At 38.3% G+C, this 72,089-nt stretch overlaps 1 protein-coding gene across 7 annotated transcripts; it reads right to left on the bottom strand.

The window, feature by feature from the left end:
- Positions 1-28,412: 28,412 nt before the first annotated feature.
- Positions 28,413-63,832, bottom strand: RRAGB (Ras related GTP binding B). Of its 7 annotated transcripts, none has more exons than XM_080795283.1 (11): positions 63,796-63,832; positions 62,250-62,324; positions 59,810-59,909; positions 55,407-55,490; positions 53,428-53,494; positions 51,008-51,230; positions 40,880-40,975; positions 38,571-38,693; positions 31,344-31,435; positions 30,164-30,279; positions 28,413-28,936 (listed from the first exon to the last, which is right to left on the bottom strand). In XM_080795283.1, exons 2-11 carry the CDS (start codon positions 62,319-62,321, stop codon positions 28,839-28,841), a joined length of 1,071 nt encoding a protein of 356 aa, XP_080651409.1. In that variant the 5' UTR covers positions 62,322-62,324; positions 63,796-63,832; the 3' UTR covers positions 28,413-28,838. The 7 variants fall into 7 exon arrangements, with proteins under 7 accessions (XP_080651409.1, XP_080651408.1, XP_080651407.1 ...); XM_080795282.1 differs by having other exon boundaries at positions 63,791-63,803; XM_080795281.1 differs by lacking the exon at positions 63,796-63,832 and adding an exon at positions 63,166-63,793 and having other exon boundaries at positions 62,250-62,283.
- Positions 63,833-72,089: the final 8,257 nt, after the last annotated feature.

Genomic DNA, 72,089 nt, shown 5'->3' with positions numbered 1-72,089 from the left:
GTGAGAGGAGTGTTGAAGTCTCCTACTACTAATGTATTATTATCAAAATGTTTCTTTATTTTGGTTATTAATTGGTTTATATAATTGGCTGCTCCCAAGTTGGGGGCATAGATATTTATAATTGTTAGAGCTTCTTGTTGGATAGGCCCTTTAAATATGATTCAGTATTCCCTCTTCATCTCTTAGTACAATCTTTGGTTTAAAACTTAATTTGTCTGGGGGCGCCTGGGTGGCTCAGTGGGTTAAAGCCTCTGCCTTCGGCTCGGGTCATGATCCCAGGATCCTGGGATCGAGCCTCACGTCGGGCTCTCTGCTCAGCAGGGAGCCTGCTTCCTCGTCTCTCTCTGCCTGCCTCTCTGCCTACTTGGGATCTCTGTCAAATAAATAAATAAAATCTTAAAAAAAACCTTAATTTGTCTGATATGAGGATTGGTTCCTTAGCTTTCTTTTGAGGTCCATTAGTGTGGTAAATTGTTCTCTACACCATCACTTTCAGTCTGGAGGTGTCTTCAGGTCTCAAATGAGTCTCCTGTAAACAGCATATAGATTTTTTAAATCCATTCTGATACCTTCTTTCTTTTGATTGATGCATTCAGCCCAATTGTATTCAGAGTAACTATTGAAAGATGTGAGTTTAGTGCCATTGTATATCCTGTAAAGTCCCTTTTTCTGTAGATTGCCTCTGTTATTTTCTGGTCTATGTTTTTCTTAGGGTTTCTCTTCACTTACATAATCTCCCTTAAAATTTCTTGTAGAACTGCCTTGGTTGTCACATACTCTTTCAGTTTATTTCTGTCCTAGAAGCTCCTTGTATCACCTTCCATTCTGAAAGATAGCCTTGTTGGACAAAGTATTTTTGGCTGCATGTTCTTCTCATTTACTATCCTGAACATATCTTGCCAGCCTTTTCTGGCTTGCCAGGTTCTGTGGACAGGTGAGTCATTAGTCTGAAGTTCCTGCCTCCATAGCTAGGGAAGCTCCTCTCCCTAGCTGTTCTCAGGATAGCTTCTTTGCCTCTAAGACTTGCAAGCTTCATTATTATATATTGGATTGTTGATCTATTTTTATTGATTTTGGGAGGGTCCTGGTTGCCTCTTGGATATGGATGCTTGGTTCTCTCCCCATATTAGGGGATTTTTCAGCCATGATGTGCTCAAATATACCTTCTAGCCCTCTCTCTTTCTCCACCCCTTTGGAACCCTGATAATATGATATTGGTTCATTTCAAGGGATCCTTAAATTCTCAAAGCCCTTCTTCATGGGCTATTAATTGTCTTTCTCTCTTTTCCTCAACTCCCTTCCTTCTCATCAGCCTGTACTCTAGATCACTTATCCTCTCTTCTGCCTCATTGACCCTAGCTATTAGAGCATCCAATTTAGACCACTTTTCATTCATTGCAATTTTAATTTTGGCATGATTCAATCTCATTTTCATTCTTAGAGATTCTCTATTGTCATGTTTTCTTTGTTTCAAGCCAGGCTATTAACTTTATAAATGCTATACTGAAACTATCTCTGACATCTTACTTATAACGATATTGATACCTCCATAGCAGAGAACATTGCCTCTGGTTCATTCTTTGTTATGGGATCCTCTTTCTAGCCATTCTGGCCAGAGAAGGATGGGTGAGTGATTGAACAGAGTCCAAAACATCAATGATGACACAAGCAAAATGCACCGTAGGAAATATCCCAAGTGGTTTGAAGACACCATAGAAAAGCACACAAAGCTAAAATGCAACAAAACTATATTTTAAAAGGGGGGGTGGTGGAAGAGAGACTACAATTTCACAGGGGTGGACAAAGTAGGGTAATCTGCTTATCCCTGATTGAACAACGGTCTCTGTGTTAGAAGACACTACATTCCAAAATTGCAAAAAAAAATATATATATATATAAATAAATTGAACAGACAGAAAAAAGGACTAGAATGAACCATACACCTTTAAAGTGTAGAAGTGAAGAAAAATAAAAGTTAAAAAGTTACTTAAAGGGGCGCCTGGGTGGCTCAGTGGGTTAAGCCTCTGCCTTCGGCTCAGGTCATGGTCTCAGGGTCCTGGGATCAAGCCCCACATCGGGCTCTCTGCTCAGCAGAGAGCATGCTTCCCCCTCTCTCTCTGCCTGCCTCTCAACTTACTTGTGATCTCTGTCTGTCAAATAAATAAAAAATATTAAAAAAAACGCTACTTAAAAACATAAGGTGGGGTGTGAATCCATGATGACAGAGAAGAAGGAGACATTAATTTCATATGATCCCAGGAATTCAGTATGCAGCTACCAAATCATTCTGAACACCTGCAAACTCAAGCGGGGATCTAAGAAAAGAATAGCTGCAATAGTATGAATAGAAAAGTGACCACTTTCTGCAAGGTAGGAGGTGTCAAGAAGAGAATCTGAGGCAATATATAGGAAGATATACTGCAGGGGGAGGGAGATCCCATCAGCTGGCTATTGGTAAGTGATGTAGCAGCAAAGCACATAAACAGAACTTTTAGAAATCTGCCTCAGTCATGGACATGGTTCAGGCTGTTCAGTGGGTAAGGAACACTAGCTGGGGCTGTGTGGTCTCAGGATCTTCAGGGTCACAGGAAGCCTAGGGTTTCTTGAGTGTGTTAGAGCTACCACGCATTGGAGCCAGGAAGGCAGCTGTAAAGAGTAAGCCAAGAAGTGGGCTCTCATCTTGGGGTTGCCATTAAACCACAAACTGTGGCACTGTTGGCCAACTTGTATCTGAGGAGGGGCCTAACAAGCAGCAGTACTGGGGACTCCCCCCCACCCAAGGAAAATGCAGTGTGGGAGTGCTACACAGGAGTCTCCAGGGTTTGGAGACTAGAAACGGGATCACATGCCTGAGATAGGAACTTTCAGTCACAGGCCAGGTGAGCATGGAGTGCAGCTGGAGACCAAGGAGAAAGGAGTGATTACTTTTCTCTGAAGGCTCAGTGAGAAGTGGGAACCTGAGCTATCAGTTCCAGAGCCAGAAAGATGGGGAAGCTGCCATTTTCATTCATCTAAAGCTTCTCAGAAAGCTTTCAGAGAACAAAAGCAACATACACGGGTTACTTAGCATAGCCTGGAGCAAAGGGACTACACTTCCGCCTGGGGCAAATATACTTGAGACTCAGTGCAACAGGCCCCTCCCCCAGAAGATCTCCAAGAACATCCAGCCAATATCAAGTTTACCGATCATTGGGAAGTGCAAAACTCCACCACTAGGGGAATGTAGCCATACAACTCATGGCACTCTTCCCATGATTCTTAGTCTTTCTATTTTTTTTTTTATTTTGTATTTAAAAATTTTTTTAAATTTTTTTAAATTAACATATAATATATTACCTGTTTTAGAAGTACAGGTCTGTGATTTATCAGTCTTACACAATTCACAACCATAGCACATACCCTCCCCAATGTCCATCCCCCAGCCACCCCATCCTTTCCACCCCCTTTCCCTCCAGGAACCATCAGTTTGTTTCCTGAGATAAAGAGTCTGTTATGCTGTTTCCCTCTCCAGTTTGAGCTTGTTTCATTTTTCTCTCCCTTCCTCTATGATCCTCTGTCTTGTTTCTTAAATTCAGCATATCAGTGAGATCAGATGATAATTGTCTTTGACTGACTTATTTCGCTTAGAATAATACCCTCTAGTTTCATCCACCTCATTGCAAATGGCAAGATTCCACTTCTTTGATAGCTGCATAGTATTCCATTGTGTGTGTATATATACATATATATATATACCACCTCTTCTTTATCCATTTATCTGTTGATGGACATCAAAGCTTGTCCCATAGTTTGGGTAATGTGGACATTGTTACTATAAACATTCAGGTGAACATGCCCCTTCAGGTCACTACATTTGTATCTTTAAGGTAAATACCCAGTAGTGTGATTGCTGGGTTGCAGTGTAGCTCTATTTTCAACTTTTTGAGGAAACTCCATGCTGTTTTCCAGAGTGACTGCACCAACTTGCATTCCCACCAACAGTGTAGGTGGGATCCCCTTTCACTGCATCCTCGTCAACACCTGTCACTTACAGAATGGTTAATTTTAGCCATTCTGACTGGTGTGAGGTGGTATCTCAGTGTGGTTTTGATTTGTATTTCCTGGATGCCAAGTGAAGCTGAGCACTTTTTCATGTGTCTGTTGGCCATTTGGAAGTCTTCTTTGCAGAAATGTCTGTTCATATCGTCTTCCCATTTCTTGATTGGATTATTTGTTCTTTGGGTGTTGAATTTGATAAGTTCTTTATAGATTTTGGATACTAGCCCTTTATCTGATATGTTGTTTGCAAATATCTACTCCCATTCTGTCAGTTACCTTTTGGTTTTGTTGACTGTTTCCTTTGCTGTGCAAAAGCTTTTTATCTTGATGAAGTCCCAATAGTTCATTTTCACCCTTGCTTCCCTTGATTTTGGTGATATTTCTTGGAAGAAGTTGCTCTGGTTGAGGTCGAAGAGGTAGCTGCCTGTGTTCTCCCCAAGGATTTTGATGAATTCCTGTCTTACCTTGAGGTCTTTCATCAATTTTGAGTCTATTTTCGCTGTAAGGAAATGGTCCAGTTTCATTCTTCTGCATTTGGCTGTCCAAATTTCCCAACACCATTTGTTGAACAGACTTTCTTTTTTCTCTTGGAAATTCCTTCATGCTTTGTCGAAGATTAGTTGACCATAGAGTTGAGGGTCCATTTTTGGGCTCTCTATTCTGTTCCATTGATCTGTGTGTCTATTTTTGGGCCAGTGCCATACTGTCTTGATGATTACAGCTTTGTAATAGAGCTTGAAGTCTGGAATTGTGATGCCACCAATTTCGGTTTTCTTTTTCAACATTCCTCTGGCTATTCGGGGTCTTTTCTGGTTCCATATAAATTTGAGGATCATTTGTTCCATTTCTTTGAAAAAAGTTGATGGTATTTTGATAGGGAATGCATAAATGTGTATATTTTGTAGTATATATGTAGCATAGACATTTTCACAATATTTTTTCTTCCAATCCATGGCTATGGAAAGTTTTTCAATTTCTTTGTGTCTTCCTCAATTTCTTTCATGAGTACTTTATAGTTTTCTGAGTACAGATTCATTGTCTCTTTGGTTAGATTTATTCCTAGGTATTTTATAGTTTTGGATGCAATTGTAAAGGGGAATCAACTCCTTAATTTCTCTTTCTTCTGTCTCTTTGGTGTATGGAAATGTAACTGATTTCTGTGCATTAGTTTTATAACCTGACACTTTACTGAATTCTTGTGTGAGTTCTAGCAGTTTTGGAGTGGAGCCTTTTGGGTTTTCCACATATAGTATCATATCATCTGCAAAGAGTGAGAGTTTGACTTCTTTTCCAATTCAGATGCCTTTTACTTCCTTTTGCTTTCTGATTGCTGAGGTAAGGACTTCTAGTACTATGTTGAATAGCAGTGGTGATAGTGGACATCCCTGCTGTGTTCCTGACCTTAGGGGAAAAGTTCTCAGTTTTCCCCAATTGAGAATGGCATTTGCTGTGGGTTTTTCATAGCAGGCTTTTATGACATTGAGGTATGTACCCTCTATCTCTCCACTGTGAAGGGTTTTGATCAAGAAAGGATGTTGTACTTTGTCAAATGCTTTTTCAGCATCTCTTGAGAGTATCATATGGTTCTTGTTCTTTCTTTTATTAATGTATCACATTGATTTGCAGATGTTGAACCAACCTTGCAGCCCAGGAATAAATCCCACTTTGTTGTGGTGAATAATCCTTTTAATGTACTGTTGGATCCTATTGGCTAGTATTTTGGTGAGAATTTTTGCATCCTGTTTATCAGGGATATTGGTCTGTAATTCTCCATTTTAGTGGGGTCTTTGTTTGGTTTGGGATCAAGGTAATCTTGTCCTCATAAAATGAGTTTGGAAGTTTTCCTTCCATTTCTATTTTTTGGAATAGATTCAGGAGAATCAGTATTAATTCTTCTTTAAATGTTTGGTAGAATTCCCCCTGGGAAGTCATCTGGCCCCGGGCTCTTATTTATTGGGAGATTTTTCACTACTGATTCAATTTCCTTACTGGTTATGGGTCTATTTTGGTTTTCTATTTCTTCCTGGTTCAGTTTTGGTAGTTTATACATCTCCAGGAATGCATCCATTTCTTCCAGATTGCCTATTTTGTCAGCATATATTTGGTTATAATATGTTCTTATACTTGTTTGTATTTCTTTGGTGTTAGTTGTGATCTCTTTCATTCAAGATTTTGTTTATTTGAGTTCTCTTTATTTTCTTTCTTTCTTCTTTCTTACTTTCTTTCTTTCTTTCTTTCTTTCAAGTCTGGCTAGAGGTTTATCAATCTTAGTTATTCTTTCAAAGAATCAGCATCTAGTTTGTTTGATTTGTCCTACTGTTTTGTTTTGTTTTTTTCTATTTAATTGATTTTTGCTCTGGTCTTTATTATTTCTCTTCTCCTGCTGGGTTTAGGCTTTCTTAGCTGTCCTTTCTCCAGCTCCTTTAGGTGTAGGGTTAGGTTGTGTATTTGAGACCTTTCTTGTTTCTTGAGAAAGGCCTGTATTGCTATATACTTCCTTCTTAGGACTGCCTTTGCTGCATTCCAAAGATTTTAAGAGTTGTCTTCATTTCTATTTGTTTTGATGAATTTTTAAAATTCTTTTATATTGTGGTTGACTTATTCATTTTTTAGTATGATGCTCTTTAGCGTCCATGTATTTGAGTTTTTCCCCGCTTTCTTCTTGTAGTTAAGTTCTAGTTTCAAAGCATTATGGTCTGAAAATATGCAGGGAATGACCCCAGTCTTTTGGTACTGGTTGAGAACTGATCTGTGAACCAGGATCTGATCTATTCTGGAGAATGTTCCAGTGTGTATTCTGTTGCTTTGGGGTAGAATGTTCTGAATATATCTGTGATGTCCATCTGGTCCATTGTGTCATTGAAAGCCTTTATTTCCTTGTTGATCTTTTGCTTAGATGATCTGCCCATTTCAGTGAGGGGGTTGTTAAAGTTCCCTACTATTATTGCATTATTGCCAATGTGTTTCTTTGATTTTGTTATTGATTGGTTTTTGTAATTGCCTGCTCCCACTTTAGGGGCACAGATCTTTAAAATTGTTAGATCTTCTTGTTGTACAGACCCTTTAAATATGATGTAGTGTCCTTCCTCATCTCTTATTATATAGCCTTTGTCTTAAAATCTAATTTGTCTAATATAGGATTGCCAACTTAGCTTTCTTTTCATGTCTATTAGCATGGTAATTTTTTTCTGGCCCCTCATTTTAAATCTGGAGGTGTCTTTGGGTCTAAAATGAGTTTCTTGCAGAAATCATATCGATGGGTCTTGTTTTTTTATCCATTCTGATACCCTGTGTCTTTTGATTGGGGGTATTTATCCCATTTCATTCAGGGTAACTACTGAAAGAAAGGAATTTGGTGCCATTGTATTTTCTGTAGGGTGACTGTTACTGTATATTGTCTCTGTTTCTTTCTGGTCTGTTACTTTTAGGCTCTCTCTTTCCTTAGAGGACCTCTTTCAATATTTCATATAGGGCTGATTTGGTGTTTGCAAATTCTTTGGGTTTTTGGTTGTCCTGGAAGCTTTTTATTTCTCATCCTATTTTCAATGACAGCCTAGTGGATATAGTAGTCTTTGCTGCATATTTTTCTCACTTAGGGCTCTGAATATATCATGCCAGTCCTTTCTGGCCTGCTAGGTCTCTGTGGATAAGTTTTCTGCTAATCTAATATTTCTACCATTGTTGCTTACAGACCTCTTGTCCTGAGCTATTTTCAGGATTTTCTCTTTGTCTCTGAGACCTGTAGGTTTTACTATTAGATGATGGGGCATTGACCTATTTTTATTCATAATGAGGGGAGTTCTCGGTGCCTCTAGGATTTTGACACCAGTTTCCTTCCCCAAATTAAGGAAGGTCTCTGCTATAATTTGCTCCTATATATCTTCTGTGCCCCTCTCACTTTCTTCTTCTTCTGGGATCCCAATTATTCTATTATTGTTTCATCTTATGGTATCACATATCCCTTGAATTCTACCCCATGATCCAGTGATTGTTTATCTTTTTCTCAGCTTCTTTATTCTCCATCATTTGGTCTATATCACTAAATCTCTCTTCTGCCTCATTTATCCTACCATTAGGAGCCTCCATTTTTTATTGCACCTCATTAATAACTTTTTTTTATTTCAACTTGGTTAGATGTTAGTTTTTATTTCTCCAGAAAGGGGTTCTCTAATATGTTCTATTCATTTTTCAAGCCCAGCTAGCATCTTTATAATCATCATTCTGAACTCTATTCCTGACATCTTACTAATATCTGTATTGATTAGGTCCCTAGTAGTTGGTACTTCTGCTTTTTTTTTTTTTTTGCCTTGTCATTTTGCCCAGAGAAGAACAGATGAATGAGAACAAAATGTCAAAAGTGTAACAATGACCCCTCCCCCAAATATACACTAACTAAATCAGAAAAGACCCAAAACCAGGGGGAAAGAATGGAAAAAAAATGTTAGGCTGGTGAATAGAACAGACCCACACATTTGATTTTGGGTGTATTATGGTCTATTAGAAGAAACTGTATCTGAAACATTTTAAGAAAGAAAAACATATGTATACAATAAATAAGGTTAAATACAATGAAGTAATAAAATATGACTATAAAAAGGAAATTAAAAAAGGTTTTTAAAAAGGTATTGATAAAATGGTTAAAATAGGAATGAGGAAAAATTTTTAAAAAATAGAAAAAAAACCCCAAAATTTAAAAAGTTTAACGTTGAAAGACTAAAGAATCATGGGGGGAAAAGCCATGAAATTTTTATTTAATTTTTTAAAAGAATTTATTTTTTCATTTGACAGAGAGAGACACAGCAAGAGAGGGAAAACAAGCATGGAGAGTGGGAGAGGGAGAAGCAGAATTCCCATGAAGCAGGGAGCCTGATGTAAGGCTCAATCCCAGGACCCTGGGATCAAGACCTGAGCCAAAAGCAGATGCTTAATGACTGAACCACCCAGGAACCTCCAAAGCCATGAATTCTATGTACTGTATTACTTTAGTGCTGCTGTTTTGCAGTTCTCATTGATCAGTAAACTTGGTCTTGGCTGAATGTTCTTGCTGATCTTCTGGTGGAGCGGCCTCTTGCAGTGATTCTCAAATGTCTTTGCCCAAGGCAGAATAACACCATCCTTGCCAGGGGCCAGGCTATGTAATCTGCTCAGGATTGTTCTTGGTAGCTTTCATTCCCTGAAAGGTTACCGTAGAGCACTGGGGGATGAGAATCAAAATGGTTGCCTCCCAATCTCCAGCCCCAGAGGAACAAAGAGCTAGGGAGCCCCCTCTTCAGTGAGCCCTCAGAGAAAAGCAGTCAATGACTCCTGTCTCCCTGGTCTCTGGCCATATTCTGAGCTCACTCAGCCTGTGACTGAGCATTTCTATCTCTGGCACAAAGCCCTGTTTGGAGTCTCCAAATCTAGTGGATTCCTGCAGTGCACTCCTGCACTGTACCTCTTGGTGGAGGAAGGAGGGGGGTCTCTGCTCAATGAGTGGTGGTCCAACTGTGTCTCAGATCACAGTTTATGGCAACCCCAAGCTGAGAGCCCACTCCTTGGCTCTGTCTTTACACCCAGCTTCCCTGCTCCTATACCTGGGACATCTGCCACACTCAGGCACTCCTGGTCTTTCTATGACCCTGAGGTTCTTCACACTACATTAACCCAGTGAGGATTCCACTCCCTGCTTAGCCACTGGAGTGACATACCTCCTCAAGCAGACTTCTAAAAGTTCTGATTTTGTGTCCCATGCTCTCTCACTTGCTGGGAGCTGGCTGATGGAGTCTCTCACCCCCATGGTCTATCCTCCCGTATATCACCTAAGATTCCCTTCTCGTACATTTTACCTTCCAGAAAGTAGTCATTTTCTGTCCATAAAATTGCTGTATTCAGGAGGTGAGGGGCAAGATGAAAGAAAAGTAGGAGACCCTCTTTCAACCAGTCCCCGAAAGTGAGCCAAATATCTGCCAGAACACTCTGAACACTCATGAAATCAGCCTGAGATGTAGGATTATATGCTTCTGTATCTCTATGGGGACATAAGACACCAGTGGAGAGGTAAAGTGGAGTGGGAATGCTCAGACTGATATTGGAGGATAAACAGAAGGGGAGGGAGCCACCAGAAGAGACCCATTTGAAAGTAATACTGCAATACAAAAGTGCCCTGTGATTCGGGACAAGCATTAACTTGGAGTCTGGTTAAAAGCACTCAAAATGAACAAAAGATCTTAAGGGGAAACTGGTGGAATCAGGCAGTCACAGGCACAGGTGTAAGACCACGGACCCAGGATGGCCACTGCTGGTTACCACCCATACCAGAGAGGGTGAGGTGTAGCCTCCAGTTCCTGGTCCCTGAACCCCTGTTGTTGCATTGCTTGCACCGCTGCACAGCTGGGCCCATTCCAGCATGCACATGAGGCAGTCTGGTGTGGGCGCCAGCCTGTGCTCTCTAGAATCACAGCATTTTAAGTTTTGTGCACACTGTGAGACCAGGGTCTGACTGCTCTCCCCGCCCACACCTGCAAGACCTCAGGGTGGGTACTAGCCAGTGGTCTCTAGAACAGGCCAAGTGTCTGGACACTCCCAGCCCACACCTGAAGGAACTCGGTACGGTCTCTGTTCAGGATTCCTTGGCCACATCAGTCTTCTGCGACCTGCACAACCAAGAGGTCTGGACCCCAGACAGCGGTACCAGCAAAGGCAGCCTCCAGAAGTGGAATCCCTGGACTAATATTGCTCACAGTTTTAGTGGCACAGGGGTGCAGAAGAAGCGCACACTGCGGGCAACACATGGGACAGTGGCTGGGGGTGCACACTGCCTGTGGGAGGTTGCAGTGTTCAGCGGAGTTTCTGGAGGGGGAGTCTGTGTGTTCTGGACCACCCAGAGGGGGAGCAGGCTGGATCTTCTCTCTGAGGCAGAGGTCTGGGTGCAGTTTTTTTCCACTAAATCTCCAAAAATCTGCAAAAAGCCACCAAAAATCAAAAACCTCTAGAGAACAAAAGCCTGAGAAACCGATTTCCACAGAGCCCAGCCTCTTGATAGGGGGCAGGATGACTCAACCCAAGTAAGACTGAATGAAAAACAATGCTGCAGGCCCCTCCCCCAGATAGCAAGCCAAAAGAATGAGAAGATAACCACCACAGTATCCCCATAAAACTGTAAAACCCCAACATCAGGGGAAAACAAAATATTAAGCTCCCAGTATTGCCCTAAAACCTGTATATTTCATAGATACAACTTTTTTGTTTTAATTCATTCTCACAATTCTTGTTATTTTAATTTTTTAACCTACTTACCATTACAACTAGAGGTTTAAGACAACATATTCCATAATAGCATTTTAACATAAACTTGTTTCATACATATACCTGTGTTCTTCTCTCTCCTGTTTTCTTAATATACACATAGGTATAAGCTTCAAGGTAATCCTCTACCCCTAATCAATACTACCCCTATATATAATCCAGTTTTCATCACCATTTATCTCTGGAAAGTTGAGTCCTTTAAAAAAGATATCAAGATACACCCAGGAAGAATCAAAATAATCTTCCATGCCCACATCAAGGATTTATAACCACCCTCCCATCTTTTTCTTCTGTCAGTGTTTCTGTGTATTTGTTTTTGTTCTGGTAGTCTACAAATCTTATCCTTGTGTTCATTTTCGCTGGGTTCTTTTTATTCTACTCATTTACTTTTGTCAGTATTTTTGTTTGTCCATTTTTGTTTATATACCTTATAAATCTTACTTTTGGGGTTCACTCTGGCTGAGTTTTCTCTTTTCTCTCTCCCTCTCTTTCTCTCTCTTTTTAAATTTTTTTCTTTCCTTTTGGTGGTCACTTCTGATTGCACCGCAGCATTTCAGGGTGCACCTTGCCTGGGTTGTGGTTGAAATATTCAGCTATACAACCCCTCAACCACCTCTCACCAAAATGACTAGGAGGAGGAACACCCAACAGAGGAAAAATTCAGAGACCATGCCGTCTCCCTCAGAACTATTGGATATGGACATAAACAGTATGTCAGAAAGGGGATTCAGGGTAACAATTATCCAGGGATAGCTAGGTTGAAGTAAACCATTAATGACAACATAGAATCTCTAACAGCAGAAGTGAGAGCCGTCTGGGAAAAAGTTAAAAATGCTATCAATGATATCCAATCTAATCTAAATACTCTAACAGCTAGGGTAACCGAGGCAGAAGATAGAATAAGTGATCTAGAGGACAAAATGATAGAGAAAAAGGATCAGGAGGAGGCATGGAAGAAACAGCTTAGAAGCCAGGAAAACAGAATTAGGGAAATAAATGACGTCATGAAACATTCCAACGTCAGAAGTGCAGGGATCCTTGAGGGGGTGGAAAACAGAGAAGGCTAGAAGATACAGTTGAAAAAATTCTGGATGAAAATTTTCCCAATCTGGGAAATGGAACCAGCATTCGAGTACTATAGAATAAAGAACCTCCCCCATACACACACAATATCAACGAATCTAGAAAGATCCTTGAGGAACTTGATTGTGAAACTGATGAATCGTAATTACAGACAAGAACTCCTGAGGGCAGCTGGGGGAAGAGATTCCTTACATACAGCAGAAGGTCCATCAGAATAATGTCAGAACTCTCCACAGAAATCTGGCAAGCCAGAAAAGTGCTGGCAAGACATATTCAGGGCAATAAATGAGAAGAACACGCAGCCAAGAATACTTTATCCAGCAAGGTTGACATTCCAAATGGATAGACAAATAAAGAGCTTCCAAGACTGGCAAGGTTCAAAAGAGTATATGACCACCAAGCCAGCACTGCAAGAAATATTAAGGGGGGTTCTATAAAAGAAGAAAGTACCCATGAGTGACATAAAACAGAAATTTACAGAGACATTTATAGAAATACAGACTTCACAAGCAACATGATATCAATAAAAACGTATCCTTCAATAATCTCTCTCAACGTGAATGGCCTAAATGTTCCCATAAAATGGCACAGGGTTGCAGATTGGATAAAACAACAGGACCTATCCATATGCTGTCTACAAGAGACACATTTGGAACCTAAAGATACATCCAGACTGAAAGTGAAGGGATGGGTAAGGATTTCTCATGCCAATGAACCTCAAAAGGAAGCTGGGGTATGGAGTCTATCAGAAAATTAGATTTTAAACTAAAGACTGTCGTCAGAGATACAGAAGGACACTACATCATTCTTCAAGGGGCTATCCACCAAGAAGATCTAACAATTGTAAATATGTATGCCCCAATATGGGAACAGTCAACTACATAAGCCAACTGTTAAGATAAAGAGTCATATTGATATGATTAATAGTAGGGGATCTTAACATGCTACTCTACATCTAACATGCTACTCTTAGTAATAGATCATCCAAGCAGGAAGTCAATAAAGAAACAAGAGCACTGAATGACACATTGGACCAGATGGACCTCACAGGTATATACAGAGCATTCTACCCTAAAAAACTAGAATACTCGTTCTTCTCAAACACACATGGAACTTTCTCCAGAATAGTCCACACAGTGTGTCACAAATCAGGACTCAACTGACAGCAAAAGATTGAGATTATTCCCTGCATATTCTCAGACCACAATGCTTTGAAACTGGAATTTAAGCTCGAGAAAAAATTTGGAAGGAATTCAAACACTTGGAAGGTAAAGACCACCCTGCTAAAGAATGTTTGGATCAACCAGAAAATCAAAGAAAAAATTAAACAATTCATGGAAAACAATGAGAATGAAGACACTTTGGACCAACCTAAGGGATTTGGCAAAGGCAGTCCTAAGGGGGAAATATATGGGCCATCAAGCCTCACTCAAAACAAAATAAAACAAAACAACAACAACAACAAACAACCCTGAAAAATCCAGAATACATTAGCTTTCTTTACACCTTAAAGAAATGAAAATCAACAACAAATGAAGCCAACCACATGCACAAGAAGGGAAATAATCACGATTAGAGCAGAGATCAAAGACATAGAAACTAGAGATACAATAGAACACATCAATGAAATTAGAAGCTTTTTTTTTTTGAAAGAATCAGTAAGACTGATAAACCACTGGCTAAACTATTCTAAAGGAAAAGAGAGAGGACCCAAATTAATAAAATTATGAATGAAAGGGGAGAGATCACAACTAACACCAAGGAAGTAGAAACAATCATTAGAAATTATCAACAGTTATATGCCAATAAGTTAAGCAACCTAGACAAAATGGATGCATTCCTGGGAACCTATAAACTTCCAAAACTGAATCAGGATGAAACTGAGAACCTGAATAGACCAATATCAAGTAATGGGATTGAAGCAGTGATCAAAACACTCCCAAAAACCAAGAGCCCAGGACTTGATGGATTCCCTGGGGAATTCTACCAAACTTTCCAAGAAGAAATAATACCTATTCTCCTGAAGCTGTTTCAAAATATAGAAACAGAAGGAAAACTTCCAGACTCTTTTTATGAAGCCAGAATTACCCTGATCCCCAAAGCAGGCAAAGACCCCACCAAAAAGGAGAATTTCAGACCAATATCCTCGATGAATATGGATGCCAAGATTCTCAAGAAGATCCTAGTTAATAGAATCCAACAGTACATTAAAAAGATTATCCACCATGAACAGGCAGGATGTATCCATGGGATTCAAGGGTGTTTCAACATTCACAAATCAATTACTGTGATAGAACGAATCAGTAAGAGAAGAGGGAAGAACCACATGGTCCTCTCAATTGATGCAGCAAAAGCATTTGACAAGATACAGCATATGTTTCTGATTAAAACACTTCAAGATAGGGATAGAGGGAACATATCTAAACTTCATAAAACCTACCTATGAAAAACCCACAGTAAATATCATTCTCAGTGGGGAAAAGCTGACAGCCTTCCCTTAGATATTAGGAACATGGCAAGGATGCCCACTCTCACCACTCTTGTTTAACATAGTATTAGAAGTCCTAGCAACAGTAATCAGACAACATAAAGAAATAAAAGGTATTCAAATTGGCAAAATATGTCAAACTCTTTCTCTTCACAGATGACATGATAACTTTATATGGAAAACCCAAAAGACTCCACCCCCAAACTACTAGAACTCACATAGCAATTCATTAATGTGGCAGGATACAAAATCAATGCACAGAAATCAGTTGCTTTCTAATACACTAACAATGAAACAATAAAAAGGAAAATTAGAGAATTGATTCCCTTTACTATAGAACCAAGAACCATAAGATACCTGGGAATAAACCTAACTAAAAAGGTACAGGATCTGTAGTCAGGGAACTATAGAACACTCATGAGAGAAATTGAAGAAGACACAAAAGGATGGAAAAGCATTCCATGCTCATGGACTGGAAAAATAAACATTGTTAAAATGTCTATACTGCCTAGAGCAATCCATACTTTCAATGCCATCGTGATCAAAATTCCATTGGCATTTTTCAAAGAGCTGGAACAAAGGATCCTAAAATTTGTATGGAACCAGAAGAGGCCCTGTATTGCTAAGGAAATGTTGAAAACGAAAAGAAAACTGGGGGCATCACATTGCCTGATTTCAAGCTTTACTACAAAACTGTGATCACCAAGACGGCATGGTACTGGCAGAAAGAAAAAAAAAAAAAAAAGACATAGACTAGTGGAAGAGAGGAGGGAGCCCAGATATGGACCCTCAAATCTATGGTCAAATAATCTTCGACAAGCAGAAAAAAATGTACAGCGGAAAAAAGTCTTTTCAATAAATGGTGCTGGGAAAATTGGACAGCTACATGTAGAAGAATAAAACTCGACCATTCTCTTACACCATACACAAAGATAATCTCGAAATGAACAAAAGACCTCAACATGAGGCAGGAATCCATCAGGATCCTAGAGGAGAACATAGGCAGTAACCTCTTTGACATCAGCTACAGCTATTTCTTTCAAGATATGTCTCCAAAGGCAAGGGAAAGAAAAGTGAAAATGAACTTTTGGGACTTCATCAAGATCAAAAGCTTCTGCACAGCAAAGGAAACAGTCAAGAAAACAAAGAGGCAACACACGGAATGGGAGAAGATATTTGCAAATGACAATACAGACAAAGGACTAATATCGAGGATCTATAAAGAACTCCTCAAACTCAACACACACAAAACAGAAAATCATGTCAAAAAATGGGCTGAAGATATGAACAGACACTTATCCAATGAAGACATACAAATGGCTAACAGACACATGAAAAAAAGTTCATCATCATTAGGCATCAGGGAGATTCAAATCAAAACTACATTGAGATACCAGCTTACACCAGTAAGAATTGCCAAAGTTAACAAGACAGTAAACAACATGTGTTGGAGAGGATGTGGAGAAAAGGGAACCCTCTTAAACTGTTGTTGGGAATCCAAGTTGGTGCAGCCACTTTGGAAAACAGTGGAGATTCCTTAAGAAGTTAAAAATAGAGCGACCCTATGACCCTGCAATTGCACTACTGGGTATTTACCCCAAAGATACAGATGTAGTGAAAAGAAGGGCCATCTGTACCCCAATGTTCATAGCAGCAATGACCACAGTCACTAAACTGTGGAAAAAAACAAGATGACCTTCAACGGACGAATGGATATAGAAGATATGGTCCATATATACTATGGAGTATTATGCTTTCATCAGAAAGGATGAATACCCAACTTTTGTAGCAACATGGCTGGGAGTGGAAGAGATTATGCTAAGTCAAATAAGTCAAGCAGAAAGAGTCAATTATTATATAGCTTCACTTACTTGTGGAGCATAACACATAACTTGGAGGACATGAGGAGACAGAGAGGAGAAGTGAGTTGGAGGAAACTGGAGAGGGAGATGAACCATAGGAGACTGTGGACTCTGAGAAACAAACTGAGGGCTTTGGAGGGAAAGGGGCTGGGGGGTTGGGTAAGCCTGGTGGTGGGTATTGTGGAGGGCATGTATTGCATGGAGCATTGGGTGTGGTGCATAAACAATGAATTCTGGAACACTGAAATGAAATAAAAACAAACAACCAAAAAAAGAGAACAGCTTCTAGTTTCATTCAGGTGCTCTACTGTATTTGTACTTTCTATTTCATTGATCTCTACTCTAATCTTTATTATTTGGCTTCTCCTGCTTGGTTTAGGTTTTATTTGCTGTTCTTTCTCCAGTTCATTTAGGAGTAAGGTTAGTTTGTGCACTTGGTATTCTTTTTACTTTTTTTGAGAGAGACTTGGATGGGTATGTATTTCCCCCTTAGGCCCACCTTTGCAGTATCCCATAGGTTTTGGACCTATCGATCTCTTATCATTCTCACTGGTTTCCATGAATTGTTTAATTTCTTCTTGGATTTCCTAGTTGACCCAAACATTCTTGAGTAAGATCTTCTTTAGCTTCCAAGTGTTTGAATTCTTCCAAATTTTTTCTGTGATTGAGTTCCAGTTTCAAAGTATTGTAGTTTGAAAATACGCTGGGAATAATCTCAATCTTTTGGTATCAGTTGAGACCTGATTTGTGACTCAGTGTGTGGTCTATTCTGGACAAAGTTCCATGTGCGTTCAGGATGAATGAGTACTGTGTTTTTTTAGGGTGGAATGTTCTATATATCTCTGAAGTCCATTTGGCCCAGTATGTCATTCAAAGCTCTTTCTTTGTTCATTTTCTGCTTAGATGATCTGTCTTTTATTGAGAATAGAGTGTTGAGGTCCCCTACTATTAAAGTATTACTATCAATATGACTTTTTATTTTGGCTAACAGTTGGCTTATATAGTTGGCTGCTCCCATGTTGGGGGCATAAATATTTACATTGTTAGATCCTCTTGTTGGGTAGACCCTTTAAGTATGATACAGTGTCCCTCTGTATCTCTTACTACAGTCTTTAGATTAAAATCTAATTTATCTGATGAGAAATTTTTTTTATTTCTTTTCAGCATAACAGAATTCATTGTTTTTGCACCACACCCAATGCTCCATGCAATAAATGCCCTCCTTAATACCCATCACCTGGCTCCCCCAACCTCCCACTCCCTGCCCCTTCAAAACCCTCAGATTGTTTTTCAGAGTCCACAGTCTCCCATGGTTCACTTCCCCTTCCAATTTCCCTCAACACACTTCTCCTCTCCATCTCCCCATGTCCTCCATGTTATTTGTTATGCTCCACAAATAAGTGAAACCATATGATAATTGACTCTCTCTGCTTGACTTATTTCACTCAGCATAATCTTTTCCAGTCCTGTCCATGTTGCTACAAAAGTTGGGTATTCATCCTTTCTGAGGGAGGCATAATACTCCATAGTGTATATGGACCACATCTTCCTTATCCATTCGTCCGTTGAAGGGCATCTTGGTTCTTTCCACAGTTTGGCGACCGTGGCCATTGCTGCTATAAACATTGGGGTACAGATGGCCCTTCTTTTCACTACATCTGTATCTGTGGGGTAAATATGCAGTAGTGCAATTGCAGGGTCATAGGGAAGCTCTACTTTGAATGTCTTGAGGAATCTACACACTGTTCTCCAAAGTGGCTGCACCAGATTGCATTCGCACCAACAGTGTAAGAGGGTTCCCCTTTCTCCACATCCTCTCCAACACATGTTGTTTCCTGTCTTGCTAATTTTGGCCATTCTAACTGGTGTAAGGTGGTATCTCAATGTGGTTTTAATTTGAATCTTTCAATCTCCCTAATGGCTAGTGATGATGAACATTTTTTCATGTGTCTGGTAGCCATTTGTATGTCTTCATTGGAGAAGTGTCTGTTCATATCTTCTGCCCATTTTTTAATATGATTGTCTGTTTTGTGTGTGTTGAGTTTGAGGAGTTCTTTATAGATCCTGGATATCAACCTTTTGTCTGTACTGTCATTTGCAAATATCTTCTCCCATTCCGTGGGTTGCCTCTTTGTTTTGTTGACTGTTTCCTTTGTTGTGCAGAAGTTTTGATCTTGATGAAGTCCCAAAAGTTCATTTTCGCTTTTGTTTCCTTTGCGTTTGGAGACATATCTTGAAAGAAGTTGCTGTGGCTGATATCAAAGAGGTTACTGCCTATGTTGTCCTCTAGGATTCTGATGGATTCCTGTCTCACGTTGAGGTCTTTTATCCATTTCAAGTTTATCTTTGTGTATGGTGTAAGAGAATGTTCGAGTTTCATTCTTCTACTATAATTGTCCAATTTTCCCAGCACCATTTATTGAAGAGACTGTCTTTTTTCCACTGGATGTTTTTTCCTGCTTTGCTGAAGATTAGTTGACCATAGAGTTGAGGGTCCATATCTGGGCTCTCTACTCTGTTCCACTGGTCTATGTGTCTGTTTTTATGCCAGTACCATGCTGTCTTGGTGATCACAGCTTTGTAGTAAAGCTTGAAATCAGGAAACGTGATGACCCCAGATCTGTTTCTCTTTTTCAACATTCCTTAGAAATTCGGGGTCTCTTCTGATTCCATACAAATTTTCAGATTGTTTGCTACAGCTCTTTGAAAAATACCGGTGGAATTTTGATTGGAATCGCATTAAAAGTATAGATTGCTCTAGGCAGTATAGACATTTTAACAATGTTTATTCTTCCCATCCAAGAGCATGGAATGGTCTTCCACCTTTTTGTGTCTTCTTCAATTTCATTCATGAGTGTCCTGTAGTTCCTCAAGTACATATCCTTTACCTCTTTGGTTAGGTTTATTCTGAGGTATCTTATAGTTCTTGGTGCTATAGTAAATGGAATCGATTCTATAATTTCCCGTTCTGTATTTTCATTGTTAGTGTATAAGAAAGCCACTGATTTCTGGTCATTGACTTTGTATCCTGCCACGTTACTGAATTGCTGTATAAGTTCTAGTTGTTTCGGGGTGGAGTCTTTTGGGTTTTCCATATAAAGTATCATGTCATCTGCGAAGAGAGAGAGTTTGACTTCTTCTTTGCCAATTTGGATACCTTTTATTTCTCTTTGTTGTCTGATTGCTGTTGCTAGGATTTCTAATACTATGTTGAACAAGAGTGGTGAGAGTGGGCATCCTTGTCATGTTCCTGATCTCAATGGGAAGGCTGTCAGTTTTTTCCCATTGAGGATGATATTTGCTGTGGGTCTTTCATAGATAGATTTTATGAAGTTCAGGAATGTTCCCTCTATCCCTATCCTTTGAAGCGTTTTAATCAGGAACGGATGCTGGATTTTGTCAAATGCTTTTTCTGCATCAATTGAGAGGACCATGTGGTTCTTCTCTCTTCTCTTATTGATTTGTTCTATGACAATGATTGATTTGCGAATGTTGAACCATTCTTGTAACCCAGGGATGAATCCCACCTGGTCATGGTGGATAATCTTTTTAATGTGCTGTTGGATCCTGTTTGCTAGAATCTTGTTGAGAATCTTAGCATCCATATTCATCAGTGATATTGGTCTGAAATTCTCCTTTTTGGTAGGGTCTTTGCCTGGTTTGGGGATCAGGGTAATGCTGGCTTCATAAAAAGAGTCTGGAAGTTTTCCTTCTGCTTCAATTTTTTGAAACAGCTTCAGGAGAATAGGTGTTATTTCTTCTTTGAATGTTTGGTAGAATTCCACAGGGAATCCATCACGTCCGGGGCTCTTGTTTTTTGGAAGGTTTTTGATCACTGCTTCAATCTCGTTACTAGATATCAGTCTATTCAGGTTGTCAATTTTTTCCTGGTTCAATTTTGGGAGTTTATAGTTTTCCAGGAATGCATCCATTTCATCTAGGTTGCTTAGCTTATTGGCATATAACTGTTGATAATAACTTCTGATGATTGTTTCTACTTCCTTGGTGTTAGTTGTGATCTCTCCCTTTTCATTCAAAAGTTTAGTAATTTGGGTCCTCTCTGTTTCTTTTGGATTAGTGTGGCCAGTAGTTTATCAATCTTATTGATTCTTTCAAAAAACCAGCTTCTAGTTTCATTGACACGTTCTACGGTATCTCTGGTTTCTACCTCATTGATCTCTGTTCTAATCTTGATTATTTCCCTTCTTGTGTGTGGAGTTGGTTTGATTTGTTGTTGATTCTCCAGTTCTTTAAGGTGTAGAGACAGCTGGTGTATTCTGTTTTTTTCCATTTTATTTGAGGGAGGCTTGGATGGCCATGTATTTCCCCCTTTGGACCGTCTTTGCTGTATCCCATAGGTTTTGGACCAAAGTGTCTTCATTCTCATTGGTTTCCATGAATTGTTTAAGTTCTTCTTTGATCTCCTGGTTGATCCAAGCATTCTTAAGCAAGGTGGTCTTTAGCTTCCAGGTGTTTGAGTTCCTTCTGAACTTTTTCTTGTGATTGAGCTCCAGTTTCAAAGCATTGTGATCTGAGAATATGCAGGGAATCATCTCAGTCTTTTGGTATTGGTTGAGTCCTGATTTGTGACCCAGTATGTGGTCTATTCTGGAGAAGATTCCATGTGCACTTGAGAAGAATGAATATTCTGTTGTTTTAGGGTGGAATGTTCTGTATATATCTATGAGGTCCATCTGGTCCAATGTGTCATTCAATGCTCTTATTTCTTTATGGATTTTCTGCTTGGATGATCTGTCTATTACTGAGAGAGGCATGTTAAGTTCTCCTACTATTAATGTATTCATATCAATATAACTCTATCTTGATTAATCGTTTTCTTACATAATTGGCTGCTCCCATATTGGAGGCATAGATATTTTCAATTGTTAGATCATCTTGGTGGATAGTCCCTTTAACAATGATGTAGTGTCCTTCTGTATGTCTGACTACAGTCTTTAGTTGAAAATCTCATTTATGTGATATGAGAATCGCTACCCTAGCCTTCTTTTGAGGCCCACTGGCATGAAAGATGTTTCTCCATCCCTTCACTTTCAGTCTGGGTGTATCCTTAGGTTCGAAATGGGTCTCTTGTAGACAACGTATGGATGGGTCCTGTCTTTTTATCCAATCTGCAACCCTGTGTCATTTTATGGGCACATTTAGGCCATTCACATTGAGAGTGATTATTGAGAGATACGTTTTTATTGACATCTTGTTACCTTTGAAGTCTTTCTTTCTGTAGATTGTCTCTATATTTCTGTTCAATGCTATTCTTAGGATTTTTCCTCTTTTGTAGAACCCCCCTTAATATTTCCTGCAGTGTCGGCTTGGTGGTCGCATACTCTTTTAAGCCTTGCCGGTCTTGGAAACTCTTTATCTTTTACGTATATAAAAGCCTGGTCTTTCCGGGTCCAAGAGCACCAGGCTTGTGTGCACCTCTCTCAGGGGAGGGTGTGGGGCGTGCACGTCTCAGGCTCTGATAACACGGCATGGCGCTCACATGCAGAGTGCAAAAAGGCTGTGCATTTGCTGGCTGGTGAGGCTCCCAGCCCCTCATGGGAGCCGGACTCCACGTGCTCTCAGGCATGCTGGCGGCTCAGGCACTCTCTCGCTCAGCCTCAGGGGTGGCTGTACTGGGTCCGGGGACTTAAGCCCCTTTCCCTAACTGCCCCGATTCCCACAATTTCCCCCCGTGATCCTTTGCTCTTTTTGAGTGTTTTCAACCAAACTCCAAGTTAATGCTGGTCCCCAATCGCAGGGCACTCTCATACTGGTGTATTACTTTCCAATCGGTCGCCTCTGGTGTCTCTCTCCCCCTTTTGTTTATCTTCTGATATCAGCCCAATGTTCTCACTCCGCTTTACCTGCTCACTGGTGTCTTCTGCCCCCGTAGAGATCCAGACGTGTATAATTCTGATCTCAGGCTGATTTCATGGGTGATCCGAGTTCTTTGGTAGGTAATCAGCTCACTTTAGGGTACAGGTTGAAACCGCACCTCCTCCTACTTCCCCGCCATCTTGTCTCCTCCCAATGCATAGGTATTGATAAGCATGTGGAAAGAATGGTTCTTCACATGTCATCTAACTTTTTAAAAAATTTCCACCATCCATAATAAAATTACATCAAAACCTAGACAATTCATTTTAAATATAAATGGACTAAAATCCCCCAATAAAATGACACAGAGTAGCTGAGTGAATAAAAAATCCATATACTCTTTAAAACCTTACTGGTCTTGGAAGCTCTTTATCTCTCCATCCATTTTGAATGTCAGTCTTGCTGAATAAAGTATTCTTGGCTACATGTTCTTCTCATTTAGTGCCCTGAATACGTCTTGCTGGTCCTTTCTGACTTGCGAGGTCTCTGTGGACAGTTCTGACGTTATTCTGATGGGATTTCCTCTGTATGTAAGGAGCTTCTTTGTCCTAGCTGCCTTCTAGAGGGCCTGCCTACAATTATAATTCCTCATTCTTACTATTAGTTGTTTCGAGGACTTTTGACAATCTATAATCTTACGGGGAGACCGTTCTGCCTCTAGTACATGAACACTGGTTCCATTCACGAGATTGGGAAAATTTTCATGGAGAGCTTGTTCCACTATATCTTGTTGACTTATTTCTTTCTCCTCCCGTTCAGGGATTCCAATAATTCTGACATTTGAACATTTCGTGGCATCATTTATTTCCCAGATTCTGTTTTCGTGGCTTCTAAGCTGTTTGTTCCAGGCTTCCTCCTGATCCTTTCTATCTGTTTGTCCTCCAGATCACTAATTCTATCTTCTATCTCAGTCACCCTAGCTTTTAGAGAATTTAGATTAGATTGGAACTCATTGAGAGCATTGTGAACATCATCCCTGGTGGCTTTCAGTTCTGCCCTAATCAATTCCGTTTGGTCATCCATGGCTTTCTCCACCCTAGCTATTGCCTGCATAATTGTTAGCCTGAATTCTCTTTCCGACATATTGTCTATGTCGATAGCCATTAGCTCTGTTGTAGAAGGCCCATCCTCTGAATTTTTCTTCCGTTGGGCATTCCTCCTCCTAGTCATTTTGATGAGAGATGGCTGAATGGATGTATCTGGATGTATCACCCGTGGTGCAGTCAATTTGCACCCTGGAACGCTTCTGAGCAATCAAGAGTCCCCACCCAAACGAAAGAAAAAAGAGAGAAAAAAAAAGAGGGAGAGGGAGAGAGAGAGAAGGAGAGAGAGACAGGAAAAAAAAAAAAAAAGAAAGATAAAAGAGAAGGCTCAGCCCAAATGGGACCCAAGGTAAGATTTATGAAGTATACAAACAAAAAGTGACAAACAAAAAGACTGATTAAAGTAGATGACGAGGAAAAAAAAATATATATATATATATAAAAGCAAAAAAAAAAAAAAAAGAACCTCGTCAAAAAGAACCCCAAGTATAAGATTTACATACTATCAGGACAAACACAAATACACAGAAAGACTGGTGGAAGAAAAAGATGGGAGAGTGGTTATAAATTCTCAGTGTGGGCAAGGAAGGTTATTTTGATTCTTCCTGGATGTATCTTGATACCTTTGTTAAAGGACTCAACTTTCCTAAGATAAAGGGGGATTAAAAATTGGTTTACCTATAGGGGTAGCATTCATTGGGGAAAGGGGATTACCTTGAAGTTTAACTCTATATGAATATTAAAAAATAAAAATAAAAAAAAGAGTAAACTAAACTGAACAATTTAAAAAAAAATTAAAACATAGAAAAGCGAAAGAAAAACACGTATGTATGTATATGTATCAGAAAGTTCAGGTTAAAAGGTTATTATGGAATTTGATGTACTGGACGTCTCACTGTGATGGTAAATAGGTTAAAAATTATCTATATAAAAAAAATGAACCAGAATAGTAGAAACGAATTAAAAATAAAAGTTGTATCTATGAAGTAGTGGTGGTGGTTCTCTTGTCATTTTTTTTCTTTTTTTTTTTTCCTGGTTGGCTTCCTGGGGGAGGGGCCTGCTACATGGGTTTTCAGGCAATGTTCCCTGAGTTAAGTCCTCCTGCCCCCCTCAAGGGGGTGGGCTCTGAGGAAACCGGTTTTTCAGGCTTTTGTTCTCTGGAGGTTTTTACTTTTGTTCATGTTTTTTTTTTTTTTCTCTTGCCTTGACAGCTTTTGATGGTTTTTGGAGGTTTAGAGGAAAGCAAACTGCACCTAGACCTCCCTCTCAGAGAGAAGCCTCAGTCTGTTCCCTTCTGGCTGCTGGAGAGCACATAAGTTCCCTCCCGGCCGCTGGCAGAGCAGGTTCCGAGTCGCCATCCCTGGGGACCCAGAAACTCCTGCTTGCACCCAAAACCACAACAGCGGCGGCTGTCTGAGCAGCTCCACACCACCAAAGAGGTTCCAAGCATGATCGCACACTGAGATTTTCCCACTGGCCCAGGCTGGCAGTGCCTGGTCTTTCTGGGTCTGAGAGCGCCGGGCTGGCGCCTGAGCTCACCTCTCTCAGGGGAGGGTGTGGGGCGCGATCCATGCTCTGAGAACATGGCACGGTGCTCATGTGGGGACTACAAAAAGGCTGTGCTTCTGCTGACTGGTGAGGCTCCCAGCCCCTCACAGGAGCCGGACCCCCCTCACTCTCAGGCGTGCTGGTGGGTCAGGGACCAAGACATGGTTTCTCTGCCGCACTCTCTCTGGCTCAGTACCAGGGGAGGCTGTTCTTGGGTCCGGGGACTTAAGCCCCTGTTCCTAACTGCCCCGATTCCCACAATTTCCCCCCACGTTCCTTTGCTCTTTTTGAGTGCTTTCAACCAGACTCCAAGTGAATGCTGGTCCCCAGATGCAGGGCACTCTCTTATTGGGGTATTACTTTCCATGGGTCGCCTCTGATGGCTCCCTCCCCCTTTTGTTTATCTTTCGATATCAGTCCGATGTTCCCACTCCGCTTTACCTGCCCACTGGCATCTTCTGCCCCCGTAGAGATCCAGACGTGTATAATTCTGATCTCAGGCTGATTTCATAGGCGATTGGAGTTCTTTGGTAGGTAATCAGCTCACCTTAGGGTACAGGTTGAAATGGGACCTCCTCCTACTTCCCCATCTTGTCTCCCCCTCTGATGAGAATTGTTACCCCAGTTTTGAGTTCCATTGGCATGAAAAATTGCTCTCCATCCCCTCACTTTTAGTCTGGATGTAACTTTAGGTTTAAAATGAGTATCTTATAAATAGCATATGGATGGGTTACATCTTTATCCAATCTGCAACCGTGTGCTGTTTCTTGGGAGCATTTAGGCTGTTCACATTGAGAGTTATGATTGAAGGATATGATTTTAGTGCCATCATGTTGCATGTGAAGTCCCTATTTTTACAGATTGTCTCCGTACATGTCTGGTCTATATTACTCTGGGGGCCTTTCTTCTTTTATAGACCCCTTTAATATTTCTTGCAGGTTCAGCTTGTCACATATTTTTTCAATTTCTGCCAGTCCTTTAAACTCCTTGTCTCTGCATCCATTCTGAATGACAGCCTTGGTAGATAAAGTATCCTTGGCTGCACGTTCTTCTCATTTAGTACCCTGAATACATCTTGCCAGCCCATCCTGGCTAGCCAGGTCTCTGTGGACAGGTCTGATGTTATTCTGATGTTCATCCTCCCATAGGTAAGAAATCTCTTACCCCTAGCTGCTTTCAGGACTGCTGCCTTGGTTCTAAGATTTGGGAGTTGTACTATTAAATGTCAGGGTGCTGGTCTGTTCTCATTGATCTTGGGATCTGTTCTCACTGATCTCTGCCTCCTGGACATGAATGCTTGTTTCCTTTCCCAGATTAGAGAAGTTCTCAGCTACGATTTGCTCTAATATATCTTCCACTCTCTCCCTCCACCCCATCAGGGAACCCAATAATTCTGGCTTTAGAATGTTTCATGGTGTCATGAATATACCTGAGTCTGATCTCTTGTGCTTTAAACCTTTTTTACAGGCCTCCTTGGTTTCCTTCTTTTCTATCATCGTATGTTCTAGCTCACTAATTCGTTCTTCTATCTCCCTTACCCTCACTGTCAGGGTATCCAGTTTAGAGTGCATCTCATTCATACCATTTTTAAGTTTGGCCAGATCAGATCTCATTTATGTCCTTAGAGATTCTATACAGTTGCTAATATTTTTCTCAAGCCTAGATATCTTCTTCATAATTGTTACCCTGAAATCTATCTCTGACATCTTGCTTATAACCATATCCATTAAGTCTGTGGTAGAAACCAGTCTCTGATTCTTTTTTGGGGGTTCCTCCTCTTAGTCATTCTGTTGAGGGGTGGTTGAGGGAAGATAGAGTCCAAAGTATTAACCATGACCAAAGCACAACACACCATTTTATAAGGACCTTAGGGTTGTCATCCTCTTGTTCTTCCAGCCTGTCTTCTGGGGGAGGGGCCTGCCATCCTGTTACTCATGCAACCCTGCTTGGGCAGAGTTGGCCTGCCTCCTGTCAGAGCAGTGTGGGCTCAGTGGAAACCAGTTTTTTGACCTTTTGTTCTCTGGCAGCTTCCCGTGTCTCTTCCATCTCTCCCAAGAGTCAGAGGTGAAATGAGTACACCCAAACCTCTGACCCAGAGCAGAGAAATCATAGTCCTCTCTTCACTGAGCCTTCCAGGACACACAGTCTCCATTTCTGTCTATGCTGCTAAAAACCACAGCCTCCCTCGTGGTGCACCCCACAGCAATTCTCCCAGAGGTCAATCCCAGGGCTGGGTATGTCTCTGGCCTTTGTGCTTGTAAAACTTTGAGTTGCCCCTAGTTCACATGCACGAACCCAACCACAGCTCCTGGATCCTCTCTGGGGCTGTACTAAAGTCCTTTCCCCGCTGCTACCACTCTGCGAGTCTGTGCCTGGTCTCCAGAGCTGGATGTTTTTTGTCCTCTGGGGTTACATCAACTTTCCAGCACCAGCTTATGGTGACTCCCTCCTCCTTCTGATTATCTTCCAACATCTGTCCACTGAATCACGGCTCTGCCCTTCATACCTCATGACCACTGGAGATTTTCTGCTTGTAGAGATCCAGATATATATTCTTACATCTCAGGCTGATTTCATGGGTGTTCAAAATGGTTTGATAAATATCCAGCTAATTTCAGGGGACCAGCTGAAATAAGGTCCCCTACTCCTCCTCCATCTTCCGTGCTTCTCCTAAAACAGAACTTCTTGAAAAATATTTTAATACTACTTGACTAGCATAATGAAGGCATGTCCCATTAGGTGTAATAAAATATATAAAATTAACTATTTCTGGACTATAGAAAAGGAAGTCTTACATCTCATGAATCCTCTTTTCCCTCAACTTTTTATTCATTCCTTTTCCAGCTGCATCCTGGAAGAGACTTTTCAACACACTTCAGGTGTACATTACTGCCAAAGCTTCCCCAAATGCCACCAGTCAGCCCATACAATCTAGGTTAATTTTCTTTCAAAATTCCTTTCATATAATTCCCCTCCTTAAAAGCCTTTAGTGGTTTCCTATTTCTTATCACATTTTATCTAAAACTCTTCTACCTAACTTTAAGACTATAATCTACCTCCATCCTTCCTATCCTACTTTATTCTGTAATATTTCCCAACCAGCAGATCCCCTCCCCCTAGGATAACTGTGATACTCATTTGCTCTTTCTTGGAAAATTTAAAGAAACAAGGAAAAGAAAAACAGACACTGAAATCCCTAACAGCAAATGTTTATTTATAGTTGAAGTTAAGTAATATTTTTAATGCATGCTGAGAAAACAGTAATATTCCAAACTTACAGATTATTATCGGATAAGGAAAACAAGATGATGTTGGGAAAGGCTTTGGCATACACAACTATTAGAACCAGTTTATCAGAACACACACTATTAGAATCTTGTTATCAGAACACTTACATATCACATAATTTTATGTCACATCAAGTCCATGAACAGCTCATCTTCTAACTTCTTACTGGCTATTTTAGTAAACAGCATTCAAGGTTAAACATTAAGACTAGAGAGTAAGAAAGAAATACAGAAGTGGTAAGCATCACAGTTCAGAGCCTACATATATGAATACCTTAAGATTAAGAAACAGTATTTCTAAGTTTTTTGAAACAACATTTGGCAATGTTTAGCGCATGAGAAGACACTGCTTTGGTCCATCCACCCTTTCCAGCTTTTCAAAGTGTTTTCTGGCATTGCGGATGTTGATCAGAGTAGCTGCAGAAGCTGAGGGTAGGGATGGAGGAGATAGCCAACAGAATAAGTACAGGCAGCCAAAGCAATGTCTGACTAATAAAAACAAATAGAAAAAAGAGAGCCAAGTCTTTCAATGTATGTCACAGAGAACATACAGGAATAGGAAGTCTCAAGTTAACCATGACTTAATTTTTCTGAATAAGTAGATGATTTGTTTATATACTAAATACTACATTTCCAAAATGAAATTTCAAAATATTTTGGTTTGGTTTACTTTTAGAATAAAACCCATTATCTTATGTTGTATTTTAATATTAACCTAAAGTAGGAAAAGCAAGTGGATCAGAGATAATTTAAACTTCTGAGAAAATCCTAGAAATACTCAACTAATGAATAATTGAACATTATATCAATAACTAATGATATACCTTGGCTAATTGAACTTAAATTTAAAAAAAAGAAATACTGCTAGAGCCTTTATTTCAGTGGTTATGATGGATATGGCTACTATGGCATGGAAGTACCAAATACCTCCCTTTATGCCAATAACACAAATATGGGATTATCATACTTAAGAATATACAATGACAAAATTGTTCAATATTTAGTAGTTCAGAACTTAGATTGATTAGTCTTTTAAAAAATGTTTACCATATGAAGCATAAATCATACATTTGGATTCTCTTTTCTTTAAAATCCCTTGATTTAGTTACTAGGTTTTTGAAATACCATGTTGAAAAAAAAAATACCCTAGAGTCTAAATTATTTTTAAGCTACAAAATGTAAGTCTATGAAACAAAAAACTATTTACCACTAATACTGAAATAGCTTTTTCATTGCGGTAAATATACGTAACAAAAAATTACCATTTTAACCATTTCAAGATATACAGGTCAGTGGCATTAAGTATATTCATATTGCTTTGCAACCATCCCCACTACAAAATGTTTTTTTTTAATTATCTAATAAAGTACTACCTCTAGGTCAATTAGTTTAAAGAATGTGGCTTTAAGGGCGCCTGGGTGGCTCAGTGGGTTAAGCCTCTGCCTTTGGTGCAGGTCATGATCTCAGGGTCCTGGGATCGAGGACCACATCGCGCTCTCTGCTCAGTAGGGGCCTGCTTCCCCCGCCCACCCGCCTGCCTCTCTGCCTACTTCTGATCTCTCTCTCTCTGTCAAATAAATAAATAAAATCTTAAAAAAAAAAAAAAGAATGTGGCTTTAAGCCTATGTCTATGTCATTTAAGTTTAAACTTACGAATGGATGGATCAGACATCACGACCATCACATAAGTGTTGGATGTAAAGATGTCAATGAAAGCAGCAAAGTTAGAGTTCCTGACTTCCATGCTCTGAAAAGAAGCAGCTAGTTTGCTATAGGAAAAAATAAGAAAAAGAGGTAAAGAATACAAAATAATATCAATATAAAACATTTTTACCTTTTATGTTAAAAATTTCATAGCATCATACCTCGAGATTCCCCACTTCATTAAGATAGTTAATCACTAACCCCACTTTGTTTTCCAAGGAAACTCTAATGCTGAATTTAGTATGTTCTGGAAAGTAACTTAGACATAAAGTGGATTAGGACTTGATATTGACTGTAAAATGGGCTTAGACCCAGATCCATGTAAAAATATGTCACAAAATATTTCTCTAATATTTAAGAAGCTTAAGTTGAAACTTTCCTATCACCGTGATTAATAACTATATTTTTGAATGTTAGTTATATTGCAATTCAAGGAATGCTCCCATTTCTTCAAAAACAAATAAGGTAATTATATTTGTATGTCACTTGCTATTTCTTCTTAAAAATGTAGGCATAAACACACCAGTAAGTCTCAGAGAGCGCTAAGGCATAAAAAGAGTAAACTTATACCTGTACTTAGACCTGTTATTTTTCTGGGCATCAAAAGTTTTATCAGGATAAGAAATTTGCTGATTAAATCTTCACTAAATTATACTGTTCCATCATTCTTTCTTCCTATATTCACAATGCTATGATTCAAACTGTATTTTATCAAAGGTGAGACAACATGATCAGGCATTTCTAGAATCTATTCTATACTATTCTTGAATCATTACCTATTTTAATTACTGTAGTTTTATAGTAAATCTTATTATTTGGTAGGATAAATTCTTTCTTCTTTTTCAAAACTTTCTTGGACATTTTCTGTTTATTTCTTCCTAAATAGGATCAAGTATCTCAAAAGGGTATTTTGCTTATTCTTCAATGCTTCTTCTCTATCAGTTGAGTTTGCATTAAAGGACAATGACTTTTACCTCAGTGAATTGCAGGCTCCCTTAGAGGTTAGCTTTCTTTTTGATTAAATGAACTTTTCTGAATACAGAAGTACAGTCTACTATAGTTATTGGAACCTCTCAAAAATGACAATAATTTCTTTCTAGACATAAATAAATCACACAAGATAGCTTACCTACAGCTCAGCTTAAACTGCTTAATAATGTTGCTGATTTTCTCAAATCTGTGGGCATCACGCTGCTCTTTACACTGATAGTGAGAAATCACCTATGAAAAAGAGCAATGCCTTTAAATATGCAATGTAGTCATATCACCCTCTGCTACTTACTCCTCGAGGCAGACCTCTGCCAGTCTCCTGGTCATCCTGATTTTCAAGGTAGACTTGGCACCTGGATTACTGTTTCTTCTTTCCCATATTATGCCAATGTTCTGTACAATTTAAATATCCCTATAGAGAACCCAAACAGTAGTGTTTCATTATAATTTTATTACAGAATTAAAGTATTATTTATTTTGGTTCAGTGCTGTTCTTCCTCACTTACTTTTAATCTTGAAATATTACCTAATGTACTAATTTTAATGAAAGCTGTAACTTAGAGTGGCTTTTGGTATTACATTTAAAAATCTTAAGTATGCAGTGAAGAAAGCCCCCATCTGTCCCTACCTCTTTCTTATCAGCAGTGTCCCATGGGCCTGAAGTATTTACTTTGAAACAGAGTGTTCAAAGCAGGACCATAAAGCATAAGCAAGATTTTTTCCATGGCTGCCTAGACAGGCAGCTAGTAATAATGGAATGAGACAGTGGTTCCATTTTGTTGGTTTTCAGAATTGAGGGCATGATTAAAAGGAATAGCCAGGGGTATTAATACTGCACTGCTACAGGTCTAATTCTTGGATGGACATAGACAAGAGTGAAAACATTTGCCAAGAATCTTTTCATTAATTAAGAATGTTGGAGTTCACTCATATGTGGAACATAAGCAATAGCACAGAGGACCATAGGGGAAGGGAGGGAAATCTGATGGGGGAGAAATCAGAAAGGAAGACAAACCAGGAGAAAGAAATTAACTGGGAAACAAACTGAGGGTTTCAGAGGGGAGGAGGGTCGGGGGGATGGGGTAACAGGGTAATGGGTATTAAGGAGGGCAAGTGTTGTGATGAGCACTGGGTGTTATATGCAAATAATGAATCATTGAACACTACATCAAAAACTAATGATATACTATACAGTGGCTAACTGAACATAAGATATATACATCTATATCTATATTTATGTCTATATATACACAGATGTATATAAATGAATGAATGTCAGAGGTTCAAAGATGATCAGATACTGTTGTAGTTCCAACCACAAATGATGCTCATTGACGATGCAGCAGCATTATAACCAAGACCTATGGTTAGGTCTTGGTTATAATGCTAACCTAGATGTTATAATGCTATAACATAGCATTATATATATATAACCTAGATGTTATAATGCTAACCAAGCTAACCTATATATACATATATAACCTAGATGTTATATATATACATATATATGTTATATATGTATATATATATACATATATAACCTAGATGTTATAATGCTAACCAAGCTAACCTATGAGTTAGCTTCTAGGAAACCAAAGTCTTTGGGTTCCAAAGGGAACTTTTGGGTTCCAGAGGTTACAAAGCTGCAATTTAAAGGAAATGATGAAAGGGCACCACCCTTCCAGGAGCCTGTGGCTTAATTTGATTCAACACTGGAAACCTCACCCAGCCTGGACATGGACAGGATTGACAGTGAAAGGTCTTTCCCAGTTCTGTGCATGGTGGTACATGGCTGTTCTTACTCAGTGGAGTAATTTGCGTGGTTAATTCCTATAATGAACAAGACTCTGGCATGTTAACTAGTTACATGACTCCCAAGCCAGGAGCACACAAAAATATAAACCAGTTAACAAACATAAAGGAACTAATCAATAATAATACAATAAGAGTAGGGGACTTTACATCACAGTTACATCAATGGACAGATCATCCAAACAGAAAATCAACAAGGAAACAATGACTTTCAAAGACATAATGGAACAGATGGATTTAATAGATATATTCAGAACATTTCATCCCAAAAAAGAATACATATTCTTCTCAAGTACACACAGAACAATCTCTAGAAAAGATCACATATTAGCCCACAAAATAAACCTCAATAAATTCAAGATTATTGAAGTCACACCATGCATATTTTCTGGCCAAAATGCTATGAAATCAGAAGTCAACCACACACAAAAAAATGGGAAAGACCACAAATACATGGAGGTTAAATAACACACTACTAAACAATGAATGGTTCAACCCAGAAATCAAAGAAGGAATTAAAAAGGTACATGGAAACAAATGAGAATGAAAACACAATGGTCCAAAACCTCTGGGATGCAGCAAAACCAGTACTAAGAGGGAAGTTTATAGCATTACAAGACTACCTCAACAAGATAAATCTCAAATAATCAAGCTAACCATATACCTAAAGGAGGTAGAAAAAGAACAATGAACAAAACCTAAACCAGCAGAAGGAAAGAAATAATAAAAATTAGAGCAGAAATAAATGATAAAGAAATTAAAAAAACAATAGAACAGATCAATGAAACCAGGAGCTGTTCTTTGAAAAAAGTTAATAAAATTGATAAACCTCTAAGCTGGACTTATCAAGAAAAAAAGAGAAAGGACCAAAATAAATAAAATCATAAATGAGAGAGGGGAAATAACAACCAACCATATGGACATCATAAGAGAGTATTATTTAAAACTATATGCCAACACATTGGACAACCTAGAAGAAATGGATAAATTCCTAGGAACATATAAACTACCAACACCGAAACAGGAAGAAATAGAAACCTTGAACAGACTGATAACCAGCAAAGAAATTGAATCAGAAATAAAAAAAAATCTCCCAATAACAAAAGCTTAGGGCCAGGTGGCTTCATAGGTGAATTCCACTAAACATTTAAAGAAGAGTTAATGCCTATTCTCACAGTATTCCGAAAAACAGAAAAGGAAGGAAAACTTCCAAATTCATTCTAGGAGGCCAGTATTACCCGGATACCAAAACCATACAGAGACACCAATAAAAAAGAGAACTATAAGTCAATATCCCTGATGAACATAAAATACAAGCAAACAAAACTCAAAAATACATTAAAAAATCATTCGCCATGATCAAATGGGATTTATTCCTGGGTTACAAAAGTAGTTCAATATTTGCAAATCAGTCAACATGACACATCACATCAGTAAGAGAAAGGGTAAGAACTATATGATCATTTCAATAGATGCAGACAAAGCATCTGACAAAGTACAACAACCATTCATTATAAAAAATCCTCAACAAAAAAGGTTTACAGAGAACATACCTCAAAATAATAAAGGCCATACATGAAATACCCACAGTTAACATCATCCTTAATACAGAAAAACTGAGAGCTTTCCCCCTAAAGTCAGGAATAAGACAAGGATGTCCACTCACACCAGTTTTATTCAACATAGCAATGGAAGTCCTAACACAGCAATCATACAGCAAAAAGAAAAAAAAAAAGTATCCAAATTGGTAAGGAAGACATAAACAATTGATTACCGGCAGGGCACATGATACTATATATAGAAAACCTGAAAGACTGCATCAAAAAACTGCTAGAACTGACAAATTCACTACAGTTGCAGGATACAAAATCAACGTACAGAATTCTCTTGCCCATGTATATACCAATAATGAAGCAGGAGAAAGAGAAATTACAAAAGCAACACCACTTACAATTGCAACAAAAATACGAAGATACCTAGGAATAAACCTAACCAAAGAGATGAAAGACCTGTACTCTGAAAATAATGAAACACTGATAAAAGAAATTGAAAAGGACACAAAGAAATGGAAAAATACTGCATGTTCATGGATTGGAAAAGCAAATATTGTTAAAATGTTCACAACACCCAGAGCAATCTACATATTTAATGAAACCTCTATCAATATACCACTAAACTTTTTCAAAGAACTAAAAGAAACAATTTTAATATTTGCATGGAACCATAAAAGACGCCGAATAGACAAAGCAATCTTGAAAAAGAAAAGCAATGCTGGAGGTATGACAATTTTGGACTTCAAGTTATATAATAAAGCTGTGGTGATCAAAATAGTATGGTAATGGCACAAAAACAGAGAGCAATAGAACAGAATAGAAAATCCAGGAATATATCTACAATTATATGGTCAGTTAATCTTTGACAAAGGAGGAAAAAACATAATGGGAAAAAGTCTCTTCAACAAATGATGTTGGGAAAACTGGATGGCAACATGTAAAAGAATGACACTGAACCACTTTTGTACACCATACACAAAATGATGAAAGACCTATATGTGAGACCTATAACCATAAAAATCCTAGAAGAGAACATAAACAGTAACTTCCTTGACATCGGTCATATAATTCTGTTGCTAGATATGTCTCCTGAAGCAAGGGAAACAAAAGTAAAATCAACTACTGGAACTATGTCAAAATTAAAAGCTTTTACACAACAAAGGAAACAATCAACAAAACTAAGAAGCAATCTATGGAATTGGAGAAGATATCTGCAAATGACATATCTGATAAAGGATTAATACCCCCAAAATATAAAGAACTTATATAACTCAACACCCAAAAAATTGAATAATCCACTTAAGAAATGGGCAGAAGACATGAACAAACATTTCTCCAAAGACATAGAGATGGGCAACAGACACATGAAAAGATGTTCAACATCATTCATCATCAGGAAAATACAAGTCAAAACTACAATGAGAGATCACCTCACACCTGTTAAAATGCATAAAATGAACAACACAAGAAAGAACAAGTGTTGGTGAGAATGTGGAGAAAAAACTTTCTTGCACTGTTGGTGGGAATGCAAACTGGTGCAGCCACTTTGGAAAACAGTATGGAGGTTCCTCAAAAAGTTAAAAATAGAACTACCTTATGATCCAGGAATCGCACTTGTGGATATTCATCCATATAATACAAGAACACTAATTTAAAGGGATATACACACCCACCCCTAAATTTATAGCAGTGGTATTTACAATAGCTAAGATATAGAAGCAGCCCCAGTGTCCATCAATTGATGAATGGATAATAAGATGTCACACACACATACACAATGGAATATTACTCAGTCATAAAAAGAATGAAATCTTGCCATTTGCAATGACATGGATGGAGTTGGAGAGTATCATGCTGAGTGAAATAAGTCAGTCAGAGAAAGACAAATATATGATTTTACTCATATGTGGAATTTAAGAAACAAAACACACAAGCAAAGGGAAAAAAACAGGAAAGAGTGACAAATCAAAAAACATACTTTCAATCATAAAGAACAAATTTATGGTTACTAGAGGGCAGACGGGTGGGAGGATGGATTCAACAGACGATGGCAATTAAGGAGTGCAATTCATGGTAATGAGCACAGTGTGATATATGGAACTGTTGAATCACTGTATTTTATACCTGAAACCAATATAACATGTATATTAACAGAAATTAAAATAAATATTTAAAAAATTTTTAGTAAAATAAGCATAAAAACAATAAAAGTTTTAACTAAAGGTTTCCCACCTCAAAGGATTTACTATTTATACATGAACTTATTCATTATGGACATCCATGTTAGCTAAAAATACTTTCCTCTAACGCTTTCAGATTTTAATAAAACCATGTATTTCCTATAGGCTGAATATTCAGATATAAAGTTTCTAGTAGGAAGCAAAAGTGAGTTGCTCACCAGAAGAAAATTCACAGGGCAATTTACTGAAACCATGTGAAACTTTCAAAAGGTAATTCCTAGACCAATGGTGGAACAGGTTCCCCTTGCTTGACTTCAAACCCCTCAGTGAAAATGGTCCATCACAAATAATCTTCTCTTGGTCTTCAAGAGAAACCAAAGCCACCTGTTAGTGTTACTGAGGAATAGGGAGCTTATACTAGGTTAACCTCTATGATCACATGTAATGGATAAGGCAAGAGAATCCTGCTGAAAGGAGGATTCTGCCATGTTGTGTACACCAAGATGATTAGAATAGCTCACTTGTTTGTTGCTTTTTACATTATCAGCAAAAGACAACACAGGGTAGTATAATTGCAAGCAAGTGACCCCTGCCAATGGGCTCAGGCAGAAAGACACTCTAGTTAGGACTCCTTGCCACAGCTGTACACTTAGAAGGAAGTATGACTCATAATCATGGCAACAGTTACAAATAATGTTTCCACAAAGGAAGGAGTAAAAATTACAGTCTGCATTCTCTGTCCTCTGCTGTAATAACAGCAGAAGGCACCAACATTTAGTAGTTTACTGACTACATGCTAAGTTTTGCATTAGGGCTTAACATTACATTGTCCCATTTTAACCCATACAATAAACTTACAGATACGTTATCTCCATTTTATAGAAGGGGAACCAAGCTCGAAATTTAGAAATGTGTTTTAAAATCACCAGACAATCAGCTAATCAATCAATCAATCAATCAATAAAATTCACCAGGCACTGATAGAGCTTAGAAGCATATTATTTACTGTGAGCGGCTCTTAGAGTTATATTTATTAAACTGATCAGCAACTACTTATGCAGTGCTTTGTGACATCTCAAATTAGTTTGTTATTATTCTTTAAAATTTTACTTATAAACACAATACTGCATCCCCCTTAGGGCCATGTACACAGTAGGCTCTACAGTTAATCTGAATTTATGTAAGAAAAATAAAAATACCAAGGCGCCTCTTTCCCCTTCCACCTCTCCATCTGAATTTTTAGTTATGTCACTGAGATGACCATTACACCTCTTCTATGTTAGAAGTCTTCATATCAGTCTTTTGGAGAAAGGAATGGGATGAGAATTTTATCAAAAGAAAGATACCCCTCATTTCACAATAAAAGTCAATAGGAAATTAGGAATTCTTTAACACAAATGAAGTATTAGCAGAAATAATCTAAATTCTAGAGTAAGGCCTGCTTGTAAAAATCTAAATTTTACTAACTACTAAAAAGCTACACACCAAAGGAGTTCTTTCAGGTCACCTGCTAACAATACCTTTTTTTTTTTTCTCACATTTTATTTTTATTTCTTTTCAGTGTAACAGTATTCATTGTTTTTGGACCACATCCAGTGCTCCATGCAATATGTGCCCTCCCTAATACCCACCACCTGGTTCCCCCAACCTCCCACCCCCCGCCCCTTCAAAACCCTCTGGTTACTACTTTGTAAATAAGGTTATACATGCTGATGTAAAGACAAGAGGAGAAAAGGTTTTTCCTGAAAATAGCAACGTGTTGTTCCCTGTTGCTTGACAGAAGAAAGTTAAGTGTGAAGTATATCTGCAGAAATTTCTCACCAGAAAAGTAGCTCTTTCAAACAAAAGCACTTCATCAGCCTCAATAATTTCAGCAAAATTCCGTAGGTTCATTTCCAGCTGCTGAACATTGGGAATCAGCTGATAAACAATGCTGGACCAAGCCTAACAGAACAGAAGTACAGTGTAATATTACTAACAGGTACCCAGTCCTGGACCTCTGCAAATGAGTAAGTACACTATAACATATGGACAGCAAAATATGGTAATATTTGATTCTCAAACAAACACTGGTAACAAATATGATATAACACAAATAAAATGAGAAGATGAAGCTACTATTTGATTTTTATCCTTCAGCTGGAATTTTTTAAAGTTTCAAACATTTGTAAAATGCTAGAAAACTTCTTTCCATTGATAATTTTCAAAAAGATATTAATTTAGTTCCACATTTGCCTTAGGCATAATTGAAAACTCTGATTTACTGGGCCAAATAAAAAGTTTCTAATCCAGCCATTCAACAAATATTTAAGTCCAATAATGCAGACTGCTCTAAAGATCAGAACTTAATAATGTTATATGTAACATAAATCTAAGAATCACTTTTGTAAAAATATCAGAGTCACACAGAAAAATGGCCCCTCCCCTCAATGGGATAACGTACAAAAGAAATTATAAGAGAAATTAGTAGCATTATCATTTCAAACGGCTTATTGTCAGCTATATGTTATTGATCCAATTGAATTAAAAATGGTCCACTGGTGTGCTTCCCTAAAGTAGACTTCATCCAGAGAAGTATGACTAATGTAAGGAGTTGGAATTAACCATACCCTCCCTCTATTCTCTTAAGGCTCTTTTATTTGCATTTCCATTGTAGTAATTCCTTCAAATTTGTCTAGTAAGCTGTATAATGTTCTTTTCTCCCCTACTAGAGGGCAGGAACCTGGTCTTAGTCATTTGTGTGTCCAAAAACATCAAGCAGATATGCAATGAGTGCTTGTAGAATAAAACAATATAAAAATTTAAGTCAGCTCTATGCAACATTGATGTAGAAGATAGCAGTGCTATGTCTCTGTTCCAATTAGTTTTATTACTTAAGCATGGGGGTTCAGGTTTCAAGTTCCCAGGTCGGTGTTAATGTCACTGCTGAATTTACCTTGGAGAAGGCACCAAAGCTAACCACAGCAGAGACATTGTCACTCACAGCAGTGTTGTGATTAGCCAATTGTCTTTGGTCGTGTTATGTATTGCCATCCTTCACACCGCAGTTGGTTCTTATCAGTGCGTCATGTCCATCCTTATTCACGGTTACCTGTTCTATGGGAATAAGGCTTTGAGAGAAATTCGGCCCAAATTAATCTAGAGCAGTATTTCCTAGACAGGTATCTCAAAATGATCTGTTATTAGAGTGAGGCTGGGTCAACATAATATTGGGAAAAAAAGAATTAGTTGAAAAAATAAATCAATGGCTATTTTTAAGGTCCATTGATTTTTCTCCTTGGCAAATCAGGTTTTTGTTCTTCTCTGGTTGTAGATACTTGTCAGATGCAGTTGATACTGAGGCTGTAGCTACCAATGACAGAGAAGGATGCTTTCCCACTCAGAGTCAGACTTCTCAATGGATACTAGTAGCAGTCTGAAGGAAAGGTCTGACCATGAAAGGACCCCAAAGAAGCCAGTCTTTCAAATCACTAGACCTCATAGGAGAAAGAGAGGAAGCAGGATAAGGAGCCTATGTGCTAATAAGGTAATTTCAGTTTAGTCCATAACACAGCTACTGTTGTAACCTCTACAACTACTGCAGGCAGTATGGTATTCATCCCAGCAATGGAAACAATCCTGGTTGAAGAATGCTAATCCCCACTTTGGCATGAAAGTTGAAGTTACCATATTCTAGGCATAAAGTATCTCATTATAAGACTCCCTTCTCCAAACTCTTCCCTAAATACTGTTATTCTAATGCCATCCAAACTGAGGCAGACTAGTTTATATCCTGAAGAGGTACCTCAATATTAGATACAGCTCCAATCAGCATTGAGATCACAACAGATCACAATGGATGATGGTCAGTGAAACCTCTGTCACAAACATCAGTATCAAATTAATCATCATAAAACTGACTAATTCAGTGTGACTTGGTAGGTATTGCAACACAATCTTAAGATCAAAACCAAAATCTCTTAAAGTTAAGTTTGATAGTTTTCAAATAATTTATTGTAGATTATTTCTTTTTTTTTAATTCAACACATCTAAATGGGTATGACAGAGATTAAAATCTTTTACTTTTGACAATACCCTTTTAACTTTTTCTCATGATCTTAAAATAAGGGAGCTCAGGGAAACATACACACCTTATAAAGAGTTTCATCCCAGATAGATGTTCGGAAACAAGAACATTCCAATGGGCGAGACAAACGCCTCAGATCTTCTTCTCGCTCTTTAAAAATCTGAATTAAAAAGTCCAAATACAGATCAGCATATAACAGGTCTTCTCTTTCACTGCAAAATCTGAGATGTAATTATTTCAGTGTATTTTAAACAGGAGCATTTCCTCTTTCCTCAGAGGAATTTTTCAAATAATTTTTCATTACTTCATGAACTAGGATGGCAGAAATCATTTCAGGTCAGGTCTAAAAGTACAACAGCTACTAGAATTCTTCAGGTCTCTGCTGCTTCTGCCGAGTACTCACTGAGAGCACTGTGTTGGGAAAAAAAAAATTCACCATACAGAGGAATGTTAATAAAATATATCTAACATTCCAAATCACCTAATCTGTGTCATTTTTAGATAGTAATATTGTAAAATAAAATAGTTTAACTTTTGTAGCTATCTTTCTCTCACACAAATATATGCATGCACTCATATATATTACTTCTGAATGGACTGTTTTTATTTGGCTATATAGATATAACCCCCCCACACACAAATACAAATATCTATCTTACACATATTTATGTACACACACCCAAATACACATTAAAGAATATCTATCTAATATATACAAATATGTATCTACAGATATTTTCCATGACTGGGTGGATTTGTAGTGAGTGTGTATACACACTGTGATAGCCAATTTTATGTATCAATGTGGCTAGGCCACAGTACCCAGACATCTGGTCAAATATCAGTTTAGGAAAAAAAAATACCAGTTTAGATTTTACCATGAGTGTTTTTAAGTGAGATTAATATTTATGTCAGTAGACGAAGCAAAGAACATTCCCCTCCATAATGTGGGTTGGCTTTATGCAATTAGTTGAAGGTCTTAAGAGATAAAGACTGCCATCCCACAGGAAGGGGGAATTCTGCATCCAGTCTGACTTCTGATATGCGATACAACATTAGTCTTTCCTGGATCTCCAGCCTACTAGCCTGCCCTGCAGATTTGGACTTGCCAGTCTCAATAGCTGTGTAAGTCAATTCTTTAAAAATCCATCCATCCATCCATCCATCCATCAATCAGCCAATCCCTCTCTTTACACACACACACACACACACACACACACACACACACTCTCTTACTGGTTCTGTTTATCTGGAGAACCCACACACATACAGAAGGAAATATCTATCTTGAAATTGAGATTTAGGGAGGCACCCTAGCCACTCTGACTTCAAGATTTGAAAGTTTGAATCTTTAATGAAATGGGGTATACTTTTATTAATTTAGCTTAGAATCCCACAAAGAACATTAATATATTTTTGAGGATATAACATATAAGCATGTAGGAAATAATAAGTTGATTAACAAATAATGAAAAGTAATTTAAAAAATCCATAAGGACCTCATTTGTTGGAATGTTGTTTTTCTATTGCAAATTGGGCCAGGGAATGAAATGATTTTTAAAGGAAACAGAGCAGAAAACAAAACAACAGCAAGAATAATAATAACACAGCCCTCACAATCTCAAGACCCAACCTACATACAGAATTTTCTGCTGAATTACAATGGAATTAATACTTAGTGAGAAAAAGAGAGGGAGAAGGAAAAAAGACTACATACTCAAAAGTAATTTTCAGAGTCAAATACAGAATCCTGCCAAGTCATTTGTGAAGGCCTGTAAGCTTACTCAGAAACACCAAAACATGCCCAAACACTGAAACACTGGAGGCAATACTGCAACTAGTTATAGAAAAAAAGTATTCCTGACCACAGCTGTTACCAAAAAAATCGTTTAAATAAAGGATATCCTTAGACTCCTAGGCTCCAACCCAAAAAGGAACTGAATTCTTCTACATCACCAAAATATTCTAAAACTGCTTTTCTTACCATTATTCTTAGAGGATCTTCTCTTTCAGCTTAGAAAGAGAAAATCCTCCTATTTTATACCATATAAACTAAAGCTGGACTATATTTGTTTCTTGGTTTAAATTTATGTGTACTAATCCCCATGCTAGAAAAGAAGGCAAAGATACCACACACTGCAATTAAAAAGGACTTGGCATTGAGCTTAACACAGTGTGATTGCACTTCCACTGGTGCATACATGTTTCCTAAGTAAACCCAGTGACAGCTATAATCTTTTTTCATCTCATCCCTGGTGGCTCTTCTAGCCTGGACAATAACTGCCTATTCTGAAGAATAATAAAACAGGGGCAGCAAACATAAAGGTATATAAAGGAGGATATAAATGGGGAAGATGGTGGAATAGGAGGATACTAAGCTCATCTTGTCCCACAAAAATACATATAAAACAAGCCACATCAGTGCCACCAACCCAGAAAATGACCCAAAGACTGGCAAAACAGACTTTCTACAGCTAATCATGGAGAGAACACACTGAAAAGGGTAGGAGGGGCAGAGACATGGGGAATCAAACTCTCAGACTAATCACAAATGAGAGGAACACCACAAGAATAAAGAAGGGAGAGAAGTAGACCCCATACTAGGCACCCCAGACCTAGGTGCACTAGATATACCAGGAAGATGAGTCCCCATAACATTTGGCTTGAAAACAAGCAGGGCTTAATTTTTTCAGCTTTTATAACCAGGGAACTTAACTTCATGTACTTTAAAATCAGCTGGCTCAGCTCTGTGAGAGTTGGAAGGTAACAAGGAACTAAGTCTTCATCCTCAAAGAGCCAGCATATCAAACATCTCCATGGAGATACAGTATAGAAACAGCAGTGTGAAAAGTGCCTAGGGTACACATGAAAGAGATTAATTTATTAATCTCAGAACACATGAAAGAGGACAAGGGATCTTTAGGAGACTTCTCTAAGAATAAAAGAACTGGTAGGCACCATTTCTCTCTGCATACCCAGCGTAGATAGCCGGACACTTGCAGAAAATACCACAAACACTTTCTACTTTCCTTACTAGCACTATGTACCTCACCACCATAATCTCCTGCAGATCCATCCTATCCAACCTGCTCCATGCAGCAGGAGTCCTTCCAAAGCAGTTCCTGCATGTCTCATCCTGAAAGGAGCCTTGGCAGGGGCCAGCACAATTCCAAAGTTACTCCTGTCTCAGGGAAAAGGGAAGATAATAATAAACACAGCCCCAGCAGCCAAACCTTATAACTGGTAGTGAAAAGAAAGTACCCTGTCAAACAGTACCTCTGTAGCCCCTGCAGGAAACTGGCCTGACTCCTGGGCCTATACACCAACAAAAACCTCTCAGGGGACAAGGCAGGGAGAGCACCCTGCCTTTTGGTATTACTGTAGCTACTGCAAACATGCTGAGAGCAGGCATCTGATCTGACTGCTGAAAGCATCCAATGTTAAGTCCACAGCAGCCTCAGACTGACCCCTAACAGCACAGGGACCAAATCCTACCAAGTGTGTGCACAACAGGCAAAGTAGGCCATTGTAACATACTGATCTAAAGGCAAACACAGCTCAAACAGAAGAGCATGGTGCACACAATCCACGTAGAAGTGACTCCTGAAGCACCTGGTTCTGTTAAACAAGGGACATGTGCTACAGGCCACCAAAGGAGCTTTTCTTCATAAGGCCTTTACTTCCAACATCAGGAGATAAAAACGATGTTCCTAATACATAGAAACAAACACAGAAAACTAGATAAAATGAGGAGACAGAGGGATATGATCTGAATGAAAAAAAAAAGGACAAAACAACAGCAAAACAGCTAAATGAAATGATGATAACCGATATGTGTGATAAAGAACTCAAAATAATGGTCATAACGATACTCACAGGATTTCAGAAAAGAGTGGAGGATCTCAGTGCGACTCTTACCAAAGAGAAAGAAAAGCAAATAAGAAATGAAGAACTCGATAACCAAAACTAAAAATACACAGGAGGCGATCAACAGCAGATTAGAGGAGGCAGAAGAATGGATCAGAGAGCTGGAAGACAGAGTAGTTAATAAAAAGCAACCAAACAGGGGCACCTGGGTGGCTCAGTGGGTTAAAGCCTCTGCTTTCGGCTCAGGTCATGATCCCAGGGTCCTGGGATCGAGCCCCGCATCGGGCTCTCTGCTCAGCAGGGAGCCTGCTTCCTCCTCTCTCTGTATCTGCCTGCCTCTCTGCCTACCTGTGATCGCTGCCTGTCAAATAAATAAATAAAATCTTAAAAAAAAAAAAGCAACCAAACAAAATAGCAAACAAACAAACAAAAAAAAATAAGACTAGGTTAAGGAAACTCAGCAATATAATCAAGTGTAACAACACTTAGATTATAGGGATTCCAGAAGAGAGAAGGAGGCAGAAAATTTATTTGAAGAAATAACAGCTGAAAAATTCCCTAATCTGGAGAAAGAAATAGGTATCCAGATCCTGGAGGCACAGAGAGCACCCAAAAAAACCAACCTGAGGAAGTCCACACCAAGAGACATAAAAATTAAAATGGCAAAAAGTAGTGATAAAGAGAGAATTTTAAAAACAGCATAAGAAAGTTAGACACAAAGGAAATCCCATAAGGTTACCAACTGCATTTTCAGCAGAAACTTGGCAGACCAGAAGAGGGTGGCAGGCCATACTCAAAACACTACAAGGAAAAAATCTACAACCACGAATACTTTACCCAGTAAAGCTATTATTTAGAAGGAAAGACAGAGTTTCCTAGACAAACAAAAGTTAAAGGATTTCATCACCATTAAACCAGCCTTACAATAAAAGTTAAAGGGAATTCTTTGAGGGAAAAGAAAAGGCCATAATCAGGAGAAAGAAAATTATGAAAGGAAAACATTTCATAGGTAAATAAAAACATAATGAAAGTAGTAGACTAATCACTTACAAAACCAATATGGAGGTTAAACACAAAAGGAGTAAAATCAGTTATATCTATAAAAATCAGTCTATGGATCCACAAAATAAAAAGATACAAATTATGACATCATATACATAAAACATTGTTGGAGGGGTATAAAAATTTAGTACTTTTAGAATGTGCTCAAATTTAAGGGCCCATCAACTTAATATAGACTGTTACATGCATCAGATGTTATATATGAACTTACTGATAAACACAAATCAAAAACCTGTAATAGATAACCAAATAAATGGAGAAAGGAATCCAAGCATATCATTAAAGAAAGCCATCAAACCATAAAGGAAGAGAGCAAGAGAAGAAAAAAAAACACAGAAAAAGTACAAAAACTGTAAGATAAATAACAAAATGACAGTAAGTACATATCTATCAATAATTACATTGAATTTAAATGGAATAAATGCTCCAATTAAAAAACACAGGGTGACTAGATGTATAAAAACCAAGACCCATCCATATGCTGCCTACAAGAGACTCAGTTCACACCTAAAGACACATGCAGGTTGAACATGAAGGGATGGAAAAACATTTACCACGCAAAAACAAATGTTTATATAAGACAAAATAGACTTTGAAATAAACACTGTAACAAGAGACAATGAAGCACAATGCATGATGATAAAGGGAGCAATCCAACAAGAGGATAGAATAATTATAAATATGCATTCAACATGGGAGTACCTAAATACATAGAGAAACACAAACACAGGGGTAACTGGGTAGTTCAATGGGGTGAGTTTCCAACTCTTGGTTTCAGTTCAGGTCATGATCTCAGGGTTGTTAATACTGAGCCCTGTGCTCAGGCTCCACATGGAGCTTGCTTGGGATTCTCTCTCTTCCTCTCCCTCTGCAACCCCCACCAACCTACCCATGCTCTTGCTTCTCTCTTAAAAAAAAAAAAAGAGAAACAAAAGAAACATAAATGCATAAACATAAACATTAAGACAAGAATTGAGAGTAATAAAAGTAGGGGACTTTAATACCCCCACTTACATCAATGGATAGATCATCCAGTCATAAAATCACCAAAAAACAGTGGACATTGGACCAGATATAACAAAGATACACTCAGAACACTCCATCCCCAAACAGCATAATACACTCTTTTAAAGTGCACATGGAACATCTTCCAGAATAGATCATGATATGCCACAAAACAAGTCTCAATAAATCAAAAAAGTGTGAGAGTATATCATGCATGTTTTCTGACCTCAGTGGTACAAAACCAGAAATCAATCCCAAGAAAAAATCTGGAAAGAACCCAAATACATGGAGACTAAATGACATGGTACTAAACAATGAATGGATCAACCAAGAAATAAAAGGAAATCAAAAACTACATGAAGATAAATGAAAACACAATGATCCAAAATATTTGGAATGCAGGAAAAGCTGTTATAAGAGGGAAGATAATAGCAACAAAGGCCTATCTCAAGAAGGAAAAAATCTCCAATAAACAACCAAACTTTACACCTATAGGAACTAAAGAGGTGCAGGGTGGTTCAGTTGTTGAGCATCCAAATCCTGGTTTCAGCTCAGATCGTGATCTCAGGGATAAGGGTCAGACTCTGCACTTAGCACAGAGTCTGCTTGATATTCTTTCCCCTCCTTCTTCTCCCTCTTCTCCTCTCCCTGCTCATATTCTCACTGAAAGAAAGAAATAAAATCTAAAAAAAAATAATAAAGGAACTAGAAAAAAATGCTCAAAGGCAATTAGAAAGAAATAATAAAGATCAGAGCAGAAATAAATGAAATAGAGACTAAAAAAACAACAGTATAGGTCAATGAAACCAGGAGCGAGTTCTCTGAAAAGCTCAAAAAAAATGATAAACTTTTAGCCAGACTTATCTAGGAAAAAAAAGAGGACTCAAATAAAATCACCAACGAAAGAGGAGAAATAACAACCAGAACTACAGAAATACAAAAGATTATAAGACATTATGAGAATTTATGTGCCAAAAGACTGGATAACCTAGAAGAAATGGATAAATTCCAAGAAATATATAACCTCTTAACACTTAAACAGGAAGAAATAGAAAATATGAACAGACCAATTACTGGCAAAGCAACTGAATCTGTAATCAATTAAAATTCCAAAAACAACAACAAAAAAGTGTAGGACGAGATGCTTCACAGGTGAATTCTACCAAATATTTAAAGAAGAGTTAATATCTATTCTTCTCAAACTATTAAAAAAAATAGACGAGGAAGGAAAGTCTCCAAATTCATTCTATAAGGCCAGCATTACCCTGATACCAAAACCACATAAACTACAGAAAAGAAGACTACAGGCAAAATACCTGATGAACAGAGGTGCAAAAATCCTCAACAGAATATTAACAAACTGAATCTAAAAATACATTTAAAAAAATCATGCACTGGATGCCTGGGTGGGCCAGTCAGTTAAGTGTCTGCCTTTGGCTTGAATCATGATCCTAGGGTCCTGGGATCGAGTCCCACACTGGGCTCCTTGCTCAGTGAGGAGCCTGCTTCTCCCTCTGCCTATTCCCCCTACTTGTGCTCTCTCTCTGACAAATAAGATCTTAAAAAAAATCATTCACCATGATCAAGTGGCATTTATTTCTGTGAAGCAAAGGTGATTTAATATTTGCAAATCAATCAATGTGATATATCACATTAGCAAGAGAAAGAATAAAACCCATATGATCATTTCAACAGATGCAGTGAGAGCACCTGACAAAATGCAGTATCAATTCATGATAAAAACTCTCAACAAAATAGGTTTAGAGGGAACATACCTCAACATAATAAAGGCCATACATGAAATAACCAAAGCTAACATTCTCAGTGGTGCAAAACGGAGCTTTCCTCTATGATCAGGAACAAGACAAGGATGTCCACTCTGACTGCTTTTATTCAACATAGTATTGAAAGTCAGCCAGAGCAATCAAACAAGAAAAAGAAATAAAAGGCATCCCTATTGGTAAGAATGAAGTAAAATTCTCAACGCTGATAACATGATACTATATAGTGAAAACTCAAAAGAATCCACCAAAAACTATTAGAACTGATAAATGAATTCAGTGAAGTTGTAGGATACAAAATTAATATACAGAAATCTATTGCATTTCTATACACTAAAATGAAGTAGAAGGAGAAATTAAGAAAACAACCCATTTATATTTGTACCAAACAGAATAAAATACATAGGAATAAACTTAACCAAGGAGATGAAAGACCTGTACTCTGAAAACTGTAACACACTGAAGAAGGAAATTGAAGATGACACTAACAAATGGAAAAGATATTCCATGCTCATGGACTGGAAGAACAAATACTGTTGAAATGTCCATACTACCCAAAGCAAGCTATAGATTTAAGCAGTCCTACCAAAACACCAACAGGATTTTTAACAAAACTAGAACAAGTAATCCTAAAATTTGTATGGAAACAGAGAAAACCCCGAAAAGCCAAAGCAATCTTGAAAAAGAACAAAACTGGAGGTATCAGAATCCCAGATTTCAAGATATACTACAAAGCTGTAGTAATCAAAACAGTATGGTACTGGCACAAAAACAGACACATAGAACCATGGAACAGAATAGAATAGCACAAATACACCAGTGCTTATATGATCAATTAATCTACCATAACAGAGGCAAGAATATACAATAGGAAAAAGTCTCTTCAACAAATGTTGTTGAGAAAAGTGGGCAGCAACATGCAAAAGAATTAAACTGGACCACTTTCTTACACGATACACAAAAATGAACTCAAAATGGATTAAAGACCTAAATGTGAGACCTGAAACCATAAAATTCCTAGAAGAAAACACACGCAGTAATTTCTTTGACATTTTCCATAGAAACATTTTTCTAGGTTTCTGGCAAAAGAAACAAAAGCAAAATCAAACTATTGATTTTATTTAAATTTTTATCTAAATTTTATTTAAAAATAAAAAGCTTTTACATAGTACAGGAAACCATCAACAAAACAAAAAAGCAACATACAACATGGGAGAAAATATTTGCAAATTATATATCTAATGAGGGGTTAAAATCCAAAATATATAAAGAACTTGAACAATTCAAGCCCTCCAAAAAACAAATAATCCAATTTAAGGAATGAGTAGAGGATCTGAATAGACATTTTTCCAAAGAAGACATACAGATGGCCAACACACATAAAAAGATATTCAACATTACTAATCATAAGGGAAGTGCAAATTAAAACCAGAACACAGTATCACTTTACACCTCTCAGAATGGGTAAGCTAAAAAACCAAGACATAACAAGTATTGACGAGGATGTGGAGAAAAAGGGACCCTCATGCACCACTGGTAAAATGCAAATTGGTGCAGGCACTGTGGAAATCAGTATGGAAGTTCCTCAAAAATTAAAAATAGAATTACCATAGGATCCAGTAATTCCACTACTGGGTATTTACCCAAAGAAAAGGAAAATATGCATGCAAAACAATATATGGGTCCTATATTGCAGCATTATTTACAATAGCCAAGATATGGAAGCAACCCAAGTGTGCCTCCACAGATGAATAGATAAAGAAGATATGTTTATATATTTATGTTATATACATAACATACATTTTATATGTATAAATTATATATATGTGTACATATAATGTGGTATTATACAACCATAAAATGAATGAAATCTTGCTATTTTCAAGAACATGGATCAACCTAGAGAGTATAATGCTAAGTGAAATAAGTTAGTCAGAGAAAGATATATACCATATGACTTCACTCATTTGTGGAACTGAAGAAAGAAAACAAAGCAACAAACAGAGAAAAAAAGAGAGACAAACAAGAAAACAGATGCTTAAATACAGAGAACAAACTCCTGGTTGACAGAGGGGAGTGGGGGGGAAATAGATGAAATAGATAAAAGGGATTTAGAGAACACTTATCTTGATGAGCAGTGAGAAATGTATAGAATTAGTGAATCATTATATTGTACATCTAAAATATAACACTATATGTTAATTTTACTCAAATAAAAAAATACATAAAGGCTGCTTAATGATATCACATTGACAAGTTTCTTACCTAAATCTGAAAATTATTTGCCAAATGGATATTATATTCCCTTTACCACAGAAAATTTGCTTATGAGTGTTTTTAAAAACCTGACAGAACTTTGAGCACTAATGCTGAAATTTATTCTTCCTGAAAACAATCATAGTATTTACCTATTTCTCTATAAAAGAAGTTTAGAAAGCATGTCAACCATTTCGTGCAGCATCCTTTATGCTTCTTACCAGGTCCCGTTGATCCTCCTGTACCAGATCCATTTTGTGTACCAAGCAAAAAACTTTCGCATCTGGAGAATTCTGCAGAATGGCTTCTAAGCATGATTGGTAATAGTGCATGTCTTTTTCCAGTTCACGGCTTTCCACATCAAACACATATATCAGAACCTCCACATTTCGGAAGATGTTATCTCGTTGGCTAGTAAAATAATTTTCCATGAAGGTATCCTGTCTAATAGGAAAAAAAAATTGGTAATAACCAAGTCCTCAATTTAGTCACTCCTACTTACAATTTATTTTTTGTTGGCTTAATCAATGTGAAAGATAATCTTAAGGCTTCAAATTAATAGGCAAGTAAGAGTAAATTGGTACAGTTTCAACTTCTTAGTTGAACCACACCTGCACCACCCTTTGCCCCACCCTTTGCCCCTCTCCTTGTGTTCCAAATACACTATGACCTTCCCTCAGTTCCAGTGGGCTGTGATGTATCCACCAAGAGGCATTTTACACATGCTATTTACTCTGTTTTACATGCTATTCCCCTATTTCTACATCTAATTAACTCCTACTTGTCCCTTTAGATTTCAATTCAATCCATATTTCCTCACAGAAACCATTCCTGACCTCCCTGTCTTGAGCAAATCCAGTCACCTTAGGCCCTAATAAAATTGCGTTGTTTTATTTTTAGCACTTAACCACAAGTGTGGTATTATATGTGTTTGTGTATGTTTTTAATTAATGGAATTCACTTCCCTAGAGTGTAAGTTCCATGAAGGCAAGGACCATGTCTGTTACTGTCCACCACTGTTTCCCAGCTTTAGGCAAAGAGCCTTCCATAGGGGAGGTGCTCAGTGTATATTTCTTGAATGAATAACTAACTAGTCAAATACTCTAAATTCCATGAAAATGACTCCAAGATATCTTTTTAGCAGTTTTGTTCTTTGATCCTTAGGCTGTGTTCTGGTTCCCAGTTCTCAGTTACCAAGCACCCAGCAAAAAACAGTAGTTTTGTTTGAATTTAAGGAACAAAACAAATGAGCAAAGGGAAAAAAGAGAGAGACACAGAGAGACAAACCAAGAAATAGACCCTTAACTATTGGGAACAAACTAATGGAGGAGGGGATGGGTGATACAGGTAATGGGGATTAGGGAGTGCACTTGTCATGATGAGCACTGGATATAATATAACACTATATTAACTGTACTGGAATTAAAATAAAATTAAATAAATAAATAAAACAGTAGAGTTTGGTCATGGGGGTTAAACAAACATGTACCTAGCTTTCAGTCTTGTACTTTTTGCTATTAATTAGCTGTGTGACCTTGGGGGATTCTTAGTATCATTGTACCTCAGCTGCCTTATCTGCAAAATTAATGATAACATCTTAGGGCCTAAAAGCAAGGAACTTGGACTAATCTCTTGAAAGAGATTACAGAATTAGAAGAATGATAAAGATGAAGGATTTGTATGGAAAGATCTCTAGAGCACTGAGTGATCCATCTGCTAGCAATAATGGGAATCATTTTCTTATAGAATACTTGGCTATTTCATTATTCTTTCAACAAATAACTCACTGGGCACCTATCCATGGTTGGTTCTATGCAAGGAGCTGGTAAACACTGAGCCAACAATAATGTCTATTTATTTTGTGAGGAACTTTACTATGCATTTAGATCTCATCTTACTTAATCATCAAAACACCCCTATGATTTAGTACCATCATTATCCTTATTATACAGATGAAGAAACTGGCTCAGAGAGTTTAAATGATCTACCCAAAGTAACACAGTTAACAGAGCTATGTTACAAACCCCAGTCTAACTCCAGACCCTAGGCTCCTAACCACTGTGCACTACACACTGCTGCTGAAACGTGGAGATGCAAACGGCCACAGGGTAAGGAGCAATACCTCCATATAAGCACAGTGAATATGCATTTATGATGGAATATTCTGGAAGTACCTTAGCCATGAAAGGAAAAACTATTTCCTACTTCTCCAACAGTTGGTAACTCAGTTGGAGAATATGTGCTTAAGGCTGATTTACAGTGCTTAGACTGCCTGGAGATTGAAATAATAAAGAATGAAAAGGTATTATGGTATGATGGCTAAGAGCTCAGCACTGGTATTATGCCACCTGAGATAAAAATCCAATTTCTTCTCCTGCAAGAGAGGGGGATAATCTATCCCATACTACAGATCCCTAGACACAGCCTATGTTAGTGCTGATTAAATATGTCACACAGAGAGGGCATTTCCACAATTACATAAAAGTCAGAGATCTTTATTTAATCAAGTGCCAATTATGAAACAATTTCTATCAAATGTATCTATTACAAATGATAATTACTGTAATGTATTTTCCATGCTGATTATACTAGGTGCCATGATTACTGCCACTGGTGCCACAAACAAGCAAACAGTACTTACCCACCACAGTCCCACAAGTTCAATACCAGGTTTCCCAGAAATCGAACATGAGAATGTTCTACATCAACTGGAAGACAAATATGACAAAGCTAGTAATTGCAGCACATGAGGTAAAATTCAAAATAAGCAAAGAACTAACCCATGGAATTTAGAAGGACTAAAGTGGAGTGAAATGCTCAAAGCTTCAACAAGAAGGTGATTTTCAGCTTAGTAATATGGTTTAGCGGCAAGGTGGGCACCTAAACTATTCTGAGCTACAGAATTGGCTCTCAATGTAAGTAATTTTACTTTTTAGTAGTTTAGTGCTTAGAGAAGAAACAATCTCCAATTATAATATTAATGTTAAAATTTCAACATGTAAGACAGAGACATATACCATTTAATAATTCTTCAGTGACCCACCAACACCCTTCACAAAACAAATTTAAAAAACGACAACAAATACCAAATACAAAACAAGCATAAAACATAACCCAACCTGCTCCCTCTATTGGTTTCCCTATTTCAGTTAATAACCCTATCATTGTCCCATTTTGGGGAAGATGGTCATTGTTGACTCCTCTGTCGACATTCATTGCTATTTCTTTGTAATTCCTCGATTTCACTCCTTGTTTTACAACCTGCCACTAACAATAAGGAAGGCCCTTAACTTCTCAAGCCTACACAACTACAATTGCTCCATAATTACCACCCAGCAGGAAGCCTTACCCACTTAACAGGCTATTGTCAGATTCATCTTCTTAACACTACTTTGAACATGTCACTCCCCATTCAAAAAACTTGTAATGGTTCCTCCGTGCCTACAGAGGGGCATTGAAGGTCCTTGAAATTTGGCTTCTAATCTACCTTTATATTCCCCCATTGAGTCACATTAATAAAGACTTTTGTTTTAGTCCAATTTGGTTTATTTATAGTCCTCCCCTATCCCACTACCTCCCCAACCCCCAACATACCTTACATCAGGGGTCGCAAACTTGCTAATATGGGCCAGGCCAGTAAATGTACAAAAGCAAAGATGATCATGTATGGAGAGTGACTATCCACCCAAGAGGGTGATACAGTGGGTGGCAATTACACAGCTCTAGCTCATCTTTCAAGGCAGGAATGTGGGATCAAGATGTTCGTATCTTTACAATTTTCAATATTAGAGAGAAACCAGATTTTTATGGAAACTTTTACCTATTAGTAACTAATTCCAATTTTTCTAAGACATTGCAGAAGCCAAACAAAACATATCTATAGGCCTTATCCAGCTTACAGACTGCCTGTTTGCGACCTCTGCCTTATACTTCCCTCCCCAGTCTATACTTTACCTACTCTGTTCACCTGCCTAGAAAGTCCTCCCCACCTTTCTTTCAAAGTTATATTCATCTATTAAGACCCAGCTTAAATTCACCTTCTCTAAAGGCCCTTCCTGACCACCCCCACTTACTGTCATCACTCCCTCTGAATTCATTCAAACATTTATTAAGCATCTACTCTCTGCCAGGCACCAAAAATCACAAGGAAAAATAATGAAAGTTCTTATCTTAAAAATTTCTTAAAGTCTAGCAATCATAATTTTTACAATTTTTGTGACAATCAATCACACAGTGATGTTGCTTCTATGACCATCTTGAATCTATTGATTATACTGACTGCTATCTAACTTTTGTGCAAATTTATCTTCTCATAACCCAGACCATAAGCGGCAAAGCATTAGAACATGGGTACTAAAAAAAAACATGGGCACTGGAGTCAAACAGTTCTTCGTTCAAATACCAGCTGTACCTCTCTGTGTGACCTTGGGCAAGTCACTTAACCTCTTATTAGTTTCCTTTTCTATTACAAAAGGTGGAAGGGATGTTATTGACCTCACAGGATTGTTGTGAGGGTTAAAGAAGTTATCATATATAAAGTGCCTGGCACGTAGTAGGTGCTCAAACTACTTCCATTCTCCCCCTTACTTCCCCATCCTTGGAAAAGGAATCATATCTTACATGTCTTTGTATTTCCAACAGAGTCTACGAGAGAGTAGGTGCTCAAACTGCTATTAATTTGAAGACTATGTAAACGGTCTAGTACTAAAAAAAAATGGAAAGAAGTGCTACTGAGAAAGGGAAAGACAATAACAAAAGAAGTGACAGGATTCAGTGACTGTTTAGATATGAAGCACATGGGACAGAAATCTGGTTTCTACTCCCATATCACAGAAATTGTTCTCATCAAGTGACCAACGGCCCCATTACCAAATCCACTGGACTTTTTAGTCCTTGTCTTACTTTCTGTAGCATGACACTGTTGACTACTCTCTTCTCAAAAAATTCTCTTCTCTTGGCCTCTGATATCATACCTATAACCTTTCTGGTGTATCTTCCTATTCTTCTTTCTGTCCTTTAAATGATGGAGCACTTCAGGATTTCACCTTTGGCTACCTACTTCCCCCCAGGCAAGCTAATCTATTCATATTGTTTTAACTTAAGTGTTTATCTCTAATACAGATGTCTCTCTCCCTTTTTGAAACATTTATCGGACATTTTCACTTGAATAATGCATAAGTATCCCAAACTCAGTGTATCCAAATATAACTCATCTCCCCATTTTTTCCTACAAAATCTATTCTTCAGTCTTCTGCATCTCAGTGAATTTAGCCAGTTGCCTAAGCCAAAACCTTAATTTCATCCTTGAGTCCAGTCTTTCCTCCACTATTCCACCCAAACCTTTCAACAAGTCCTACTGACTCTATCTCTTAAGTATATCCCAAATGTATTTGCTTTTCATTATATCTACTACCACTACCCTAACCCAAGTTAAGGCCCCATCATCTCTTACCTGGTCTACTAAAATAGTTTCCTAATCTGTCAACCTGTTTCTACCCTTGTCTCCCTCCAATCTATCCTCCATGTTAGATATAATAGTCTCTTCAAAATGCAGATTTTACCCTATTATTCTTTAAAAAGAAAAAAAAGTCTCTGTGTATATGACTGTATATACCCAGAAAAAAAAAAGGCCTAAAGGACAATCTCAAACTACTAATGGTGGTTATCCCCAGGAAGCAGGCCTGAGAACAAGGGAAGGAGCAGACTTTCTATACTTCTGCAATGTCTGAATTTTTCACAAGTATTACTTTTGTAATCAAAGTTGAAAATTAAAAATAATAAAATCTGATGTTACTTTCCTATTTAAAAACTCTCTATGGGCTACCCTCTACCCTCAGTTCAAACTACCTGACTTGGTTTATAAGGCAGTTTATGATCCAATCCCCACATTCTACCTTCCTTTTTAGTCTTAAGTCTCCTAAGTGGCCCTCTGGCTCTCCTAGTCTTCCTGTCCTGCTGTCATAAAAGCAACTGAAAAGAACCAGAACAGAGCATTAGGAAATCACATACATTTATGGGGCAGAAAGAAGAAAATATTTTTTAAAGGGGGTAGGGATGGTTAAAGATAAAGGAAGAAAACCAGAATAATAAGGCATTAAATAAAAGCCAAGGGAACAGAGAATTCTGAGAAGGTAGGAAATCTTGGAACTGTCAACAGTGTTTGTGACTAAAATATTTTATAATCTTATTTTTATTGAGAAGTTTACTATCCCAACAAACACATTTTAACAGCCCACAAATAAATTAATTATATCACCATGCTGTACCCTTACCACAAATTTTAAAACACAGTAGGCTCTAAGTTTAACAAAATAAAATTGGATCTTTTTTCAGCAATGATACACTAGAAAAACACTAAAACATTAAAGGTGATATAATATTTTAGAAGTACTCTTTTGCTACTGTTAAAGAAAATCAACAACTTCATAAAAAGGAAGAGTAAGTAAAAATCAATGCACTATATGTATTTTCAAACAGTCTGTAAGTTTAGCAATAGAACCCAGACCTTTTTTCAACAATGACAAATTAGGTAATGATACATTAAAGCACTAAGTCCAACATAATATTTTAAAGCATACTTTTATTACCTTTAAGGAAATACAGTAATTGCTAACAAAGTATATCAAGAAAGGTCCCATTTGAGACAAAGCCTTGTCACATTCATAGTGCCTGGCACATATGATGGTCCAGAAAAGCACTTATTGAATAAATGGGATGCTAAAATGTATAGTGTACACATAATCTGCAATATTCTGTTCATAATTTTTAATGATGCTGCTAGATTACTTCAAAACTATTTCAAGTAGCTTGAATAGTTCTGAAATTTGGGTTGTATGACTATTCACTAGACCAAGGGTAGTAAATCAACTCTGCTGATCAGCTAAAAATAAAAATATTAATTGACTAGAAAACTGACCATTGCTTCAATAAAATGTATAGAACTTAAACCACACAAAGAAAGAAATCCTCCAAGAATGGTGACTGTGGCACAGTGGAAAGAGCAGGAACACAGAGTGACATTCCAGCTCTAATGCTTGCAAGGTGAGTAAGCTCAACTTCTAGATCATCTATCAAAATGAAGTTAATATAAAAACTAAAGTAAATTAAAAAGCATATAATAAATAGAAGCTTCTTCTAATTTACTGAAACCATATGGTTATTAGGTCCAGATCTTTAACTTGGGATAATAGAAAAAAATTAAAATTTACCAAATCAAGATAAAGAAATCTGGACTGGTCCTTTCTAGAAGGCAGTCTCTCAAGGCATGACAGGCCATAGGACCCTGTCCTGACCAAAATTTTTGATGAACAACTTAGATGAAAACTAGATGAGATGCTTATCAAATGTACAAAATGCACAAAGTTAGGAAGAATAGCTAATATATCAGATGAGATAATAAGCACCTAAAAAGAAAACAGACCTAATAATCCCTTTTCTACAGATAAGGGAACTACAGCCCTGAGAAATAATGAGTTGTCCTGGACTTCACAGTTAATAAATACTGGATGCAAGAAGATAGGTGCTAAAACAAACAAAACTGAATAATTTAATCAAGTAAGAATTTATTCTTAGATTCAAAATATTAGCTGCACAAGAAGCAGAAGGATAGTATGTGTTTTAATAACAATGTATGTGAGAAGGAATTTTTTTTTTAGTATGATTCAGTATAATGAAAGCCACTCCATAAAATAAGAATAGGGAACTAGACTGTGTTAACAGCAGTGTGAGGCCCAAAATAAAAGATATAATAGTCCTTCTCTGCCCTGATCAGATCACATCTATATTCAAGTCTCAGCACTTTAAGAAAAATGTAGATATATTCAAACAAGTCTTTAAAAATGTTTCAAGATGATGTCACATGAGGAATAGATGGAAGAACTGGACATGTTTAACTTAAGGAAGATAAGATTTGGGAAGCAAGGATGGCTAGGATAGATTGAGACATCAATCATACTCAAATATTTGTAGAGACTCAGTGGAACAGAAAGGGTACCAGCTAAGAGAAATAAAGAGAAACAGATTCAGGGTTCTAAGAAATAGCTTTCTAACCATTAAGGCTGCTCCAATTATGACAGTATATATAAACTCCAAGCACTTTATAAAGAAAAATAACGTTTACTTCTTTATATCCTAGGGTCTGGAACACAAGTTGTTTTAAAAATGTTTGTTTTTTCTTGAAACCAGAGTGAGATACCTTAAAAGAAGTAGTGGGTGACTTGTCCCTAAAAGTGTTCAAGATGCTAAAAAAACTCAGATCAGGAATCTTGGAAAGCCAGGTAGAGCAATGCTTTCATCATTGACAGGCCAAGGACCACGGCAGAATCCAGAAATGCCTGGATGCTGCAAAACAAAATGGCATTACACTCGAGATAGAAGAGGTCTCCCAGAAGCATAGATCCACTGAACGGCAGCCATGGTAGCCCAGCTAGCCCATATTAAGAAACCAGACTTAACATTCAAATTATAAAGGGCACTGCAACATTTCTCAAGTCAGAGCTGGAACTCCAGTGAGAACATCTATGTGTATCCAGGAAGAGAAGCAGCAGAGTACACATCAGGTTAACCTTCCCCTCACAGCCCTGCTCACCCCACTCAGAATGGACCTTTTAATGAAGATTAGGACTAATTACAGCTTTAAAAAAATCTTATGAGATTTTGTTATGCTTGTTAATACCTATCAATTAATTTCCCTTTATATAAAAAATTAAAAACAACCTCTCACAAAAAAATAAATAAGCAAACAAAAGGGTCCCTATGTTTGTTTAATAAAGACCAGGATAAAAAAGCAAGTTGGACAAGGGTTTCCCACTTGGTAAGCAACGTAGAAAGAACCTCCCCAGACAGCAAACAGTAATAACCAGAATTAGGTCATACCCCTTCAAGAAAGAATGAAAAAACAGGGAAAACATGCTCCAAAACAAATGTCTCAATTTCTGCATCCCTAAGTTACTGCAACCAAGTGTGTTATACAGATTATTAATATTTAAGATCACCTGATTTCAGAATTAGATAAAACATCTTACTTGTTGCACCAAGGCGACGTGTGTCTCGGGCAATGTAATTTGCAAAGATAATAGACCTCATGCTGGTCTTACCAGACCCACTTTTACCCATTAACAGGACCTAAGGACAAAGTAAGAAAAAAACAATAAACTTAGAAATCTAGAGCAAATCAAGTCTAAAAGGATCTATTTCTCTCTTGTACTTGATGTTTTACTGAAGTTGACAGTACCAACAACCTATTGCAGGTACTTGTAACTAACTTGGTTCCCTGACCAATGGTAAATGCGGAGATACCAAAAATTCCAGGAGTCAGGCACTTACCTATCATATGTCACACATCCTCTTAGCGGTAAAATAACATGAATTTATTATGGTAGCATTATATACTATCATTCATTCAGAACTATGTTAGAGAAATAACAACTTGAGGAAATTGAACCCCAATCTCTCATAACCTAATGTTTTATGCACTGAATTACCTGGCAGGGGATTTCATTATAACTGAAAGTTCTCTCCCCTGCTCAAGGTCAACCTTCCCACTTCTGCCCTTGATCTCATCTCTTCTACTTGATTTTATTCATTAATTACTCTAACTCTTTTTTTTTTTAAGGTGTCCCATGGCCTACATAAAAGGCCTTCCTTGATCTGGCTTATCTACTCCTCTGCCCTTACCTCCTGGCCTAGAACATTTAGAGTCCAGGAATAATGAACTGAACTAAACCTCTTATAGTCCCTATGACTGCTCCCAGAATTCCAGGGAGCCCAGTTCTATGTCTTTGTTTCATGCTGTACCCTCTGCCAGTTATTTCCCATTCCTTTTTCTTCCTTCACCTAAGCTCCACTCATCCATCCCTCAAGACTTGGTTCAGTAAGCGTCTCCCCAAGAAGCTTCCCTGACCTCAATGACCTAGGCTGGTGTAGGTGTGTTTCACATCTTTCCTCCCATCACACTCCTATTGCACTGCAAAGACTATACTGCACTGCAGTTATCTGGGCTGTGTGTGTGTTCGTTTGTTGTTGTTATTTGTGTTTTTTGTTTTTTTTTTTTTTGTCTGTGTGTCCCAAGACTATGAGTTCTTGAATGGCAGGGAGAATCCCCTTTGTATCTCCAGTGCCTAATATATAACAAATGCTTAAAATATATTCATCGAAAGAATGAACAAGCTACCTAAACAAAGACAGAAGACAAGTAAGTTTTTAATGATGAGAACTGTCTAATGGAAAAGGTGACCTTATGAAGGTGAAGAGCCTTTATGTCAATATCAGCACCTAACAAAGACAGAAAAACACCTATCAAAGATGCTATTGATTCTTGCACAAGGAGGAAATTGTGTAAGGTGAATTTTCAGAGTTTTTTCAAACTTTAACATTTATGGACTATAGTTCCAATTACCTTGCTTTTCAAATGAAGGTGTTACAGGTTGTATCTTCACTCCCAATAAATTTTTAAAAATTTTCTAATTACAAATACAGGGAATATTAATGAAAGTATACTTCACTCAGGGTCAATTTAACCTAGCTATTTAGCCACATAACTTTATTTCACTAAAAAAATGTTACTAACAAGACAGTCTAAGGTAGTTACAATTTCTTTTTTGTTTTATTCTTAGTCATGTAGAAATTTCTGGTATTTTTAGCCATCCTTGTTGATAGCAACTTTAGATAACTTAGATAGGCTTATCAAGAACATTGCTTTAGGAAATTGAGTTATATAACTGAATTGCTGGATAAAGTAAGGGTAAATATGGCATATTACTTGTGTTTTTTATTTAAGAAATCTTCAACTGCTTATGAAAGACTAACCATGCATTTACTCACTTAAACTTCATAATGACCCTACGAGATAGGTAATATTATTATCACCATCTTACAAACGAAGAAACTAAAAGTCCCAAAGGTTCAGAAATTTAGACCACAACTGTGTCCTTATTGATTAGGCCTAAACCCTAAAGTGGGGCAGAGCACAAGAGGATACTCAATTCCATCTGGAAAACTCATAAAAAGACCTTACACACGTAACATTTAAGTTGGGTCCACATAAATGTGCAGGAAGAGGCCTGTGTAGTGTTTGTGCATGGCTTGCACAAAATGAAAATTAATTTATAAATTTGGAGAAAAATAGCTTCTGTATGGCTATAATAGGGTGGTACAGGTATGGCAGATCAATTTAGTCAGGAATAGATTTTTAAAGGGCATTCTATATGATGAAATCATTTGGATTTTATTCTCTGAGTTTTGGGAAGTTATGAAACGGTCTTAAGTATGTGAATGACCCAATTAGATTTAAATATTAGAAAAATTAAATCTGATAGCAAAGAAGAGGACAAGAGTCAAAGGGTACAGATAGAAGATTCCTGCAACGATCCAGGAAAGATGGTACATATACATCAAAAATCTATTTCCTGAATCATAACTTCTTACCTTTACTTTCATACATTTGATCTACCTAATATGTCTTACCTTTTTCTTCATGGCTGTATTTGGTAGCACCCACCTGCAGATATAAACCAAAAGACAGTTTCCAGGATCCATTGCCTTAGAAATTGGAATTTAAAAAATACAAATAAATATGGAGGTGCAAAAGAACATGTTTAGCACAACGGCTAAGTACAGCTGTGTGTAGGAACTCAATTAAAGAGGCCCTTGTCTTCCTAAATTATAAAACTGGGTTCAAACTCCCTACCCCTAATTACAATACTCTGGAGATGGGTCGTAAGAAGACTGGCTTACTAATATAAATGAGCAATAAAATTCAAGATTCAATTTTTTTATCATCTTAAAAAATGCATCAAAGCAACATATACAAGTGCTTTAATAAATCAAACAATATTGTCTTATTTGAATGTTCTTTATTATTTTTAAGTTAGGTTATTTTCAAAATCTGGGTATGTTTAGCCAGCTGTCCTTCCAAGTTAGATTTCACTCATTACAGGTACAAAGTATATACAATACAAATCTCAAATTCAGGTACAAAAAGGCACTGAAAGCACTTTTTAAGCCACTGATCTCTGCCCCAGAAATACCAACCTTCTCCCTAGTCTTCTTATCCTCAACACGATGTTAAATCTCCTTTAATGAAAATTCAAAGCAACCCAGAACTGCCTTCTCAATTAGAACACGCCCTACCCTTTCCCCTCATCCCCCCCCCCCCCGCCCCGCAAACCTTGGGATGGACATCAGGCCCATCCCAAGGGCTGTTTCTATCCAGTTAACCAACTAGTCCTCTTGCCAGTTTATCCTGTCACCAAAAGCATGATGCCAATCAACCTTACTGGTAAATCAAAGCAATTTATCATAGGTGGGGTGTTCTAATTCACAGTATTTTCTTAGAACTCCACCACCACCTTCCAGGTTTGACATAATAAACTTCACCCACCCAAGCGATCCTTCCGGTTCCCCTATGGGAGGATCCATTCTTGGCCCCAGATTCTCTTTCTCCATCTTTCTCTCAGAGTCAGATTCTTCCATCGTGCAACAAGTCCTTTCCAGTTCTTTCTAGACCGCAGTACTCTTTCTCTCTCTCTCTCTCTCTTTTTTTCTTTTTCCTTGTTCACACCCTCAGTCGCCTATTTTTATTGCCTGTGGCCGCGAGGCCTGCTCTATTTTTGCCTCCGCCTTTGTCCACTGGGGGGGCTGTTTTCCCCACAGTTACCTTAACCACCTCAAACTTGGCCGCAAGGCACAGCCGAGTTGGCCACCTCAAAAGCTGAATGATGTGGTTGGTGGCGCAAAGGAGAAGACGGAGGATGAGTGGTGAAGTGGGGGTGGTGAGGGTCCGTGTCGAGTTTGGGCCTCAGGCCCCAAAGTCTCGAAACGCAAAGGTGACTTCACCCGGGAAGAGGTGGGGACGGCGGAGGTGGCAAAAAGAGCAGACTCGTGCGGTAGGCACTAAGTGACGAACGCTTCCGCCAGCTTATTGTTACCGAGCCTGGCCGCCCAACAGCCTCCGCCGTTTAACAGCAGTTACGACCTAACCTCCCGCCCTTCAGGAGCCCAGGTACCTCACCGCAGGCAGAGACTGCAGGCCAGGATCACGTGGGCACCTGCCGTAAACCCGGAGCCCGTCACGTGACTGCTGCTACCCGAGGGGCGGGGCCGACTGGGAAGAATACCATAGAGACTGCGCAGAGAAAGAGTGTCAGCAGTCCCCGTGACGTGGCTCCGGTTCCTCCGCCTCTTTGAGCCGGTTGGGGAGCTCTCAGTCTATAGACTCTTCGCTTGTGGTCGTCGTGGCCCGACCCGTCCGGCACACAGAATTAAAGGAGCCGTTTTCAATTTCAGTGTTTCAATGCTTGTGTGTGTGTGTGTGTGTGTGTGTGTGTGTTCACTTAGGGCCCCCGTGGTAGTGTGCGTGTGTGTGTCTTCACTTATGGCCCCCGTAGTTCGACCCGTCTGACACACAGAATTAAAGGAGTCGTTTTCAACTTCAGTGCTTCAACACTAGCCCGTGTGTGTGTGTGTGTGTGTGTTGCTGTAGTTCTTGTTCTTGTTGTTTTTAACTATTTCACCGAACTTAACATTTTTTGGTGAGGAAGGCCAAGCATTGTTTTTGTCTTCCTGTTTTTCTAAGTCTTTGTCTTCCTGTTTTTTACTACTAGCCCCCGTAACCGGGCTTGTCATGAAATGAGTTAATACATCCAAAGTGATTACAACTATGTGTTCCAAATACTAAGCACACAATGAAAGTTATTATTGCTGGGAGAAGGGATTCACTGGGAATTTTAGGACACATACTCATCTCCCCCACTTGTTTAAAACTGGAAGGAAGGGAAATAAATTCTCATAGACCACAGTAAGAAGTCAATAAATTCTACACTTGGTAACTGAAGGGCTATTGATAGTGTATTTACATGCTATATTTAGATATAGAGACCTCCAGATGAAAGGGCCAAAACAGTTCTTCTGGAGAGGAAGAAGGGGATAGGAAGTGAGAGGACTGATGCTTTCATCTTAAGCCCCTTTGTACTGTATCTATCATCTATGTAGATAGATAGGTATATCACATGTATACTTTACTCAATGAGAAAGGAAAGGAAGGAATGATGGGAGGGAGGGAGGAAGAAAAGTAGAAAGGGAAGAGAAACTAGATAGAACTAGGGTGCTCCCTGATTCCAGATTTCCCCAACTTCTGTTCTATATGATCTCTTCTCATCACAACTGCCATACCTCAAGAAAAATTTATTTTATTCTGATCACAGCTTCCTTAGCCCTATCACTCTCTAGTCTCCTCTCTCCTCCCCACCAACTCCACCCAAACAAGCCATTGGTCTAGTTTTTCTTGTATGGTGAAAGATTCTGAGTCCCAAACCAGGAAGTAACTTTAGATTCATTGCCTTCCATACCATACAGTGCTAAACAAATTCTAAGTTAAAGCATTGAAAACAGACTTTATTCAATAACTACTGACAGTAGTGGGGAAAGCTTAGTTCCATTCCAATATGTGCAGAGGTGATTAGGCTTTTTATGTTTTTTAAGATTTTATTACATATTTATTTATCAGGGAGAGAGAGAAAGTGTGTGTGTGTGTGTGTGTGTGTAGCTTGCAGGGGGAGAATCAGAGGGAGAGGGACAAGCGGACTCTGTGGTGAGCACAGAACTCCATACCAGATTTGATCTCATGACCCCAAGATCAGGACTTGAGCTGAAATCAAGAGTTGGATGCTTAACTGAGCTACCCACGAGCCCAAATTGGGCCTTTCAAAGGGACGATAAAGGAGGGGAAAGAACTAGGCCTCATTTGAGTCAGAGAAGTGAAAAATTATAGAAGGTTGGTCAGTATAAATGTGATTAAGCTGTTTGTTAGCTGGTGGTTATCAAAGTTAGAAATCTATCTTCCCACAGAGACTTCAAAACAAAAGTCCTATCCTTCCTGATGGTTACATTTCAATGGTATGGCTCTCAAGTCCTTGAAAAAGACTACTGAGTTCTAAGAGATACATATTCACAATTGTAAGCCTTTATAGTAAATGATCTGAGAAAAGTAGGTCAGGCTTATACCATCAGGCTAGAACAAACAGTATATTATCTTTGCTGTGTTGAGTTTGCTCAGTCAGGCATTTTAATAGAGCGTTGGGGTCAACAGAGTACTGGGGGCCATCCTAGGGGGATGGCAAGTCTCTTGAGGCAGGGGTTTGGACAGAGTTCTATGCTGAGAGGTCTGCTGTTCCATTAGTCTATTTTCTATAACCTATCTGCTCCTCCTTACTCTTCTGCTATTTTTTCCTAGCTGTTATGATATCAGGTCTGGATAATTGCAATAGACTGCTAAGTGATTTTTCCTATGGTGACATTTCCAAAGTCATTAGGAGTGGGTAGAATAATCTTCATCAGTCATATCACCCCCCAAAAGCATTCAATAGAAGTAATATGTGCATGTTATGTAAAGGCAGCTTTCAAACATACCCTCCAATCTCCACTATGACCAGACATCACCATCCAAATTGTTCCCTTACACTGTACTATTATAGAAATCCATTGTCTCCTTGTTGCCAGTATCCCTCTCCACCCCTCCAAACCATCACATTTATCTACCCTCAAGGTCCAGGAAGAAGAGATGAAGAAAGAGAGGAGAAGGAATGAAGAAGAAAAAGAGGGGGGATGGGCAGTGGCTCAGTTAGGCTTCTGCCTTCAGCTCAGGTCATGATCTCAGGGTCCTTGGATTGAACCCCACATTGGGCTCCCCACTTAGCAGGGGGCCTGCTTCTCCCTCTCTTCCTGCCTTGTGCTCTGTCTCACAATCTCTGACTCTCTCTCTCAAATAAATAAATAAGATCTAAAAGAGGGGGGAGGGAAAAGTGAAGAGAGGGGAAAGGAGAAGAGGAAAGAGGAGAAAAAGGAGTCGGAGGATGCGAGTGGAAGGAAGGGATTTGAAAAAAGATTGAAGAAATAAACCAAATTAAGAGTTCATCCCAAAGAAGTTGAGTGAGACTGTTGATACAATGCATTCCTATATGGTCTAGATGTTGAGATTCTGATTTGCACTCAGGCATCCAGGGATGCTTATTTTTACATTTTCATTGAAGAATCTTACAGAGATAAAAGATAAAACTTTTTGGTCAAAATTAACTTTTAACTTTTAATTATACATACTTTTTAAAAAGTGTTGATTAAGCTCTGCAGAGTTATCCATGCATCCATTTGGCAAATATTTATGGAGCAGGAATTCAGTTCCAGAAACTATATTAGACACTAGATATACAAACATTTCTATTTCTGGTCCTATTGCATGTCAGATGCTTCTGTCTGACAACTCAGCTCCACTATACTCACACACATATACCCACACATACAAACACATTAGCATTCTGTTTATCCAGATCCCACACTGTATTTTTTTCAACCATCCATCTCAACAAGAAAAAGTAATAGACTGCTAAGATTCAATGTACTACGTTCCCTTATACTCCCTAAATTCATTCCAGTCACTTTTATACTCAGCCACATCCATGGGTCTCCAATTCCCAAACTGTTCCTCATAACTTCTTGTCCTTCTTTATCTCCACCCCCTCTTTTTCCTGTGTTCCCACAGCTCACTGATATTTCCCAGAGACCCATGAGCTTATTCCTATAACTTTATGGCAGCTCTTTCTTTTCCAATCCCACCACTTTGCTTGAAATATAATGAAGTAATCTTCCAGTTAACTAGACTTAAGGATTGGATGAGTGAAATTCTAATGGAGGGACTTCTGGTTCCACACTCAACATGTAAGGACCTTAGGAGTTGCCACTCCATACTAATAAGTAAAAGACTGAGCAAGCTGAAAAATCAGCAAATGTTAGATGTATCAGAGAAGTGAAGTCACAGGACAAGCTGCTGTCCCTGAAACTGGAGAGGAAAAACAAGTGGATACAGAGAATGGTAACTCTATAGAGCAGACCTCCCCACCCCCAGGAAACATCTATAGGAACCACTATCAGGGTAGAAAAACCTAAACTGTAATTGACAATTTGTTGGAGGCTCAATGTGGACAAGTCTGAGAGTTAAAAACTCCAGGGCAGCCCAGAGAGGTCTCCACACTTTTGTGAATTTTACCTCCAGAAACTTCACTAGCTCTTCACAGTAAATATCAGAGGAAATTATCTTCTTACTACTGGAAGTGAGAGGTGAAAAGTAAACATTTTGACATAAACTAGAACTTTCTGTTCTTCTTAAGAAGACTGGCCCATGGGAGAAACTATTTTACTAGAGCCTAACTTGCTAGGGTTCTATCAGTGCATAGGCTACCTGAGCAAAGGGAAATACCCAACTCCAGCCCACTTAGGCATCCTGTCCTAACCAGAGGAAGAAAAACTTGAGAAACACTGGTGAAGATCACAGTCTAGAGACACAGGTTCAGCAAAGATAGACAATAACCATGGGACTATAGATTATAATGCCTCAAATGCACACATAAACTCATACCACCACACTACTAAAAACCTATTTGCCAAAGGTCCTCTCACCTCTACATTATCTCTACCTTACACAAAAATTTACTAGTCATACAAAAAAGCAAAAAATGCAGATTGAAGAGACAGAAAAAGGATCATAACCAGATAATGGCAGAAATGTTAGAAAAACCAAGTGTGAATTTAAAATGATTAATATGTTAAGGACTCTAAAGGAAAAAATGCAGATAACATGCAATAACTGGTATGTGATATGAGCAGAGAGATGGAAATTCTAAGAAAGAATAAAAAAGAAATATATGAAATAAAAAATACTGTAATAGAAATGAGGAATGCTTTAGCTGGGCTCATTAGTAGACTGGACACAACAAGGGAAAAAAAATCTCTGACCTTGCTGATATGTAAAAAAAAACTTCCAGAACTGAAAAGCAGATATTAAAAAGACTGAAAAAAAACCCAGAGAAATATATGTAAGGGCTGTGGGATAACAACAAAAAGGTAACATATGCATAATGGGAATACCAGAGCAGAAGAAAAAGAGAAAGGAACAGAAACAATATTTGAAGGAATGATATTTCTTTCAACTTAATATCAGACATCAAATCACAGATTCAGGATGCTCAGAGAATGTGAAACAGGATAAATGCCAAATCTACACCTAAGGATATCATTTTCAAACAACAGAAAATGAAATATCAAGAAAAAAAAATCTTTAAATAAGCCAGAAAAAAAAAAAAAAACACCATTTCCATAGCGGAGCAAAGATAAGAATTACATCTCACATCTTCTCAGAAACTATGGAAGCAAAAACATAGTGATGTGAAATATTTAAAGTGTCGAAAGAAAAAACTCAACAACCTAAAACACAGTATTCTACAAAATTATTCTTCAAAAATGAAGAAGAAATAAAGACTTTTGAGGGAAAAAAAGTGAAGGAATTTGTGCCCAATAGACTTGCTTTGAAAGAAATGTTAAAAAAAATAAAAGATCTTCAGGAAGAAGGAAAATTATATAGGTCAGGAATCCAGATATAAATAAAGGAAGAAAATTTGAGAAGGAAAAGTGAAGATTTACATTTCTTGTTCTTAATTGATTTAAGAGATAACAGTTTATTCAAAATAATAATAACAGCTAAGATAGCGGAGTAGTAGGAGGCCCTTAGGCTTGCCTGGTCACTTGACCACAACTACATAAATATTAAATCATTCTGAATACCTAAGAAATTGTTCCAAGGACTGAAAAATAAACAGTACAACTAGAGGGAGAGAAGAGGCCACCTCACGGAAGTTAGGAGGTGTGGAGGCATGATTTGGGGGATAAATGGATCATGGATGCTTGCAGATGGGAGGGACCCCTGGTCATGGAGAGAGGAGAGAAGGCGGGGGAGCACACAGGAGATCACACAAGGAAAGCACTTCCCCAAAGTGGGGAAATGAGTGCACCCTGGGAAAATGAGAGGGGCTGATTTTTGTGAAGTTTTACAACCAGTGAGCCTCAAAGACTAGAGTTTTAGAGGTCCATGGGCATGACTGATGTGGAGTCCTGAGGACACTGCAGTGCTCCTGTGGAGAAGGAGGGCAAAAGCTCAGGAGCAGAGAGCTGACCTGAGGTTCCCTTGAGGTGCACTGAGAGGGATGGTACCCCCTTCTTGGGCACATCTGGGAGAAGTGGCATTGTCTCTCTTGGGACAAAAGAGCCAGTGGGCACCATTACCCTCCCCATCCCTTAGCACAGATGCAGAGACACCTGCTGAGGGCAGCTAACCTGGACAGCAGCTTCTTGCTACACTTTTATCCAAACTCCACGCCCCTGCCCTTTGGTGTGACTGCCCTTCTGGGTCAAACCTGCATCAATCCCAGTGCAAACAGACACTATTCCCAGAGGACCAGCGCAGGTCCACGCAATGTGGGGCCTCTGAAGTTTGGAGTTGTACAACTCAGCTAGCCTGCCTAGGAAAAAACACAGGTGCGCTGGGCGGGCAGACAGCCCAGACACAGACAGGGTGAAGGCAGGGATCTGAGGGATGCCTGAGACATAGGAGGTGTGATAGTTCACTCTTCTGGGAGAGTCCCCAGACAGCAGTGTGTGTGAATTCCCCTCTTCAGGAAAGAGGAGAGGGCTGGTACAATTTCCCTTCCTGCCCCTCAGCATAAACTAACTTCAGTAAGCAACACAACACCCACAGTGGAGGCCTAAACTACTTATATCAAGCTATAGCCGCTCAGTGCTCTGCAGGTGTTGCTTATCTCTGCAAGTGTACCTGAGAATCAGAGCAGCAAGCACCTCTCCCAGAAGACCCGCACAAATACCCTGCACACACCATGTCTACTGACTACAGAGTTCTGCAAAGCTTTAGTTCTAGTGGAAATAGCATCAGGTCTCTTTTAACAAGCGACCAGAGCACACTTAGTCAAGATTCACCACATTCTGTCCAAGGTCCAAACACTCCACTGCAGGCAAGGAGAAATTCTGCAGAGGACTGATCTGAGGAAAAGAGCAGCGAGAACACAGCAGCAGAGTGCACGCAGCATTCACCAGAGATAATTCCTGAAGTGCCAGGTGCTTCACAATGTAAGATCTCTTCTTCAAAAATCCATTACTCTCAGTAGCAGGAAATATAACAGGCTTTCTAACACAGAGAAGAAGACAGAGACCTAGAAAAAACACCAAGATGGGGGAATTCATTCCAAAAGAAAGAACAAGGAAAGATCATAGCCAGGTGGCAAAGCAATAACAGAATCCCAAGCATGACACTGTGGTCCGCGGATCCCCTGGGTCGCAAGAAGAATGGGTGGCACCTAAGGGCTGCACTGTTCCCAGGCATAGGAGTGTGGAAGCCAGCTGAGAACAGCAAGTCAAGGTGTCGACTTTCTGCTCTGTATTACTATAAACCTTGAACCGCTGCTTGGTCATGTGACTGAATACCTGGAATGGGTACGGCAAACAACAGAAGTGTGGCAAGACCCTCCCGGGGGAGGAACAGCATGGGTCTACACAGTGGGAGTCCCTAAAATTTAGAATTTTGAAACTCATTTGCAGGCCTGATATAAAGAAGCTTGGACACAGGCAGGGTAAACACAGGGATCTGACAGAAACCAGGGAGATTAGAATGACTGATTGCTCTTCTGTGAGAAAATCTGAAGAAGGGAGGCTTGAATTTTCAGCTCCAGGGTTAGAGAATTGAGTGCTGCCATAGTAATCCCATCCATCAGTGCTGAAAGCCTTCAGGGAGCAAAACAGAGCCACCTGGAGCTGCTTACACCAATCCCTGCCTTCCAGCACCCCAGAGACACATTTCCACTAGGGCTATTCCACTTGAATATCAGCTCAACAGGCCTCTCCCCTGAAAGACCAGCACAAACAACTCACCCACACAAAGTTTACTAATCATAGAGGGCTGCAGTGGTCAGCTAGAGGGGAAAATAGTATCTAGTACCTTTTCTACTTTTATTCTTTATTTTTTAATTATAACTTCTTATTTATTTCCTTATTTTTTCAATTCTTTTTAAAATTTAAAATTTTAATTTTATATATTTTATGTATACATATTTTATTTATTATTTAATTTAATTTAATTATTTTATTTTATTTTTATATTTTTTTTCCTTTCTTACTTGGGGAGCTAGATGATTTAAGTAAGCAGACCAAAACACACCCAAGATCTAGTTTTTGTTGTTGTTATTGTTGTTGGGTTTTTTGTTTTTGTTTTTGTTTTTCTTTTTCCTTCTTCTTTTCTCTTCTGGAAAAAATGACATGAAGGAGAACTTCACCTGAAAAGAAAGTATGGGAGGTAGTACTCACAGTGAGGGATTTAATCAATACAGATATAAGTAAGATGTCTGAACTAGAATTTAAAAGAATGATTATAAGGCTACTAGTTAGGCTTGAAAAAAGCATAGAGAATCCTTTACT

The sequence above is a fragment of the Martes martes genome (genome assembly GCF_963455335.1).
Source record: "Martes martes genome assembly, chromosome: X".
Lineage (NCBI taxonomy): Eukaryota > Metazoa > Chordata > Mammalia > Carnivora > Mustelidae > Martes > Martes martes.
Note: the sequence above shows the minus strand (reverse complement) of the source record. Positions and strands in the feature narration are given on the sequence as shown.

Coding starts and splice junctions, on each gene's coding strand:
- RRAGB (XM_080795281.1), bottom strand. CDS start 63,257: ATGGAAGAATCTGACTCTGAGAGAAAGATGGAGAAAGAGAATCTGGGG. Junction 51,231..53,427: donor AACTTGTGGGACTGTGGTGG/GTAAGTACTGTT, acceptor TTTTCCTATTAG/ACAGGATACCTTCATGGAAA. Junction 30,280..31,343: donor CAGTTTAAGCTGAGCTGTAG/GTAAGCTATCTT, acceptor TTTTTCCTATAG/CAAACTAGCTGCTTCTTTTC.